At 49.9% G+C, this 60,948-nt stretch overlaps 1 protein-coding gene and 2 long non-coding RNA genes across 10 annotated transcripts; 2 read left to right on the top strand and 1 right to left on the bottom strand.

Annotated features, from left to right (window-relative positions):
- Positions 1–17,622: 17,622 nt before the first annotated feature.
- On the bottom strand, positions 17,623–19,435 carry LOC309863975. The gene is made up of 3 exons (XR_014311322.1): positions 19,391–19,435; positions 18,276–19,249; positions 17,623–17,714 (listed from the first exon to the last, which is right to left on the bottom strand). It is a non-coding gene; the product is annotated as an uncharacterized lncRNA (long non-coding RNA).
- Positions 19,436–19,582: 147 nt separating this feature from the next.
- Positions 19,583–56,015, top strand: SLC25A37 (solute carrier family 25 member 37; the record flags this gene model as incomplete). Of its 8 annotated transcripts, none has more annotated exons than XM_082729236.1 (4): positions 19,583–19,924; positions 50,652–51,353; positions 52,884–52,940; positions 54,796–56,015. In XM_082729236.1, 2 exons carry the CDS (start codon positions 52,898–52,900, stop codon positions 55,314–55,316), a joined length of 564 nt encoding a protein of 187 aa, XP_082585362.1. In that variant the 3' UTR covers positions 55,317–56,015. The 8 variants fall into 8 exon arrangements, with proteins under 8 accessions (XP_082585362.1, XP_082585360.1, XP_082585358.1 ...); XM_082729234.1 differs by having other exon boundaries at positions 19,588–19,924; positions 50,652–51,487; XM_082729232.1 differs by having other exon boundaries at positions 19,604–19,924; positions 50,652–51,493.
- On the top strand, positions 20,764–23,103 carry LOC309863976. The gene is made up of 2 exons (XR_014311323.1): positions 20,764–20,842; positions 20,972–23,103. It is a non-coding gene; the product is annotated as an uncharacterized lncRNA (long non-coding RNA).
- Positions 56,016–60,948: the final 4,933 nt, after the last annotated feature.

The following is a 60,948-nucleotide window of genomic DNA, read 5'->3' as shown; positions in this document are numbered from 1 at the left end:
AATTTTTAATATTTTAAAATTTCTTTTCAGTGTACCAGAATTCATTGTTTATGCACCACACCCAGTGCTCCATGCAATCCGTGCCCTCCAAAATACCCACCACCAGGCTGACCCAACCTCCCACCCCTCGCCCCTTCAAAACCCTCAGATTGTTTTTCAGAGTCCATAGTCTCTCATGGTTCACCTCCCCCTCTAACTTCCCTCAACTCCCTTCTCCTCTCCATCTCCCCATGTCCTCCATGTTATTTGTTATGCTCCACAAATAAGTGAAACCATATGATAAATGACTCTCTTTGCTTGACTTATTTCACTCAGCATAATCTCTTCCAGTCCTGTCCATGTTGCTACAAAAGTTGGGTATTCATCCTTTCTGATGGAGGCATAATTCTCCATAGTGTATATGGACCACATCTTCTTTATCCATTTGTCCACTGAAAGGCATCTTGGTTCTTTCCAAAGTTTGGCAACTGTGGCCATTGGTGCTATGAACATCGGGGTACAGATGGCCTAAATTAGATGTTTCTTGATGTCTTAAATATCAGGCCTTTCTGTAATCATCAAGCCAAAGGACAGAATGCCAGCATGATGTCAGCACTCATGTCCCCATGTGTCTTGGTACCAGAGAGGCTGTTGAAGAATGGGACATGAAAGTTTGCCTCTTTCCTCATCTCTGACCAGACAGGTGCTGCTGAGGTTTCTATCCGTGTCTCTCCTCTGACTTCTAGACTTTAAAAGCCTTTCTGGTTAACCTGTTCTCCACACCCCCCGGCTTATTGAGTTATAAGCTCTGTATATACTGCGTGATGACTTGGTATACATATATTATGAAATGTGTACCACAATAAGGTAACATTGATCACTTCATACAGTTACGAAAAGTTTTTGTTTTCCTTGCCATGAGAACTTTCAGGATTTACTCTACCAATATCTTTCAAACATACTCATACTCATGCAGTGGTGTTCCTGTGGTCATCACGTCATACATTCCATCCCGGGTATTTATTTTTCTTAGAACCCTAAGTCTATACTATCAGACTATCTTGCTTCAATCCCTCCTTCCCCCACCCCAGCCTCTGATAAACCACAAATCTGATCTCTTTTTCTATGAATTCTGCCATAAGTGAGATCACACAGAATTTGTCTTTCTCTGCCTGACTTACTTCATCACTTAGCTTAGTGGCCTCAACTTCAAGGTCCATTCTTTTTTTTTTTTTTCTTTAACTGAAATATTGCAATTTTCAACCAATTATCAGTCAGAGTTTAGGGACCTGGGCATTTTCTTCTCTCTTGCAGAAAACCACCTACCTCCAGTGTATTGTGCATAGATTTTCAAGTTTAGACCTCAGAAGGAACCCAAATGTTTTTTAGTGCCAAAACTGTGAGAAGCACCATCCCCTGGTCCCCACAGTCAATGTGTAATCACGCATTCTGTACTAAATAATAACTCTTACTAGACCTGGCTCCCCTTTAAACATGCCTTATTTCTCTTTCCTCTTTGCCATCAAACTCCTTGAAAAGCAGAGACTGGACCTGCCCCATCCACTGGTCTCACCAGTTGCACCAGCCTATCAGCATTTGAAAGGTGACTGGTCTGAACTGAGACGTGCTCTGAGTATAATATATGCACTGATTTCAATATGGAAAAGAATGTAAAATACCTCACCAAGAATTACTTTGGGCCAACTGAGAGGAATAAAACATATCACTAACATTAATTTCATCTGTTTCCTTTTATAGTCTTTTTAAAAAAAAATTATTTATTTAAGAGACAGAGAGCCAGCAACCACACACACAGGCGGAGGGGCAGAGAGAGAGACAGAATCCCAAGCAGACTCCAGGCTGAGTACAGAGCCTGATGTGGGCTCGATCCCATGACCCTGAGATCGTGACCTGAGCCGAAACCAAGAGTCAGAAGCTCTACCAGCTGAGCTGCCCTGGTGCTCTTTTTACATTCCTAATGTGGCTACCAGAAAATTTAAAATTACATACGCAGCATGCGTTGTATTTTTATTGGGCCGTGCTGGTCTAGACTCTGCTTTATAGCATTTAAAGACCGTGGCAAATATAAAGCACAATGCTCATAAAATTAAAATGGGCTTTGAGTCTATGCAAGAGCTTTTATTCACAAGTCATCATTTCCAGTCAGCTTTTAAGTAAGGGAACACAGAAGTTGTGACATGAGAAATGGTGAGGGAAATAACAAGGAAACTTGCTTATTGCCCAGGAATCTTGACCCTGAAACAGCAGTAATGGTCGAGCCAGTGCTGGGCCACGCGTTCTGTGTGTCATAGGACATCCTGGCCATGGCAGCCCCCTCAGAAGCTGTGTGAGGGTGGGCCTCCCAGTGGGCAGCTTAGTGCCCCCAGTGACTGACCAGAAACGCCCGTGTCAGGCATTTGATGCCAAGAGCAGACAAGGAAAGAGCAGGAGGCAGCACGGAGTTACTGGAGGAGGGCCACAGAGCTTGGGAAGACGTGAGCCCTCTTGCTGGCTTGGCGTGACCTTGTGTAAGTCACAGAACTCTCTCGGTGTCCTCCTGGACGCAGTGCAGTCAACACACAGAAGCAGAGCGCCCACTCGGAGAGTTCCCGCCCTTCTTCTCACACTTAGCACCCCGAGGCCTTGGGCAAGTTCCTGGACGTCTCCAGGCCTCAGTTGTCTCACCTGAGAAATGTGGGCTATGGTAGTCACGTCTTATGGGGTGGGCTGGGAGGGCCACACCGTCCAGCTCCCACCCAAACTCAAGAATGCCGTGGGATTGTCCCCAGTATGGAGCCATAGCTTGTTCACTGCCCATGGTAGAGGCTTATTGCCTCACTGTCTCCTTGTTTGTTGATTTATTTTCTGTTGTGGTGGTAAAATATATAGAACATAAACATTTCCATTAAGTATATTTTAAATGCAGTAAGCATATTCACACTCTTGTACAAACTTCCCACTGTCCATCTCCAGAATTTTTCATCATCCCAGATACTCTATACTCTTTCAACAATACCTCCCCATTCTGGTCCCCCCAGGCCCTGGTAATCCCTGTACTTTCTCTCTGTATGATTTTGATTACCTTAGGTATCTCAAATAAGTGGAATCCTACAGTATTTGACCTTTTGTGACTGGCTTATTTCACTCACCATGGCTTCTAGATCCATCCATGCTGTGGCCTGTATCAGAATGTCCTTCCTTTTTAAGGGTGATAATATTCCGCTGTATGTACACACCACACTTTGTTTATCCATTCATGTGTTGATGGGCCCTCAGGTTTCAGACATTATTATCAATTCCTCCACACAGTGATCAGGAACCTGCCTTTCTGTGACTCACACCCGCCTGCCCAGCTCTTCCCTTGGGGCCCACAGCCTCAGACTGGCTCCCTTCCCACAGGAATCCCTGGATTTGAAGAGCGGTCCTGAGCCCTCACTGCCAATTCCTCAAAGGCCAAGTAGTTTCTATTTCATAATTTGCCAATGCTTTGCCACTGTGGGGTAGGTTGTTAGACCCACTTCAATATTCTGATCTCCTTCTCAATAGGAATTATCCTAGAGGTGCCTGGATGGCTCAGTCTGTTAAGCGTTTATTTTCACCTCAGATCATGATCCCAGGGTCCTAGAATTGAGTCCCGCGTCGTGCTCCTTTCCCAGTCGGGAGCCTGCTTCTCCCTCTCCCTGCTCTGTCTGCTTGTCTCTCTCTCTGTCATTTAAATAAATAAATCTTAAAAAAAAAAAAAACCCACCAGGAGTTATCCTAAACTGAGTTGACCTGTACTCTCTTCCGGGACTACAGCTTCTCTTATCTCAACCCTTTACTAACACAGCCCTTTTGAGCAGCCATATTTCCTTGATTCATTTATTGAATGTGTTTTATTGGACACCTTGTAAAGGTGAGGCAACTCAGGGCAGTCATTTGGAGCTTGAGCTCCAGAGCCAGACTTTGTAGGTCAGATTCTGAGATCCATCCCTTACTAGATGCCACTGGGCATGTTTTTTAACTCTTCAGAGCCTGTTTCCTTATCTATAAAATAGGAGTAACGACAGAATACACCTCATTGGTTTGTTGTGTGGATGAATGAATTAGTGCATGTAAAATATTAGATATGTGCCCGGCACTCAATAAATGTGCTACTTCTCTGCTGGGGCACCGTGCCCAGTGCTGGGGGCACAGTAGTGGTCCAGGCAGACCAGCTCTGGGCATTTTGTGGTTTGTAGTCTAATGAAATGACCAGACAAGTAAACAATTATATGACAACTAGGATTTATTCATGGGCCAACATATAATTAAAAGATATGTTTTTTTTTTTTAAGTAGAAATAAACCCCAGTTGCCCCACAGTGTATTAAGTTTCTGATGAGAAAATTACAGGGTGATATGGGAGCCCAGAAGTGGGATACCTAACTCACCTCCATTCACACTCACTCATTTCTTTTTTCCTTCCTTCCTCCCTCCCTTCCTTTCTCTTTCTCCCTCCCTTCCTTCTTCCTTCCTCGTTTTTTCTTTCTTTTTTTCTTTCTGAGAGAAGGAGAGAGAGTGTGTGTGTGTGTGTGTGTGTGTGCGTGTGTGTGTGTGAGCTAGCCATAGGGAAGGGGCAGAGGGAGAGGGACAGAGAGAATCCCAAGCAGACTCTCCAATGAACACAGAGCCCCACATGGGACTTGATCCCATGACCCTGAGATCGTGACCCAAGCTGAAATCAAGAGTTGAATACCCAACCAACTGAGCCATCCAGGTACCCTGACTCTCATCATATTTCTTATAAGTAAATACTTCCTAGGTTCCTATCATCTGTAATGTATAGTTGTAGACTCTGAGAATTATCAGTGGAACAAAACAAAGACCTCTCTCTTGAGAAGCCTAGGTGGTATTGGAGGGAGACAGACAAAAGCATACTGAATAAAACTATAAATAGTAAAAGTCAGGTTATGCATTAATAGATGACAGATACAACTTTATCTTGTCTATTGGCACGTAGGGCTGGCATGATTCTTGATAGGCAGGGTGTTCTATGTCAATGAGGACTTTGGAATGACTCTAGGGTTTTTGGCCTGAGCAACTAGCTGTCAGGGTGTGGGATCAGGATGGATTCCCAGAGAAGAGGACATGTAAATGCCTCCTGCCAAGTGAGGAGATCCAGGAAAAATGCTGTAAAAGCTGGAGCTTATGCAAACCTTACAGGCAACTACTGTCGTGTGAAGACTCAGTAGTCCTCGAGCACTCTGGCCTTATAGCCAGGGTTCAAGTGTACAATTTTCTGTTTTTAGAGATTTTAAAAATAACCTTGACTTTCAGCATTCTGGGAAGCTACTCCTCCTGGTATTATGTCTTCCAAGAGGTTGATAAGTCCGTATTCCATGACTTTTCCTGGTAGTAGATTAAAAAAAAAAGTTGATTTGAACCTGGTCAAGGTCAGAGTCATGAGTCACACCTGCCTCTGTGCTGATACAGGTCCCATTAACCAGCCCTCGGGGGACAACGACAGATGGACCCAACCATACGATAATATTACACAGCCTGCCCCTCTCCATCTTATTCCCTAATAATAGCCCTCAGAATTGTATTACATAAGACATGTAAGTGGCTGGAAAGTTCTCCAGAGAAACACCAGTGGTCATTGTTTACTACAACTCGGCTGCCAGCTTCTGGGAATGGAGATGCACAGGGGCCGAGGGAGTATGAAGCAGTCACACAGACAACGAGGGGAGGGTTCCTACCTGCACAAATGTGTACAGTAAGGCATCCCTTACTTGCACCAAGCTGACCCGTTTCAAGAGATTGCTATGGCTCTGAAGTCACATTTGTGGGTGTGAAATCAATGGTGAGAATTTGAGTGGGTTCTGTTTATTAGAACACTGATATGAAGCCTATTAAATCGAGCAAGTTGTGTTCATACCCTGATTTTATACACTTACATTTATCAAAAACACTCTGATCAACAATTGATATACTTGCCTTTTTGGGGGGAGAAAGGAGAATACTTAAGAAACAGAATTAGGGGCACGTGGGTGGCTCAGTCATTAAGCATCTGCCTTCGGCTCAGGTCATGATCCCAGGGTCCTGGGCTGAGCCCTGCATCCGGTTCCCTGCTTGGCAGGAAGCCTCCTTCTCCCTCTCCCACCACCCTTGCCTGTGTTCCCTCTCTTGCTGTGTCTCTATCAAATAAATAAAATCTTAAAAAAAAAAAAACCCACAGAATTAACTGCTGCCTAAGAGAAAATCTTTGGTGAACATAAGCATGCTATGAAATATGTCCATGGTTAGTCAGAGATGACAAACTATTGTTAAACGTTGAAGGGAAATGGACATTTTTAAACACACACACATACACATTGCTTAATGTAACTTCTTTTTAAGTCCTATGCTGTCGGAATTCCAGCACCCATTTTACAACAGAGGATCCAGGCCCAGAGATGCTGAGTAAATTGTCCAAGGACATGCAGCTAGGTAATTAGGGGTAAGTGGAGCTTCAGACTACAAAGTCCACCTTTTCTACTAGGCTCTGCTTCCTCCTCAGTGGACTGAGCACGTGTTTATTGCTTTCTGTTATGAGCAGGAGGTTTGGAGCCTGCCGTGAGCCAGGTCTGGGGGATAGAAGGAAGTTTAGACCAGGAATTCTGCCTTCCAGGGGCGTGCAAGGGGGACCAAGGCAAGTACTGAAATGAGCCACATTACAAAGTAGTGAATGATGAATGTCATGTGGGTGATGTAGCAAACAAATCCTAGAAAAGTCCTGTGGAGAGGACTTTTGTGTGTGGGCTGTTGGGTCAGGGAAGGCTTCCTGGAGGAAGTGACATTGCATTTATTCATTCACATATAGTCATTCTGTATGTGACATAGAGTGTCATCCTATATGACATATAGTCATTCTATATATTTATTCATTCACTATAGTCATTCACATATAGTCAGCTGTATGTAGTGACAGCTGACTCTGTGTCAGTCATAGTTTCAGGCACTGGGGACACAGTCATGAAGAAGTGACACGCACTGTCTGTTTTCTTGAAGCTTCTGGTGTGTGTGTGTGTGTGTGTGTGTGTGTGTGCGCGCGCGCGCGCGAATGAGAGAGAGGGAGAGGAAGCAATATGGCGGAGGGAGAGAGAAAATAAATAAGATCATTTGAGAGAGCAACGAGTATTATACATTTTGGGGAGGGGACAGGGTGCCTGTCTGGCTCAGGCAGAACAGTGTGTGAATTTTGATCTCGGGGTCTTGAGTTCAAGCTCCATGTTGGATGGAGAGATAACTTAAAAAAATAAACTTTTAAAAAAAGTGACAGAGGACTCAGTTAGATGGTTTTTTTTTTTAAGATTTTTTTTATTTATTTATCAGAGAGAGAGGGAGAGCGAGCGAGCACAGGCAGACAGAATGGCAGGCAGAGGCTGAGGGAGAAGCAGGCTCCCTGCTGAGCAAGGAGCCCAATGTGGGACTCAATCCCAGGACGCTGGGATCATGACCTGAGCTGAAGGCAGCTGCTTAACCAACTGAGCCACCCAGGCGTCCCTCAGTTAGATGGTTTTATCTAAGGATGAGACATTAATACTGAAAGATGAGAGGCCGCCCATGGGAAGAGCTGGCAGGGGGAACAGCAAGTACAGAGCTTTGAGGACGGAGCCAGACAAGATACGTGGCTGGAACCTGGTGTGCCAGAGACTCAGAGTGGGGAAGGCTCCTGGAAAAGCAGCTTTGCAGGGTCTGGCTTCAGTCCTAGGACAGTGGGGAACTCCCAGGGGGCGGCATGCTCCCCAAGGAACGAAGAGCTTGCAAAAACAAAAAGAAGCACTGAGGCGTGTTGGAAACTCGAGGGTTCCATTGTCCATTGTTCCATTGTCCCAATGGAGGGACAAGAACAGTGGTCACCCTAGATTCAGTTCTAACGACAAGAACAGTGGTCACCCTAGATTCAGTTCTAAAGGGTTGTGGGAGGAGGAACCCTTCCCTGAATTTTCTATACCCCTGGTTCTCCATTTACCTCACACTTCTCTGCATGGAGGGCCAGAAAAAGGATTAGTAGGATATTTCCATTCTGGATCTATCATCTACAAGTTTTGTCGATGCAAAAAGAGAGGTTATATTTTTCCTCCAAAATATAGAAATATTTCCATATTTATTATTACGTATGGACTTAAACACGTGGAAGAGTGCAGAAGTCACAAGAGCCCGGCTCAGCGAATTTCCACAGAATGAACACACCTGTGTACTAGCCCCCAGTTAGAAAAACAGAACACAACGAGAATCATAGGGTAACACTGCCTTGATTTTTCTTCCTTTTTAAAAAAGGTTTTATTTGACGTGGAGAGAGACGGGGAGGAGGGAGAAAGCAAACACGAGCAGGGGGAGGGGCAGAGGGAAAGGGAGAAGGCTCCCCACTGAGCAGGGAGCCCAATGCGGGTCAATTCCAGGACCCTGGGATCACGACCTGAACAGAAAGCTAACGGACTGAGCCACCCAGACGCCCCACTGTGCAGATTGCTAACATTCACAATTGGCTTTGACTGCTTTGAGCTTTATCTAAAAAGATTTCTACTTTGTCTATATTTTGTGTCTGGCTTCTTTTGTTCAGTATTACCTGTCTAAGGTTCATCCATGTAGTCCCCTCGAGCTGGGCATCATCCATTGTTACCGCCACTCACAGTCCCTTGTGTGAACATACTACAGTTGACCTACCCATTCTGCTACTGATGGACATCTGGGTTTTTTCCATTTGGGGACTGTTGTGAATTGTGCTGCCATGCGCATTTTTGTAAATGTACAAAATATACCTGGTACCTGTAACCAAGTGTATGTTGGTATTTTGGGAACCAAGTATATGTTTTTGCTGGATGTATATTATGAGAAGAACTGCTGGGTCAAAAGTTATGCATATGTATGTTCAAGTTTAGTACATACTGTCAGACAGTTTTCCAGGCTGGTTGTATCAGTTTAGCTAGTTTTAAAAACCAGACTAAAAATGCTCCTTCCGATTATGTTGACCAAATACCTTGGCTTTTGATAACCTGTCCTGGTTAGGCAGGTTTCTGAGGGAAAAACTACCAAGACAAATTTTGTGCATTAATTACTACATTTGGGCTAACTTGAGAAGGATATTAGCAAGGGAGACGTCATTAACAAACAGAATTAAGGAATTTTTAAAAATAGATTTTATTTATTTGAGAGAGAGAGAGAGAGATAGAGAATGATCGAGAGAGCACAGGAGCAGAGGGAGAGGGAGAAACCAATTCCCCTGCTGAGCAGGGAGCCCGACGTGAGGCTCTATCCCAGGACCTGGGGGTCAGGACTTGAGCAAAGAACAGATGCTTCACTGACTCAGCTGCCCAAGCGCCCCTGGAATTATGGACTTCACAGTTTATGTGATGGAATTTTCCCATAGACTGGAGCTATATTTTAGGGAAAGGTGCCTTCCAGCCCATTCTAGGAAAACCAAGTTGGGAGCCTTGGATATTGGTGTTCACCTTCCAACATAGTACCTGAGGGGTTTGGACTGGCTGTTCTCTGAGGGCACTCTTCCCTTCTCTCCGTTTCTGAAGGAGAGTAGAGAGTTGGGTAATCCAGTGGTGATCCTTGGTTAATACTTCTCCTTGACTGGAGAGACAGGCAAGCGCTAACCCAACCCCTGCTTTGTTCACTAGTGACCAAGGCATCTTTGGGTGTCTTTCACCTGTTAATTCACAATTGCTCGGCAATCATTCCTCAACAGCAGCTGAAGCTGAGCCCGCACCAGAGACACATGTCCAGAGGTCTGGAGAGACAGGCCATGCATAACAGGATACTATGGACAGAGAAAACAAATATGAAACCCAAATGAAAAATCACAATGTTGGTGCCCCAATGTGCAAATGAGCTGCTCTGCTCAAGCACAATTCTTGGAAGCAGCAGGTATTTGTTTACTTAATCCTGGTCTGTCTCCAAAGAACATGCTTTCTTACTTTCTTTTTTTTTTTTTTTTAAGATTTTTAAAATTCATTTTTGAGAGAGGGAGAGAGAACAAGAGAGAAGAATGAGTAGGAGGGAGCAGCAGAGGGAGAGGGAGAAGCAGACTCCCTACTGAGCAGGGAGCCGGATGTGGGACTCGATCCCAGGACCCTGGGATCATGACCCGAGCTGAAGGCAGAAGCCTAACCGACTGAACCACCCAGGTGCCCCACAAAGCACATGCTTTCTATTTCTCCTATATTCCCTTAAGGAGCACTTCTTTTAGGCTCAGTAGTCTATCTGAGATGTTTGAAAATGCTCACTGTATCACTGAAGGATCACAATCCATCATTCATGAGGACCAGAGCCCAGTGTAAAGCCCCCCTGTGGAGGGGTGCCTGGGTGTTCAGTCCTTAAGCATTTGTCTTCAGCTCAGGTCATGATCCCAGGTTCCTGGGATCAAGACCCACATCGGGCTTCCTGCTCAGTGGAGTGCCTGTTTCTTCCTTTCCCTCTGCCTGCTGCTCTGCCTACTTGTGCTCTCTCTCTCTCTCTTTCAAATAAATAAATATATTTTTTAAAAAACCCAAAATCTCCCATGTGGAATTTGGCAAGTGTGGCCATGTGCTAATATGCTGTGTCAGGCAAACCTGGCCAGAATGGAGGATTGATGACTATTGATTTTTAGACATCAGCCATCTGAGATATGACTAATGGCAGTAATAAAGGAGTCTTATCAGCCTCCACGTTTATTTCAAAGGTGTGGAGTGAGAGAGTACTGAATGAAACACCTGGGGTTTGAACTCAGTTCTGCCATTAACCACTTTGTGTCCTTGGCAAGTTGCTTTAACTTTTGGATCTCTTTTGTGATATGCGAGATGAGACTTGCAGACTATATCACTTTCTAGGTCTCTTCAGTTCCTGGGCATAGCAACTCCAAGCTCCTAAGAAAAGTAGCAACTTAAGTTAGCATTTATGACATGTCCTTCAGAAGAAAAGAAAGTGCCCCTTTTTTCTCTTTTTGACAAACTATATTCAGAGCCTTGGGATCTAAAGAGTGACATGCTTTAATTTCCTGGAGATCATGAGTCTGCAGTGTTTTAATGTTGTGTGAGAATATGTGGATCTTTTGAAAGAAACTCTGACTCCTTTAACAAATATGGATTGCTTACTCAGCTTACGTCCTCATGGAACTTAGATTATAGTGGGAGAGCTAAGACATGGCTACTAGAACTGTAATGCAAAGTGAGAGGTAGCAAAAGCCATGGAGGAAGCATGAAAGTGTGACAGGGTTCAGCTCCCTTTTTCCGGGTCAGATAAGACTTCATGAAAGCAGAGTTATCTGAGCAAGAAATGAGTACCATTTCAGCAAGTGGAGAAATGGAGAGCCCTCTCTTACAAGAGGATATAAGGAAGGGACAGAGCTATAGGTCAATGAAGGTTTGGGCATGGAAAGCAAGAGCTGGCTATATGTAGGGTGACCATATGTCCGAATTTTCCTAGAACAGTCTCAGTTTATATTTTCTGTCCTGGTGTAATTTTTAACAGCACCTCCTTTTTACTCTCAAAAATCAACCCAATTTGGGGTCACCTGGATGGCTCAGTCTGTTAAGCGTCTGCCTTAGGCTCAGGTCATGATCCCAAGGTCCTGGGACTGAATCCCGCATGAGGCTTGCTGCTCAGCAAGGAGTTTGCTTCTCCTACTCCCCCTGCTTGGACTCTCTCTCTATATATAATATAAATAAATAAAATCTTTTTAAAAATTGTCCCAATTTGGATGAAAAACTATATAGTCACCATAGCTATAAGAGATGTTAAAAGGCCAAAACTCCACAGGGATAACAGGATCTTTGAGGGAGAAAAGGAGAGGAGTGTTACTAAACAACCAGGGGGTCAGTGAAGAAAGCAAGGAAGAAACCAGAAAATACCTTGAGATGAATGAAAATGGAAACACAACTTTCCAAAATCTTTGGGATGCAGCAAAACCAGTTCTAAGAGGGAAATTCATAGTTATACAGGCCTACCTCAGGAAAGAACAATTCCAAATAAAGAACCTAATTTTATACCTAAAGGATAGAAAAAGAAGAACAAACAGAACTCAAAATTAAAAGGAAGGAAATAACAAAGATCAGAGAGGAAATAAATGAAACATGGACTAAAAAAAACCAAAAAGAGGAATGAAATTAAAACCTGGTTCTTTGAAAAGATAAAAAGAAATTGATAAACGTTTAGCCAAACTCATCAAGAAACAGAGAGGGCTCAAAGAAATCCACAAAAATACAAAAAATAATAGCCTGCTATGAACCATGATATGCTGACTAACTAGAAAACCTTAAAAAAAATGGATAAATTCCTGGAAACATACAAATTTCTTATACTGCATCACAAAGAAATGGAAAATCTTTATAGACTGATTACAAGTAATAAAATTGAATCAGGAATTTTAAAACTCCACCAAAACAAAAATCCAAAACCAGATGGCTTCCTGGGTGAATTCTACAAAACATTTACAGAAGAGCTGGCACATATCCTTCTCAAATTATTCCAAGAAATTAAAGAGAAGGGAATGCTCCCAAACTCATTTTTCAAGGTAAGTATTACTCTGATACCAAAACCAAAGCTAACACACAAAGAAGAAAATTACAGGCCAATATTCTTGGTGAACACAGATGTAAAAATCCTCAAGAAAATATCAGCAAACTGAATTCAACAATACATCAAAAGAGCATAACCATGATCAAGTGGGATTTATTCCAGGGATGCAAGGATGGTTCAACATCCACAAATCTCTTAAGAGGATACACCACGTTTGCAAAACAAAGGATAAACATCATACGATCGTCTCAATAGATGCAGAAAAAACATTTGACAAAATTCACCAGAATTTTGGGTAGAGAAGGAATGTACCTCAGAAAAGTGGGTAGAGAAGGAATGTACCTCAACACAATAAAGGCCACTTATATGTGGAATATAAATAATATTTGCTTCTAACAAGCAAAATAGAAACAGAAACAGACACAGACTCAAAGATACAAGAAACAAACTGCTGGCTACCAGAGTGGGAAGGGGGTGGGGAGAAGGCAAAATTGGTGAAGGGGATTAGAGGTACAAACTTGCAGTTATAAAATAAGTAAGTTATGGGGGTATATGTACAGTGTTTGGAATATACTCAGTAATATTGTAATAACTTTATATGGTGATTGATGATAGCTAGACATTGTGGGGATTATTTCATAAAGTACAAAGTTATCAAATCACTACAACATACACATGAAACTAATAGGAAACTAATAGGATATTTAATAAACTATAAAATTATCAAATCACTATAACATACACCTGAAATTAGCTAATATGTTAATTTGACTTCAACTAAAATAAGGAGGAAAAAGAGAGGAGTCGGGAAAGACTCTAGGCTTGCCATTTGGTTGCCTGGCAAAATACAGGTAAAAATGGCATTAGAAGGAATTGCCATTGAGAAGGAAAGATTATGAATTCAGCTTTTTTTAACTGAAAAAAATTTTTTTTTAAATTTGAGAGTTAGGAGCGAGAACTGGGGAAGGAGCAGAGGGAGAGGGAGAAGCAGACTAACCGCTGAGCAGGGAGCCCGATGTGGGGCTCTATCCCAGGATTCGGGGACTATGACCTGAGCCGAAGACAGGTGCTTAAGTGACTGAGCCGCCCAGGTGCCCTATGAATTCAGTTTTTGATCAGAAAGATAGAGCTGGAGGGGGCCCTGCCCACCACCGATTCCAACCCCTCCTTTCACAGATAAAGGAAATGGCATCAAGGACATTATTCAGGACAGAAACCCAGGTCACCTGCCCCCCTCCCCTTGCACCTCTTGCCTCTCTACCTCCCTGTACTGAGTTGAATAGAGTCCCTCCTAAATTCATGTCTGCTGAAAACCTGAAAATGTGGCTTTATTTGGAAATAAGGTCTTTGCCAGATGTAATCAAGTTAAGATGATGGCATGCTGACGTGGTATGGGCCCCTAATCCAACATGACAGGTATCTTCATAAGAGGAGGAAAATCTGGGGTCGCCTGGGTGGTTCAGTTGCTTAGGTGACTGCCTTTGGCTCAGGTCATGATCCTGGAGTCCCAGGATCAAGTCTTGCATGAGGATCCCCACTCAGTATGGAGTCTGCTTCTCCCTCTTACCCCTCCCGCTCTCCTGCTCTCTCTCCCTCTCTCTCAAATAAATAAAATCTTAAAAAAAATAAAAAAGAAGAAAAGGAAAATCTAGACGGTAGACATGGAGACACACAGTGAGGAGGTGAGATGAAAGTGGATTGAGATGAGGCAGAGATTGGAGCGATACATCTACAAGCCAAAGACCATCAGGCATAACCCAGAGTGACCAGAAGCTAGGAAGAGATGAAGAGGGTCCTCCCTTAGTGGCCCTGGGGGGAGCCTGGCTTTGCTAACATCTTGATCTTGGACTTGTCACCTCCAGAACCACGAGGGAGCATCGTTCCGTTAATTTAGGCCAGCCTGTGTGTTGTATTCAGTTATGGCAGTCCTGGGACACGGATGTGTCTTCTGAGCTTTTGGTTCAGGTGGAGGGGTGAGATGGCACTGCCTGTGATGCACAGGGAAACGTGGGGCTCGAGTGCAGGAGAGAGGTTGGGAGTAAGACAGAGCCAGGACTGGTGATGGGAATGTGGGGACAGAAGAAAGGACCAAAGGGAGGGAAAGAAAGGAGCTCCAAGGACAGGGCTTGGAGAGACAAGGTAGAGGCAGAGGGCACAGCCGGAAGTGCAAGAAGAGACCGGAAGTGAGGGAGGAATTCCAGAGGTGGCGGCAGTCAAGAGGTCAGGACTGGACCATGCTGATTTCCCAGAGCACATTTAGAAAAGCACAGGGCTTAGAAACTGGTGTGCAGAAGCTTCAGGAGTGACTCTGCATTGTGAGTATGGAAAGATAAGGGGAGATACTCTTTCAAAAGACTTCAGGATGGAGGGAGAACCAGGGCAACACCTTAAGGTGTGGAGCAGGGAAGAGGGATTTTGGAGAATTGAGTATATTTGTGGGAAAAGGGGAGGAGAGGGAAGAACTATGGGTGTGAGCAGTTGGATGGGCCCAGGTCCGCCCATGCAAACACACAGACACAGCGCCTCTCACCCAGAATTTAGCCAATGCTTTGCCTCCACACCTTTTTGCGCCTTGGCATTCCTCTGCCACACCCTCGTCCAATTCTGGAGCCTTGAGCCATTCACTAGGGGATGGGCTCTTAAGTACAGTGGGCATGGCAGCAGTGCGGGGACAGTGTGGCCCCTGATGTGGGGAGAGGGCAGCTGACATCATTGTGTCTCATCAGTGAAAGTGCATGGGGCAGCTGCTAAGGTTGTTGGGACAGGCATCCATAGAACAGGAGTCAGGGGACTGTCCCCGAGCAGTGGGTCCCAGCCATGTCACATGGACGATTACCAGGGGACTCAAACAGTAGAGTCTGCAGAAGTGTGAACAAGGTCAGGCTCTCAGGAGACACAGTAGGTCGACACTCGACCCCCAGCCTGCTGATCAAACCCCCAGCTCTGACCCTTGCCCATCAGCATCCTTTGGAAAAGATGGTAAAGTGAATCAGCTCTGTGTTCCCTGGGCTTGATGGCTCTCACCCACGACTTCCTTATCTGACATGGGGCTCTGGAGTAAGACTAGCTTTTTGCCTCCATTTCTTCTTCTGCCTCTCTTGTGAAGAAACTCATTCCAAAGTATGAATCACAGAGCTTTTAGGAAACACCATGGTGTCCTTGGGAGAGTGAGATTCTGGGAATACACGGCCAGATATAGAAGTGGGAGGGATCCAGCATATCGAGAGGACCTTGCAGCCCTCCCAACAGATAAACCTCACTTAAAATTAATGGATATGTGGATGAGAGCACATTGAGAAAAACAAGGACAAAATGCACCCCTTCCCACTCCCCCCATCCCCCGCGGTAACCACACCACATCATATTTGATCTTGGAGACATCATACCAGCTGCCCTTGCTCCAAGGCACAGAGCCCCCTCTCCGGCAGACAAGGGTGTCCCTGGTGGGAGCCACAGCATTGGCTGAGATCTGGGCAAGGTGTTACTATGTCTGTGTGTTGAAGAGGTGGGCACGTGGGTGCCAGGGTTGGAGCAATGATTGTGGGGAAAAAAGTAAGATTTTGGAGAAAGTTTAGACCTTACCTCTGTACTGTTAACTCCTTCCCATTTTCTTTCCTTTCAGTACTCCCAAATCATATATGCTTCACCACGAGATTTTTATTTTTCTCATTTTTTGTGCTTCCTTCACCAACAAATGAGGAAGTATGCCAACCAATGGGCAGGAACCACATAGCAAGTAAATGGCGGAACCAGGGTTCAAACAGGTCCATAACTCCAAGTCAAGTGCTCTTCACCTTCTACCCTCTTCAGCTCCCCACTCCCCTTTCAAAATGAAGGCTGGCTCCCAGATGGGCTATGGCAGTATGATGACATCTTCAGAATGTCACATTCAGGAACTTTACATAGAGACCCCAGTGGAACCGAGCCAAGTCATCTTGAGTCTCCAGGTTCACTCTATAGGAAAGGATCACGGCTCTGCTCCTGAGCCCCTATGCCCTCTTTGTTGACAGTGTGGCTAAAGCACTGGTAGCTGGTAGCCTTGCACAGAAGTCTAGGACCAGGGCTAGTGGCTGTATTCTGATGTCCAGGAATGGTTCCTTCCGTATTATGCCCTCCTGCTACCATATACAGTATTGTTGGAGCTGAAACCTAGGCTGGGCCTTCAGGAAAAACTCTCAGATCCACATTCCCAAACTGGCATCCCAAGGGGTCCTCTGGCATGTCCTGGAAGGCGAGGAAGGCCATCTGCTGAAGCTACGGTACAGGGATCAGGAGGTTGCTACCGTTCCTGCTGCCATATTGCTTCTTGACATCCATGAATCTGGTGACCAGACACTGCAGGGCTGTTGCAAGAGGAAAGTCATTGCCCACTCTTATCCAAGTGTCTATGGCTTTGCTAGGCAGCAGAAAACATCAAAGCAGCAGGAAGGTGACCTCCTTCTCTTTTCTGCCTCCCAGATCTCTCCAGTTCGTCCAACTGGCACAATATAAGAATTCACATCTGGACTATGAGCTGTAAGGATCTGATTAATGAGGTTTACAAATTTCTGGCCACTGCAGTACAAGAAGGAGTTTTTTTTTTTTTTAAAGATTTTATTTATCTATTTGACAGAGAGAGATCACAAGTAGGCAGAGAGGCAGGCAGAGAGAGAGAGGAGGAAGCAGGCTCCCCGCTGAGCAGAGAGGCCGATGTGGGACTCGATCACAGGACCCTGAGATCATGACCTGAGCCGAAGGCAGCGGCTTAACCCACTGAGCCACCCAGGCGCCCCCAAGAAGGAGTTTAAGATAGATGCTCAGTGCCAACCCACCATATCTACCTTACAGGATGAGAAAAAAATATTGAATGCTTATAGTATTCCAAATATTTTCTAAATTATTCTGGCTTAATATTTACTTAGTGAAGTTTTTTTAAATTTTATTTATTTGACACAGAGAGAAAGAGAGAGAGAGGAGGAAGCAGGCTTCCCGCTGAGCAGAGAGCCCGATGCGGGGCTCGATTCCAGGACCCTGGGATCATGACCTGAGCTGAAGGCAGAGGCTTTAGCCCACTGATCCACCCAGGCGCCCCCTTAATGAAGTTCTTAAAATGTCTGATATCTCTTAAGTTTATGGGCCTGTTTACGTTTGCCAGGAGTCCCCTTAATCATCCAGAGGATGGCTTCTCTCCACCAATATCACCGCTGCAAAGTCCAGAAGGCTCCTCATCCATTAGAAGACTACATCCTAAAAAAGAATTAAGTTATAGAAATGACACATGTATTATTTAGTTCTGAAAAATATAGTAAAAATACCTTTAATCCTACATCACTATCACAATGACCACTTCCCTCTTCCTGTGTGTCTAATGTTTACATCTTTGTAAATGTCATAGAGTTTCATGTTGTTTCTTCACCCAACATTGTATCATCATCATTTTTCATCTTATTGCATAACACAACCACAATTTTTGATGACCCCAATGTACATGTCATCATTTATTCAGCCATCCCCTTCTAGTTGAACATTTCAGTTGTTTCCAATTATTTAGTACTATAAATAGTGCTTTGAAGAGGGACTTAGGCATATTTACACTTTCGTGGCACATTTCCAGAAGTGGGACAACTGTTTTAAGAATATATACTGGTTAAAAGGTATCCATTTGCAAGTGGGTATCAGTGGCTTTTAATGAATGTTTCTTAAAAATCACCTATGGTAAAAGCGGGGAAAATTTTCTCTGCCAACCACTAAACAAAGAGCTTGCTTCTACCTGTAACAACCTCAGTACTTCCTCTGGGAGCTACTTACTATTGGCCGCTACCCAAAATGGGAAATTGGTGCCTTTGGCCTTGAAGGACAATGCTCACATCACTGTATCTGGAATCCCTGGAAGGTGCCTGGGTTGCTGTGACCTGAAGCTTGGGAGCAGGGTGAGGGTAGAGTGGGTGCAGCATCTTGGGGATCTCCCCCACCCTTTCCTATCTCAAGGCCCAGCTCTCCTGACCAGAAGGCTTCTCTGGATAAGGTGTCTGGTATCTGAGAAGTGCCAAGTCTTAAGCCCCAGAACATTTAGACGTGCAGGTGCCCTACTTTCCCAGAGAAGACTTCCATAGACAGGTCCCCTGCTTTCTGATTTCTCCTCCATCCCCGAAATACAGCAAGACAATACTGTTTAGGTTGAAATAAAGCAACCTGTGTTACACTTTAAGAGGTCAGCTCAAGATGAGTTTAAGAACCCGGAGACCAGAGTCTTAGAAGGCAGGTAGATGTAATGCTCTAAGATTTTACTGGGAGCCACTTAGCACCTGAGTGAGAGACCGGCCTCTAAAGACCTCCCAGGCTTATTAGTCCTGAGAAAAATGTGCTGAAGGTGCTGAAAAGCTCCATTCTGATGACTAGTCATGTCTTGCTCAGTCCAGGACGGGGTGGCTTTAAGCTTCTTTGTGAGAATAAGAAGAGGAACGCATTTAGCTCTGTGTTTCCAGCGAGGGAAAAAAATTTCAGCTAAACGATGTACTTCCCAGCAAAGCAGCCTAGCACAGGACCTTGACTCTGTCTCCTCCACGGCATATGCCCTTGTGCTGCACAAAAGGAGGTATGAGCCACTGATAGCATGCAGTGAGTCTCCAATTCTCGAACTCCACTCCGCCCGCACGTGTGCCCTCACCCCCTACCTGACTATCATAACTGCTCCATAAATGGCATTCGCAGTAACTGTCCACTCTCCAGGCCTTAGGAATGCCAACGCTTGCTGAGCAACACTGTTTGCAAAACCCCGGGCTCTGGAAAAAGATTATGCGTGGTTCCTGATCTCCCTCCACCCCCGGGAATGGGCATGTCCCCGCCGGGGAACTGGACAACCCTCTCCAGTTACTACCAGACCCCCTCCTCCGCCCAGCCAGCCTCAAGTGCCGCAGCAGCACCCTGGAGGTTGTACAACTTCCCGGGACACCCCAACGTCTCCTCTCGCCCCCGTCCGGTTGCTTGGAAATTTGCACTGGACAGTGACGTCACACAGGAAGGCGGGTCCCCAGTGTCCCGCACACCAATGGTGGGGCCGCGGCCGGCCTCTTCTTTTCCAGCGATTGGTGTGTCGGGCCTCTTCGCTCCACCCCAGCCCGCCATGGCGTCAGGCGCCGCAAAACCGGGGAGGTGGTTCCCACTTTAAGAAGTGAAGTTTTTCGCCCCCTCCCCCTCCCTGCCCACCTCCTGCAGCCTCCCGCGCCCCGCGGAGCTGGCGGATGGAGCTGCGCTGCGGCGGCGTAGGGAGCCAGACTGTGGGGCGCAGGATGGATGGGGACAGCCGAGATGGCGGCGGCGGCGGCGGCTGCAAGGACGCCGGGTCGGAGGACTATGAGAACCTGCCGACCAGCGCCTCCTTATCCACCCACATGACAGCCGGAGCGATGGCCGGGATCCTGGAGCACTCGGTCATGTACCCGGTAGACTCGGTGAAGGTGAGGCGCGAAGAGACTTGCGGGACGGAGCGAGCGGACCGGGGAGCGCGCGCGCGCGTGCGTTTGCATCCCGCGCAAGAGCAGCCTGGAGGAGCGCCCCAAAGCGCCTCTCCTCCCGGCTGCGGCGGGCGTGGGGCGCGGCACCCCAGCTCCTGCCGCGAGCGCGTCGCGCCGCTCCTTCCGCCGCGCGCCTGGGCCCCGGGGGCGCCCCTAAGCCCACGAGGGTGCTTGGGCCGGTGCTGCGCACCGCCGCTCCCACCGCCTTCCCGACCCGGGCTGCTGGCGGCGCTGCGGCGGGGGAGAAGAATTGGCGAGCGCCCCTGGTCTCGGTGGTGGCGGCGGGGTGCCCGAGAGGCGATCGGTGCAGCTCCGCACAGTCTTACCACGCCTGCCCACGAGATCCGAGGACTTCGGGCTTCCAGCTCTTCGCGGCTCCCGCTGGCGCGCCCGGTGTCCGAGCCGCGGCGAGAGGCGTCCTCCGGTGTATGAGGGGTGGCCACGGCTGCCCCCACGTGCGCACTTTCCGAGGGAGCGTGCCGCCGGGAAGTGCTAACTGCGCTAGCTGGCGCGGAGAAACGTGGCCCCGGCTCGGCCGCGCGCCCTCCGGCCGGGGTGTGTGTGGCTTCTGCTTCCCGGGTCTCTGGGCAGGCGGAGGAGTGGCAGGGGTTCCGCTGGTTCTTGGCAGCTCTCTTGGGAATACCGGTTCAGCGACGCCCGACGTGATCCCCTTTTCTCAGGATTTCTGCACCGCTTCCCCCAGAAGTTCGGGCAGCAGCCTAGATAGAGGCAGGGAGCCCTGCAGTGACATTTGCCTTCTCTTTTTGTTGCAGGGAGGAGGGCAGGCGAGAAGAGCGTGGGCTATCCAACTCTTACTGTGGGTTGTGTAATAGGCACTCGGTTTGCCTGTCACCTCCCCAGGTAGTTTTACGAGCATTTGTGCAAGGAGGCAGCGTTAGCCGGGCGGATTTTCCCTGTTAGACTGAGAGCTGCCTTCTGTCCGACTGTTCAGGAAGGTAATGCTGGCACTGACATTTTGCCCTTCTGTAGGCATAACTCATCGAATTCGTCCAGCAAACCCAGGGATTAACAGATGAAGAAACGGAGGCAAAGGGCTATGAACTGATTCCCCTGCCCAGGCTCGTACTCCACCTGTCTCCTCTGACTCCAGCCTCAGAGTGCTTTCTGAGACTTGGGGACGGCTCTGGGTGGCAGTTATTTTGAAAGGCAGGGCCCACAGAGCTCCCCCACTGGCAGCTGTCTTGTTGATGCTCGCCCCACACGTGAGATGTGAAGACCAGAATGTCAAAGTCAGGGTTTTCTCTGCCCTGGGCAGCTCTCTGGGAGCTGGCAGTCAGTGGACAGACACGAATCCAGTGAGAGAAAGCATGGGCATTTGCAGTAAGGTGAGGCCCAAGCCTTTGATGATGCTACCCTGCCTGAGGCATTAGCTCTTCGGACCCTCCAGCATCCCCAGGGAGGATTAAGGGAAGGAATGGTCTTTGCTGCTAGGGTTATGGAGGGCATGGGAGAGAGTTTTGCCTGGTAGGTTTTCACAGCTTCTCCAGGAAAGACCCTGAACAGATATCTGGAGGCATTTGTATAGGAAAGAATCCATCACATGTAATAAAATTTCCCATATTCGAAGCTGTTGTGTCCAATGCCCTGGACAGACTATGAGGAGAGTTAGGGGCAGGAACGTGTTATTCGAGCAGGCACCCGGCTCACAGGGTGGCAGAGATGAACATTCCATTGGGGAACGATGCCACATGTGAGGTTTTGCTGAGCATGGCTTGGAGCACCACTATTGGTTATCTTTAGGATTAGATGTAATTAGTCATGCCTTTTCAACTCCCTGTGTCAGCCTAAGAGGTATTTGTCTCATATGTTTAAATTGTGTGTTTAGTTTCTTTTCTGCCCCGTAGACATCGCATGTTTTAATCCAGATGTCACTGTGTACTTAGCACATAGCAGTGAAGTAATCACCTGTGGATAGGAAACAGGGCCGTCCCAGACGAGTCACCCATCTTATAGGGCTTGACTATAAAATGAAGGCCCTGTTTAGGTAATTAGTAAGGGCTTCTGTTTCTAAGCATGCAGGTTTGGTTTTTAAAGCACCTCATTTCTCACTACAGTTTCTCGGGAGAGGGTAGCAAGGATTCTTATTTTCATGTATCAGCTGAGACAAAAGGCACAGAGAGAGGGTTAAGTGGTGTGAGCCCCGTTGCATGATCCCAGGGAGGCTGCGGCCAAGTGCCAAGGTCTACCAAGATCGGCATGGCTGTCTGTGCCCAGCATGACAAAACAGGGACACAACCATGCATCACTTGGGGAAACCTCGACTGTATTTTTCTTAAATATTTTGGGTGATGGAGACCATGAGTAATGGGAGTCAGGAGCCTGGATTGGGTTTCCAGCCCTGCCTGTCACTTGCTTCATGCCTTAGCCACTGTTCTGCGCCTTAGTTTTGTGGCTCTAAAATGGGGCCTGCGGGCAAGTTCAGTATTTCTCCCCATTCTTAACCTGTCCCCTTTTCTACATACACAGAACACCTACTGTCCTCTTTTATGATACTTGAAATTCCAAAGAATTATTACAGTCGAAGCCATGGCAGTGGGAATTGTGTGTTGGAAAAAAAATTCATCTCTGATTTTATAAGGTACACATTTTAAACTTTGAGTACGTGAGGTTAAGTGAGAGTAACAGGTGGACCCGCTTTTCCCAGTTTTTCTGTCCTAGGTGGTGGGGACCATGGAACTCAGTGCTGGTCACTTTGACCACAGAGCCAGATGAGCTGCTTCCTTTTGTGGTCATAGGGGCAGAAAGCCAACCTTATCAGTGCTTAAAATTATTATGTTAAATATGCTTTCCCATGAAGTCCTATCCTAACCAACATCCCACAATGTCACTTTAATTACCTGTGTTTTTTCAGACTGTGGGTTGTGACCCATTAATGGCATCAACATTTTAAGAAAGATTAGTTTCTCTAGGGGCGCCTGGGTGGCTCAGTGGGTTAAGCATCTGCCTTCCGCTCCTGTCAGGGTCCTGGGATGGAGCCCCGCTTTGGGCTCTCTGCCGGGGAATCTGCTTCTCCCTCTCCCACTCCCCCTGCTTGTGTTCGCTCTCTCGCTCTCGCTTTCTCTCTCTGTGTGAAATAAATAAATAAAATCTTAAAAAAAAAAGATTAGTTTCTCTAATGGTGAAAGTACAAAATACAAGTGAGTGTGGTGTGGCCTGCAGTAAGACGTGTTGCTTGGTGAAATTGTTTGGGTTGTGTGTGTGTGTGTGTGAGTGTGTGCGCGCGCGTCCCCTGAATGACTATGTACAACCCCATTCTGATAGGCAGTTATGGCCAAAAAAGTATGAGGAGCACTGAACCTGATGATGGGTCACGTCTCTGAAGCTACAGCAGTCTGTGATTATTAAAGGGTTATTTGGAAGACCTTTGGCAACATTTCTGCTCCTTCCTGTGCCTCCTTCTCACACTTAGTCCCCGGGGGTGGAGTGTGAGTACTTATTGAGTCCCTAAAGGGCCAGGTCACCCGGATCTCCTGTCAGTTCCCAGTAACTGTAGGGTCTGCCTGGAACCAAGGACTGGAGCATGGGGACTCCGCAGCTCTTTAGCCAACCGGTAGTGATTACTTCCTTCCCAACTGGGGCTTTGCAGTGGGTTTTCCGTGATTCTGTAGCCAGTGCCCCAGAGTGTGCAAGTGGCATGGTCCCTGGGGCCAGCACGTGGGGTGGCTGTAGGAAGCCCGGGTCGGGAGAGTGCTCAAGACCATGGGGAGAATGCCAGGTGGGTGGAGGAGGAAATTCCAACCAGATTAGGCACACCACTCTAGACCATGCTGAATCCCACGGTGGTGAAAGCAGGGGGCAAAAGGAAACAGGAAAGATTTGAAGCGAGGGAACTTCCCCTGACCCTCTCTCGGCCCTTCCCTTGGCTTCTCAAGGAAGCGCTGTCTGTAACTGTGCATGGAGAAGCCCCCCTTCCCCGGGCCAGGCACGCAGTCCGCGGGGAGGAGCGGGCAGCCAGGGGGTGAGGCTCAGCCTTCTCTCCAGGAGCTGGTGGGTGCTGAGCCAGTTGGAAACGTCGGTTGGCCTCCGGGGATTCTGCAGTTGGCCTTGCTGAGCTCTGAGCCACAGCGAGCCAGGCAGGTGCCAGGACAGCTCAGCATTCCTCCACTTCTGAGTTTGCTCCTCCGGGTCCCAGCGGTGCAGGCTGGCTGGTAGGAAGGGTGCTCAGCCGGAAGGGGAAGGCCGCAGCCGGAGCCCCCTCCGGATCCCACTGCAGTGTTTTCAAAGCCAAGTACAGTTCAGTAGATGCCGCTCGGCTTCAAAAGGGCGTGAAATCCCAAATTGCTCGAGTTCTTGCAAGAAAATTATAGTGATTTCTCTGTCTCTCTCCTCCTGTCTTGTCTTCTTCAGGTTCCTCCCCTCCCTTTTTTTCTGTCCTTAAGTGGGTGATGCTTTTTTAAAAGGTGCATTTGGAAGGGGTGTTCTTGAACTTGTGTCCTTTTCTTTGCCTCCTGAGGACGCCCATAGCCGGGATCTGCACCTTGCAGGCCTGCTGCTGGAGGAGGGGGCGGACCTTACCCAGCCCCCTCTGCCTGGAAGTGGGGGAGGGGCCGGCTGGGTCAGGGCTTGAGGGGTTCCCCTAGGAGTTTAGTGGACAAGGAAGACACCTTCACCTCTTCAGTAGGGAGAGGCAGTTTTGCCCGCATGGGGGATGTGTGCCTGGCCCATGGGAGAGGGCATTGCTCGTGGAGTGTGTGTGTCCCTTATCCCTTCCTGGTTTTCTTTTGGCCATGTCTTAGCTACCTTTGGCCATCTCATTCGTGAGAGCTTTCATCCCATCTGCTCTTGGGCCCAGTGATCGACTGCGGTCCACTTTCCCTTTTTGATGGACGTCGGTTCTTGACCCCCTTTCAACTTCAGGAGGGCTGCCTTTCCCCAGCCCACTGGATGAACTAGCTTCTGTGTTGAAAGTAGCCTCTCTCAAGCCCCAGAACATTCTGGCTGTCTTCATATTTCTCCTAGGACCCAACATTTTCTTCTCAGAGAATTTTCCTTTCGTTTTCTAATCCTTGGTGAGCCCTCTGGCCTCCTCAGTGCCGGCTGCAGATGCATCTGTACGGGCTGGCTGTTTGCACGAGCTCTTCAGCAGGCATCGCGAGCCCCGAGCCTGCCCTTCCCCTCCCCGCCTCCACCTAGAATGTTCTGGCTGACATTTTCCATAGAGGGGACATATCTAATCACTTTGTCTTTAACTCTAAACTTCCCCTCAAGCTCTTTCTGAGCCACATGTCTCACCCTCCGAGAACTATCTTGGGGAGATTCAGATCCCTAGTCATTGATGTACTGGTTGGGGCAGAGCCGGCTTAGCTTTTCTGAGTCGTAATTGCTTTGTCCGTAAAACGCAGATCATAATTTTCTTGCTGGTTTCTCTCTCCCGACTGAGCTTTCCACTGCTTTCTTCCTTGATTTTTCATCACACCCGACGGAAGTTGCTTGGAACATGCTCGCTTATATCTGCACCGAATGTTCCTTCTGTCTCCCTGTCCTGATAGGGAGACACCTCTTCCCCTGAGGTCACTCCTTCCCGGAAGCCTCTCAAGTGTTAAGATTCCCGCCAGCTCAAGCCCAGGCACCTCTGGGGCTCCTGGCCTCTCACTGTGACCCACCAGCCTGTTAGTCTCGCTCTTCCTTTGAGGCTCCTGTCCTTCCTCTTTTTTCTCTCTCTCTCTCTCACCTGCTCACCTTGGGGCAGGAGAAGGAGTGGTGAGGGGCACCAGTGTGTGGAGGGCGTCCAGGCTCTGCTTAGCGTGACCCTGGATCTTTTCTCCCTGTGCCCTGTCTCCTGTCGGTGGAAAGGGGAGAGTGGTGGTGAGGGTGAAGTCCTTCAAGCAGTGGATGCCGGAGCCTGCCGTGCCCAGAGTGCTCTCTGGGGCTCAGTGCTCATCTTCATCTCTGTCATGGTCCACAACATAGTTGTGCCTCTCTTTCCCCAATCTCTCTGGACGTTAGCGTCATGCTTGCAAAGACTGTTTCCACCCCGAAGGAATCCCGCTATCACTCTTGAGAACATCCCCTCCTGGTCGCCAGCCAACTAACATCCAAACCCCTGTGTTCTTTATGCCCCTCAGATTGATGGCCTGTAACTCCACGGGGCCTCGTCCTAACCTGGCACTTTTCCACCTCTGAGATCCCGAATTTAGCTGTGTTAGCCTGGCCCCACAGGGCTGGGCCTCCGCCTGGCCCTGTTTTCCTCCTCCAGCCTAGAGCCTGTGGCCGGCCACTGCAGCCACTCCCAGGACCTCCCTTTCCCTGCCTCACTGGTCTGCCCAAACCCCAGTCCTGGATGACCCATTGCCCCATCGGGCGGTCGAGCCCTTCTGGAAAAAAAATTTCACATTTGCCTCCACTGGTGCCCTGTGTGCACGTGCATCTGGGGCCCTCAGCCTGCCCTTTTGTGTGTTCTGGTCAGCCTGTTCCCAACTTTCTCAGCAGCTCCTCACACTCCCATCCCTCTGCTTTCTCAGCCCCTTGTGTGGCCTCTTGCTCCGTAGCTCACAGTGAAGATCACCTTCCTCTCACTGCCCTTCCAACCAGCCTGCTGTTCCCTGCCTTCCTCCTGTCGTAAGGTACAAGGGTCTTGCCTCTGTCAGACGGGAATCATCAGGCCTGGGAAAGGCAGTGCGTGGGAACCGCTTGCATACACCTGCGTTTCAGCCTTGCCTCTACCCTGGGCCACGGGAGTGACCTCTGCCACCTCAGTGTCCTTGTCTGCAGAGTGGGGATGTTCATACCGAGCCCTCCCTTATAGGGCTGTTGGAAGAATTGAACAAGGCATCTCTCGGAAAGCTGTTGCTGTAGCGTCTGCTGCCCGTGTGCTATAAATGCTCATGGTGGCAGTTATTTTGGTCGTCTTTCTCATGAGCAACTCGGTTTCAGTATCTTTAGCCTTCCCCCGACCTGTGATTCCTTCTTACAAGCATTTATAAAGTCCAGACTCGTCCCACCTTCAATAACAAATACAGGACATCTCACCTTGACCCCATGTGCCCCCAGGGGTTCTTCTCTTCAAAATAACCAGGGTTAGGAAAGGATCCTGGACACTTGGTCTCTGCTTCCTCACCTCCTCCTCCCCTCCTTCCCCCCACCCCTCACTGGCCAGGCCTTTGGCTTTGTGGCCACCGCTCTGCTGGAAACCTCACAGAGGCTGCTAGTGATCTCCTGGCTAATAAAATCAGTCATCATTTTCCTGGCCTCTCCGATGAAGGGGCAGCTGCCTGGTCTTCCTTAGAGGTCAGCCCCCCACCCTCTCTGCTCCCCGCAGTTTTCTGTCTGCATCCTGCTCGCTCACAGTTGGAAGACTGGTGTCTCTGGTCCAGCCTTTCTGGAAGCTGGGTATCTGTGGCCTCCCAGACATGTCTTAGACGTGGCTGCCTCAGTGTCCAGGATGTGCCATGTAGACATCCCTGCCTCCCCTCCAGCCTGGACTCCCTCCCTCAGAAACTTTGTCTTCTTAAATAGGGAAGAGTCGCAATGCCTACCCTGCCCTCCTTTCAGGTCTTGTCACTACATCTAGAAAGAAAATGCAGCCGGGTTTGCAATGAACTCTGAACAGTGAATACAGTCTAAGAAGTATAAAACAGCTCTCTGCAGGTGCCAGGCCATGGTTTTATCAAACTGGGAACTTGCTAAAAGGTAGGGTTAGCTGATTGGAATGGAAAGCCCAGCCTGTTCTGCACGTGCGACAGAACCCGTGCCAGGAGCTGAGGACCAGCCCCATCTTCTGCATCTCGTATCAGATGGTCCCTCTCTCTGCTTCATAGGCCCCTAGCTGCCCCCGTTGCCTGCAGAACAAAGCCTGAACCTTGAGCAGTGTGCAGACGCCTAGATCTTCTCCCCTCTGACTTGTCTGTCAGAGCAAGACAGATAAAGGTATTCTGTGAATAGCGGTTGAATGAATGTAGGCACAGTTGTTGTTTTAAAGAGGTGTGGGAGGAAGAGAGGGCACCTGCGTGGCTCATTGGGTTGGGCATCTGACTCTTGACTTCGGCTTGGGAGGTGACCTCAGGGTTGTGGGATCAAGCCACCTATCAGGCTCCGTGCTCAGCAGGGAGTCTGCTTGAGTTTCTCTCCCCCTGCCCCCCCATGCCCCCTTAATGCATTCTTGCTTTCTAAAATACATAAATCTCTAAAACAAAAGAAGAGATGTGGTGGGGAAAAGTTCTTTAAAACATGCTCAGCCCCTTTGTTTGTCCTTTGTTTTGCAGTAGAATTTGCAAGCCACCGTTCTATCCCGATGAGGCTATTAATTCTTCTGGCCACCCACTTCATTCCACACTTCCTGAGCGCCTTCCCTGCTCGTCTCTGTGCTATAGACACCAGACAGCAAAAATAAGTGCTGGCCCCTGGCCTCAGAGCATTGCTCGCTATAATTAGATCCTGAGCTAAAGTGGCAGGACAGGCTCCCTTTGAGGGGAAGAAGAGCCCAACTTGGTGTTTGCTTTCAAAGGGGCAAAAGGTCTGGGGTGTGCAGGCTCTGCCATCTTGCAGGTCCCGAGGCTGCCCAGGGAACATCATTCCGGACTTCTTTGCCGTGTAATCTTGAGTTGGCTCCTTGCCCTGGAGAAAACAGTGGCCCTTAGTTGTCCTATGTGCACCCCCGCCCCCCGCAATCCTCTCCCTCACCCCTGAGATGGTTAGTCATTCTGGAAGCTGAACTTGGCTCCCAAAAGGTGCCTTTGAAAACATTCTCCACCCTACCAGTAACCCCAGACAGTTGGGAAGGGCTGTTGTCTGGTCACTAAGAGGTGTTACGGTTTCACATTCACATTCACGCTTTCTCTCTGAAGAGAAAACAAAACGTGTTGAAATGGAAATCCCAGCAGCAGCTTGGCTGAAGCAAGAGTTGCGTAACAGCTTTAAGAAATGTCTGGCCATTGTTGGGTCAAGTGGGGGGCTGCAGCTTCGTGTCACCGAGGGGACTTCCTCTGGGGCCTCTGGATCCATCAGACGTGTCCAGCAAGAGACCCAGAAAGCAGCGGCACGCCGAGGTCTGATTGGCAAATGCCCTTGCCGTGGTTGCTCATTGGGGTGACAGCTTTGGTTCCCTGGCATGGCGGTAAAGGCCCCATCTGAGATCCTTCCTTGGGCAGGGGCTGGAGAGAGCCGTATGTGCTGGTGGAAGCTGTATGTGGAAGACCCTAGAAGGCCCCAGTAGGCTCTGAGATGTTAATTTCGGGGCCTGCCATGGACCAGCTTTGAAACCTTGACCATGGTACTTCTCTAGGCTAGGCTGGTGTCTCCTGGTCTCACAGGCTAATCCTAGTTTCCTAGACTAACATCATCTGCTTCCCCACTTGATGGGGCCTTTGAGAAGCTCAGGCAGGATCACGTTTGTGGGCGGCTTTTGTAAACCTGGACATGCCCAGATAATCCTAGATATTATCGGAGGTAACATGCTTCATGATGAAGAGGAGAGTGGTTCAGGTTCACAGAGCAGGCTCTGGGGCCAGACTGCCTTGGGACGGTGCCTATAGAAGCTACTGACCTTTCCGTGCCCCATTTTCCTCATCCGTAAGAGGGGGTAATCACACTGCCCACCTCAGAGTGTTGCCATGAGAATTCATTGTGATATACTGCCAAGTGTTAAGAATAGCATCAGGTACTGGTAAGCTTTCAGTTAATTTTAGTACCTGTGTCGTTTCTAAAGGTGTTATTGCTTGAACGCCTATTGATACTTGTATGTTGCTTTTGCACTTGTATGTTGCACTGCTTTTGTATTGTTCTCACCTGCATTCTGTCAGTGGATTCTCTTAGCGCTCCTGTGAAGGTGGGAAAAGACATGTGCTGTTTCTCATTTTGAGAAAACCAAACTTCAGAAAAATAAGACGCTCTGGAAGTCGGGCATTTTCTACTACTCAAGAGTGGAGGCGGGACAAAGAGGAAGGGAAGAGGCAAGAGAAAGCTAAGGAGGTACCGGGGAGTAGAATCACACGTTAATGGCAGCAGGGGCCCCTGAGCTGGGTTCTGAGACAAGCTGACACGGCCCCAGCTGCATTCTTGGGAGGGAGGAACTGGAGTGAAGGGGAGCACCAGCAGTGACTCAAAAGTCCAGCATGGAACGCAGGGCTCTAACGTATAAGGAGTTCTTCGGTCAGATACTCCAGCACAGAGGGCAAGGGGATGATGACATATGGTTATGGCTGTAGGTAATCTCTGGCTCTGTCTGACTTCTCTCTCTGGATCGACTTGCAGCCTCTGTGGCCCCCTTCTCATGTCAGTAGGGAGTTGAAACGTGGAGCTCAGTATTTTGATTTGACTTTCGACTGGCCTGAGAATCCTTTTCTGAAACCCAGGATCAGGACCGCCTGTTTTTGGGAAGAGCACTACGGTCATCATTCCTTGGTCGGCTAGGGTAGCGGTTTCCTTCCTTTCCACAGGGAAGAGGAGCAATGACCGTCGTGCCTCCCTTTCCCATCTGCTCACTGCCTCTAGGAAGAAAATAGAGACGGGCTTGCAGCAAACAAACCTTTCTACTGTTGAAAAAGTCTAAAGCTCTCCACAGGTGCCAGGTCACGGTATTTATTATCCAGTGGGGATCCTGTTAAAGGGGTAAGGTTAGCTCATTGGAATGGAAAATCCAGGCTCTGTTTCCAGCCACTGTTGGATTCGCAGCGTGGCCTCGGGCGCTTCACCTCTCTCCTTACACAGTGTCTCCCATCTGTTGAGTAAGGACCGGGGTGGCCCCCCCTGCTCCCGCCACCTTCACTGGGTTGTCCTCAGGGCATGCTCTGAAACACATTTAAAATTGATCACGGAGGGCTGATGTTGAGAGGAGCTGCGTGTGGCCACCGAGATGAAGGCTCGTGAATGACGGGCTGTGTGCAGGGAGGGCAGTGGGGTGCCCGGGGCAGTGAGGGGTGCCCGGGGCAGTGAGGGGTGCCCGGGGCAGTGAGGGGTGCTCGGGGCAGTGAGGGTCCCGTTCTTCTCTGCGGGTCAGCTTTTTATAGCCTCACTTTTACTTTTTAAGTGAGCCTGCCCCTCAAATGCCAGGCAGCTGGGGCTGGGATTTTCCCACCGTGGTCCCTCCTGTGTCTGTTTTCCCTGTTTTCTCAATGAGCTGTCCCAGAGAAGTAAGAGGGGAAAGAGGTAGGACACAGACGCCTTTGTTTTGAGGTCCTCTGGTCCTTGTTTCCGCATGCTCCCCTCTTGGAGGGTTTTGCTGGCTGGTGCCTGGCTTGCCCTCGGCCTGGCAGTAGGTGCGGAAGGTGGTGGGTGGACACCGGCAGCCCGCAGGAAGCTTGCCAGCCGGGCCTGCTCCGGACAGGAACACGCCGGGCACTGCCTCTGACTCGTAGTGCCCCCCTCTCCCCTGGAAGACGGGCTGTCCCAAGGATGTCCCAGGACTGTCACGAGCCTGGATTAAAGGAGCAGGGGGGTTAGCTGATGAGCCACTCAGAGAAGTCACACCGGAGCCCGGAAGCCTTTCCAAAGGAGAGATGTTGGTGTGTGTGTATACATGTGTGTGAGGCTGGAAGGGGCGGGCCCAGGGCATGTCAGTCTCTTTCCTTAGTCACTGTCTCCATGGCTTATTTGCTAAACGTGGGCTTGTGTTAGCCTGATTCATAGAACTTTGGAAGAGTTGAAAGGCCTTTGCAACAATGCAACTTCATCTGCTGGATTTCACTGAATGACTAAATTAATGTGAGGAGTGAGGACGTATGGAGAGTAAGGATGCGGGGCCGGGAGGAGCTGGAAGGCTCGACACCTGGGAGGTCTCTCCTGACAGAAGTCCCCGTCCGGCGGGGAGGACAGATAGATTGACGACTCCTTCCTGTAGTGCATGTTGAGACTGTCCTCAGGGAACCTGCACCTCATCCAGGGGGTCAGGAAAAGGCACCTCCAGGAATTAGCTCAGTCTCTATATGTAGAACAAAGGGGATACAGATGTTAGAACAAAGCCATGCCATTCTCTCTGTCTGCTAGGCTGTCCCGTCCTCTTCTCCAAGGTGCCTGGCCATAAGCAGGACACCTACATCCCTCTGACACTGGTTTTGGGGTTCTGCTCTGAGCCTTCTGATTGCAGAATCCGCAGAGACCATTTTCATAGTTTGAGGTCACCACATCGGGTCTTCCACGTGGGACCTGCCCCCTGTTCTGAAATTTTCTGCCCCCGCCCCGCCCTTTTCTGAAATTTCTTCTTTTTCTCCCTCATGTTCTGGGATTTTAATTCCCTGTCCAGCTACCAAATGACAGCCTGTGGCTTTCCCTCCGAGTGGGACTTTTTACCGCAGTGCCAAAGACCAGAGGAAGGCGGGAACAAGGAGGGAGGGATGAAGGCTGTCATCTCAAAGGCATTTCTGCTCCTAATTGGCTCATAATTAATGGGTGGCATTAGTGGCAAATGCAGCTGCAGCAGCGGCCAGAGAAGTGGCTAAAAATTAAATACCGTCATGTGACTTACAGAGGTTTAGGGTTTGTTTGCCTGAGTGACCTTTACTAGCACAGGTCACCATTTGTAGGGTTACGAGGAGAGACCTGACAGACAGTGTAGGTGACCAGTGTGCTTTCCAGAGGGTGGAGACCTATCTAGAGTCCATAGCGCCTGTACTTCTTCCTGACACACAGATGCAAATGTCATTCCTTTTCGCTTTTTAAAGGCCACTGTGGAGGTACATGTTTCCCCATCCCCTCCTCCGTTTTAGCCTATCTGGCTCTGGTGGAGCCTTCTAGAAAATGTGGAAAGCACAGTTTCCCGGGCTTGTCCCCTCCGCCTGTGGCAGTTTTGATAAAGAGCCTGAAACCGGGCTCTTGAGGAATGTTCCCCCTGGTGTCTGTGTTCGTCCAGGGTTTAGACAGAAGTTCCTGGAACTCACCGCTTTTGGAAGCCAAGTCCTGTTTCTCCAAAAGGCCAGTCTGGTGACACGGGCAAGAATCGACTGACCCCAAGGCCAGCCCTCTCTTTCTGTGTCTGCGGATTCCCCTGGCACAGGAGGTCTTTGTTACCAAGTCTGTTTGCTGAGTGTTTTGAAGGAGGGCATGTGTGGGCCTTTTCAGTGTTGTTAGACAATGCTGAGCTGTTACCCAGAAGAAACGGTCCTGGGAGAAGCCAAGATTTGATCTGGTTGAAGTTCTATCACAGAAAGTGCCCAGATAAGAAGTGGCCAGCGAAATGGTTAAAATCCTATTGTAGTATGTGAGACTTGAGAGCTCGCTTTTAATGTGATTGTGTTTCAGTGTTTTTTACCCCCTTGAATCTCAGCTTCTCAGATAATAAACTGAATTAATGTACATGTATTACACAGTCCAGGAAGGATGGCGTCCAGTGAACTTTCTTCACAAATTACTGCGTATTTATAGTTGCACCTAGAGCTTTAAGAACGTCCGCTTCAGAAGTGACTTTTCCTCATAAAAGCAAGGTATTAGCAATAAGGAATATATTGACAAGTTGGTAGGAGGCCCAGCACCTTCTGTACTTCCAAAAGAATCTTTCGAGTGTTGGAAGGAAGCAGAGAAGTGCTGGTGCTGTTATCTGTCCTCTTGGGCGTGCACGTAGGGACAGTTTCAGGTGGAAGTGAGTTCCCGTTCTCCCTGGACTCAGCCCTGTTCCTCCACAGGCTTCTGAGGCCGGCGGCTGGTGCTCTGCCTGACCTTGGCTAAGGAGTCTCATTTTGAACTTCCCCCGAGTGTCTCTTTCAAGGGTCGTTTGTATTTTCTGATAATACAGGCATAAGAAAGTTTCTGAAATTCTCTTTCAGACCCTAAGAACCGAAAGTCACTGCAAAGCTGGACTTTTACCAGAAACTGCTTTAAATTGGAAACAGATTTCTGATTCCTGAGCAGTCAGTTTAAGGGACAGGGAGAACCTTCGTCAACCCAGAACTTGAGCATGGCGGTCAGGGAACAAACTAAAGAAAAGCAAGGCGAAAGCAGATCCTTTCTGAACATCTGCGCACGTAACGTTCGCATTTGCCTTTTACTTTATTTTATTTTATTGTTTTTTAGCAGTTGCCCTCGAGAGTGAATTGTAATTAGCTTTAGACGACCAGAGGCCCACCAACCGAGTGACTCTGAGAGAAGCACTTCACTTGTGCAAGTCTCAGTTTCTTCATCTGTAAAATGGCAAGAGTGAATCCAAACTAAATGATCTCTTTGCAAGTTTCCAGTTTTTAAATTTCCACCCTTTATTTCCATGGGGCATTATAACTTTGGGACATCTTCTTCTGACTTTGAATATATAGACTTAGAGGCACTTGTGTTTGGAGTGGGACACTGGAAGACCCCGGTCCTGGAATTTGTACCAGCGGGATAAGGAGCAGGGAGAGGAGTGGCTGCCCAAGTACCATTTGGGATCCCTGCATCCCAGAGGGCCTGCTAGTCCTAACTAGGCTACTGGAGATTAGAGTCTGTTTATTTCCTTCCAACCTCCAACTACAGTGCTTTAAGACGGCAGACCATTCATTCAGGCAATTCCAGAAATGCTGAATGGCCACAGCCCCACCCTGGAATCAAGGGGAGCTGTGTAGCAGATACTTCTGGAAGGCCCTGTTTATAACTCTGACTCCTTCCTACCGGGGACCTTTTACAAGTTCACTACCAGGAAGCTGAGTCATGGAGGGGTCAGCTGGCACGGCCAAGGTCAGGCAGCATTGCCAGCAGCACAGATGGGTTAGCCCAGAGGACCCGAGGGTTTTGGGGGGGCGTTGCTGGGAATGTCAGGGTGGGTGGAGCTCCTCCCTTGAGAGGCTTTCGGGGGTGTCCCCTCACAGTAACGGGAGCACCAGCTCTCCTCATGGCTTGCATTCCTGTCTAGATTTTACAGTGAGAAATGTGTCTTCTCCTGTGTGCTTTACCTCCTTCCTCCTCCTCTGTTCCCATGTCCAAGGCCGGAGGTCAGAACCGCACAGACTGAAGGGTGAACCAATCCTTGCTCCTGCCGTGGACTTCAGGGCTCACCGTGGGCTCAGCTCCCAGTGATACCCTTCTTGGGATGGCTGGCTCCTTCCCACCTGCCGCACTACCTATGCCCCAGGAAGCCCCTGCATCCTGAGGTCCACTTGCCTGACTCCCCAGGCTTCAGAGTCCCTTTCGGGACGCCCCCCCAACCCCCCATGGAAGTGAGGCTTCCTGCCTTGGCTCTCCTTGCACCATCCCCTTCCGCTTTGCTTCAGGGCGCTTAGACTCTGTCGTTTTATTACTTGTATGGTTTTTGGTTTACTCTTGCTGTCCTTACTAAGACGATGGATCCCCTTGAAGGCGAGGACTCGGCCACAGCACCCTCGTGGGCACACTGATGATGTTTGTGCAGTGGGGAGAAAAACCCCGTTGTCTGACCATGCGGGTCTCCTGCGCTCACTTCTGGAATCCCTTCAAATCCTTTAAAGCTCTTGTTTCCACCACAAGGGTTTTTAGTCAGCATCAAAGCTCACCCATGATTGTAGGCCCCCGCCATACCCTTGGGCATCCAGTAAAACTTCAACATGACTCCCCCAAAAGCTTATGAGACAATTTATACATGCAGACGTTTGCACGTGTAAGTAGATTCCAGAGCCTGAGAGGGGGATCTCTGGGACGTTTCCTTTGGTCTCACCCCCACACCCCCACCAGAGAGACCCTGAGAACATCAGGCATGCTGTTCCTGGTATTTCTGGTTTCTTTCTGTTAATGGCTGGTGTGCAAGGTGTGTGAAGAAAGCAGGGGAACGTCCCTTCCAGTTGTGACCTGCCTCCAGCGGCACATAAATCAGCCAGCGTTATGGAGATAATGGGATCTCAGCATTTTTGGGGAAATCTGGCTTCAGTAACACCTGGGAAATTTACCCCACACCCCTCCTCAGACCTCTAGCATGCACTGAGCCCCGGAGCCCAGCTCTGATTGGGGCTTCCATCCCTGGCTCCTCTGCTGTGTAGGAGGCCCCAGAAAAGTGCTGGGGGACACAGCTAGTGGGTAGCTTTTGGGGGAAGCAGGCAGCAAGGAGACAGCTGTTCGGCAAGGGGCCGTGCATGCGGGGTTTTAAGGACCTCCTTTGTGTATGCCTGTGGGTGGAATTTTGTGCACCTCCAAGACCTTGACTGCCGGTTATCTCGTCCGCCTTATAAAGCACGATGCTGGGGCACTGAGATCACCAATGCATGAGGCCATCTCCTCCTTCGTGTCCTCAGACTTTATTGGAAGACAGGCATGCAGACGCATCATCTGCTAATAATTACAAGTAGAGAAAGGAGCAAGAGCAGGCTGGCAACAGGGCTGCTCTGAAAAGCCTTTTCTTCCTGTGGATAATGGGCTCACGGTGGGGCGTGCAGTTAGACCGCCTGGCCTCTGAGAAGGGTGTGGAAGCCGCTGCTGCGGAGGCTGACAGGACCACACTTGACTCTAGAAGCGTTCGCAGGGCTTCAGAGGTGCCCGGCTCGCTGGGCCTGTCTGGGATGGATTCCAGCAGGGCCGTCCCTCACGGCGCTCCCTGGCACTGATGGCCGGTTACCCATGTCGTCACCCAGTCTGTCACATGCAAACACTCGGCTGGCTTTTGACAGCTCCCTCCGTGCCTGAGCAGCTGGGGTACTGATCCCTGGGATGATGTCTTTTTGGGGTGGCCCAGGCCAGCGAGCCCTGGACAGGGAAGCACGGCCTCATCGAGGCTGGTGGGACAGCCTCCGGGAAAGGGCGGAAATTCAAACAGCATCTTCGCCATTTCTGCCTCCTGGGGAACATTTGCCTGCTGTCCGAGGACTCCTGGGCTGACCTTCCGGGGCTTCCTTCCAAGAGTGGCCCTGGAGCCAGGAATACTGCTGTATCTAGGGGATCCTGCTGTGTTCGAGACCCCTGGTAACCTTCACCAAAAACAAACAAATAAAAAAACTGCTCTCTCTGCTGTTGGAGGAAGTCTAGGGAATTACCTGATTGTAACAAGATTTCAGATGAAAAGCCTGTGGAACGAGCTACGGATTAAATTTAGGATTTTAAAAGTGTGTGGGAAAATACACAGAAAATTTACCATCATGACTATTTTGTTTTTCTTTCTTCTCATTTTCCTTAAGTTTTTAAATTTTAATTCCAGGGTAGTTAACATATAGTGTGTGTTCGTTTCAGGTGAACAGGACCATGTTAACACTTTTAAAAAGATGTTATTTATTTTGAGAGAGGGGGGAAGAAAGAGAGAGGGAGAACACGAGGAGGAGTGAGAGAGAGAAACAGGCTCCCCGCTGAGCAGGGAGCCCCGGACCCTGGGATCATGACCTGAGCCTAACGGAGCTGCTTAACTGAGCCACCCAGGAGCCTCCCTCCCCCATCTTAACATGTTAGAGTGGGCAGTTCAGTAGTGCTGAGTACATTCACGTTGTGAAGCCACCCTCCAGAACTTCTTTGTCTTCTCAGAGTGAAACTGTCCCCATTAAACAACCACCCTCCCTTCCCCCACCTCCTGCAACCCCAGGGCTACCCCCATTCTGCTTTCAGCCCCTGAATTTGGCTATTCTAGGTGCCTCATGGCACACACATTTGTTTTTCAAAGGATTTTTTGCCGGTTTCACAGGTCTAGACTGTATGAGGCCAAAAAGGACTTCCTTAGTGACATAGTATTATATTAACTCCATTGATCCACTGGACAGATATTTGAAGTTGTAATAGATTGTGAACAAAACAATAGAAATCTTTTCTGGTATTTACCTCCCGGTGGAAAGCCATGTTGGTGCCTAGCTAGGCCGGCTGGCTTCGAGGTCCTCAGGGATTTGAAGGCAGAGCTGGCTTGGAGTCTGGGTCTTCTTACTCTTGGAACAGGCCTCTGTCTGTTCGGTCATACTCAGGTTTAAGTGCATATTTTGGGGGGATTACCGCTGTTTGGGGAAGTGAGACATGCTTGGTGGAAACATCCTGCAGCACTGTGTGGATTGATCCCCCAGAATCCGAGAGACCTGCGAGCCTGCCCACGCCCACGCCCGCGGTGAAAGCCCAGGTGCTGCAGGGTGACCGTGGAACACAGGAGAGGGGGCAGAACCCATAGAGGACTCCCCGTGCCCAGTGCTATAGCTCCTCTTTGGCCCCATCTGGCTATTTCTCTACAGTTCAGAGAGGAACCAGTTCTTGAGCACGGGGAGGGCCCTCTCCATGGTGGTGACCTCGAGGGAATGGGCTGCAGTCAGCAGTGTGAGGGAACCTTGGGACTTTAGCACTGGTGAAAGGTTTCCAGAACCGCCCTTGCCGCCGAGCAGCCAGGCCTGGCGAGCCAGCTTCCTGAGTGAGGCACTGTCATCTTGGACCCTCTGCGCCTGTGTAAACTGACACTGGTGATTTTCCCTCCACCTTTCAGCCTACCCAAGTTCCCTTTGTTACATAATCAGGATTAATGTAAGCAGCCAGGTCCATTCGTTTAGAAATTGAGAGCCAGGATCGGGGAATGCGGGAGTGGGGCCGGTGAGAGGGACAGAGGCCCTTGTGGGTGCTCTGGTTAAGTCCCCTGGCTTTTCGGGGCCTTAGTTTCTCTTCTTTGAGGAAACAGCAGAACTACAAGCTGCTCAGCCTGAGGGTGACTCAGGTAGTCTGGTCTCAGTGTGTGGTAATGGTTGGGGGCGGGGTGTTGCTCCCCACTGGGGCTGATCTCCTCCAGAGGGAATGAGTTTTATGAAGGGATTAGAGTAAAAGTTACATCTTCCTAGGAATTTGCAGTTTATCCAAAAAACAAACAAACAAACTCCCCCCCCATGCCAGACCCCAGGCAAAGGGCTTGTCATTCATTATTTCCTTTAATCCTCACAGAGCGGGGAGGAGGTAGGTGCTGTTATGATCCCCCATTCACAGATAAAAGAACAGGCTCAGAGAGATTGAATAACCTGCCAAAGGTGCAGAGGTCTGAGGCGGAAGCAGGGAGTGGTGCTGTTTCAATTTGGGCAGGGCCCTCCGGCCAGCAGTGCTGGCCCTTGTATCTGGAATCCAGTGGAAACAAGGAGGCCACCTCGCTTTTCCAGCCTCTTTCTGACCAGAGGGGGTGGGGGCTGGGTTTCATGCCTCTCCCTACCTTGTGAGGTTACAGGAATTGGGCCCCATGGCTGGCCACTTCCTTCTGGGATCTGGGGGTCTATTGCGTGTGTGGTTTACGGCCTATCCTACTCTGTAGTCTGGTGTTCAGCTCAGACACGCAGTGAGATCCTTTGTGCTGAACAGCCAGTCATCAGCAAGCAGGAGGGAAAGCCCCACACCTTCCGGCAAGATGAAGCTAGTTTTTTGCTGGTGGTTCTTACTAAGATTTCACAGCCATTTTATTAACATCGGCGGTGGTTTAGGGAACATGCTGGAGCCTTTACGAAAATAATGACACAGACAATAAGCATGTGTTGAGCACCTCGAGTACTGTGCCAGGTGACCCTGTGCTGAAAAGGTTCCTTGTGTCTTCGTGGCAAGGACACACGTGAGGGAGGGGTTTTCGCAGATGAGGGAACCACCATTCAGAGAAGTTGAGTAACTTCCCTCAAGCGCATACAGCTGCAAAGTAGAACAGGCCTTCAGCTGCGAGGTGGTTGAGGACAGGGGTCCTGATCACAGAGTCAGGCCTAGAGCCGAAGCCCAACATGTAATTTTCCGTTGAACATACATGCTTCAAACCCCGGGGACCTTCTGAGCTTCAGGCAGGTGGTGATTGAACAAGGTGTGTCTTGAGATTCCACAGCTGGGATTTTCAACAAAAGGCTGAAGGATGGACAGCAGGGCAGGGTCTGGGAGCTGGAGTGCTGACCAGTGCTGGCACCGTGGTGACCAGCCCTGGGAGCTTGGGCAGGTCACATACTAGTTCCTCATTAGAGAAGACAAAGTGGAGCTTTAGAGAAGACAAAGTTAGGGGGGCTCCATGGGTGGCAGAACTCAGAAGTCAAACAAGCCCATCGGGAGCCCCACCGTGCCGAGCCGTCATGGCAGAGCCACCAGGGCTGAAGGCGGGGACAGGGCCCAGAATGGTCGTATGGAGACTCGGTGCTCGGACTCTGTTCTGTACTCAGGTAGTCTTGGTGCCTTCGGAGTGGCGTCATGTGCTTTTAGGGTATTTCCGTGTGGATTCTTGCATTAAATGTGTTCTTTGATGTGGCGTGCCGATAGCTCAGCCAGTTTACCGACGTGCAGGGAGAAGAAAGCACTTCGGAGAGCAAGTATCTCTTCACTTCTGCCCCTGACATCTTGTCCTTACTCGTAGGTGGGGCATCTTATAAGCCAATGACATAGACAAGGCTACTGAGTCAGGGGAGGCCCTGGGCAGGCCAGGATCTCGAAGTGAATTAAATTCTTGCCCAAAAGCTGCCTGAACTTTGGAATATTCAGTCTTTGCCTTTGAATAGGGTAGAAGTGCCAGGCTTTCATCCATCAGCATGCCCCTCCTGCCCATGACCTGAGTGAGCAAATGGCTCGAGCTCCTTTGGAGGGGAGAGAATGGGTTCTTACTGAACGAGGCACGGTTACCCAGTTGCGCTTGGGGCCCATTGGCCAGGCTAATGGCCACCAGTGCGAAACAGTGAAGCTCTGTGACCTCCATGGGACAGGGCTCATGACTCTCTGCAAGTACCCAGCTTGCGGCCCGATGTTGGTAGGACTCTCAGGAGCTTTGTGGTCTCAACCAGTGGCGATTTTGGTGACTTGAACGTAGTCGGGGCTACTCCCTCTTTAAAAAGGTCGGGCACACACAGGGTAATCGCTTAGCTTGGTAGGAGAAGCAGAGGACCTCAGAGACAGGAAGGAAGTTGGAGATCACTTGTGATCCCTAACTGTCCACCCCCTGGTGAGAGTTTGGGGGGGCTTCCTCGTTCAGAGCATGGCTCTGGAGCCAGTCTGCCTGGCTTCCATTCTGCGTGTACTCTGTGCTCTGGGGAGCTAGTTCCTTAGCCGTTCTGTGCCTCAGTTTCCCTGTTTGTAAGACGGGGATCATTGTTTTCCCATATATATTTATAATTATTATTTATTTATAATTTTGTTGCCCAATTATAATTATTATTATAATTATTTTGTGAAAGCGGCCCTGGGGGCTCAGACAAACAAGCTGACTAGTGCTTTAGGGCACACAGTCCTTAATACTAGAAAGCAGGACCCTTGCTAGAGCCAGGCAAGGTGAGTAGGAGTGACTGGTGGTTCAGGCTTCTCCTCCAGCCCAGTGTTTTCTTCCACTCTGCCAGCTCCTGGTGGGGTCACCAATCCCACCCGTGCATTCCGAGTCCTGTTACCTGGCATCTTGGGAATTTTCCCACCTGTAGAGCAGCAATAATTTAATCCTTTGGGCCGACCACAAGCTGGATGTTCTAAGTATGTCTTGGGTACATTGGGTCTGAGCCAGCCACGGATTCTTTCATCCCTACCTCCGTTGGCTGGAGAATCTTCCAGAGAAGGGGAGGAGTGACCAGGCTTAGCTCCTAGGATAAAGGAAAGTGGGAATGTGCTTTGAGCCATAGCAGGGCGGTGAGCTGCTACCCGTGGGTATGGGTTGGTGGCACAGTGGCCTTGGTTGTGGCCACGGCTTTGGAGAGAGCAGAATGTGGCCAGCCTGTAACCAGACCCGGCAGGGAGGACTTCTGTGGCCTGGCCCTGATCCCTTCTCCAAGACGCTGGAGGTCCGCTCTGTGTTGCTTACATGTGGCTTCATAGCTCCCGTCACGGGCAGTACGTAACCATGGAAGACACTGGACTGTAAAGGAAATTCCAAATGCCTGAACGAGCTGGTCAGGGCCTCCCATCGTCCAGCCCCAACTTGCTTTTCTCTCAGCAAACATTGATTGATTATCTAATGCTCAGGCACTCTCCTGAGCCCAGGACTCCCTCTCCATCGCAGTTACCTCCGCATTTCCCCTGGAGCATACCCTTCAGCCATAGCTTCCTCTGGTTCCCAGACCCACCTGCACTTTCACATTCCCCCTGGGCAGAATCATTCACTTCCTCTCCCTGCCCTGTTGGGCTTTTTTTTTTTTCCAATCAAGGTAAACCATTGCACAGAGTCAAGAAATCACCTCAGGTGAAGGGATCGTAAAGAGAGCTCCATTTCTTAGCAATTGCAGTACTGTTCCCTTTTCGACCTGGGGCCTGACTCCCCACGCTGTGACCTATTCCCAGGACAAGTCTGGGGCCATGGCTTCTTCCCTGGGAGGCTGAGACACTTGGTTTTGGCTGTCTTGGTGGGATTTGTATTTTCTACTGAATACTTGGGCATTTTATCCTTAGAAACAGCAGTGCCCTGAAGGACATCCCTAATGGGCCCTGGAGGTTTTGGGACACCGTTTGGAGAGTAAGAGTGAGAGATGGTGCGGAAGCTTCGCAGGCCCGGCCCCATACTTTAGAGTGTTGGAGCGTGGCTGGTCTGTTCACATGAAAATCAGGCTGCCTGTGGGACGTGAATGGAAAGAGAGTGGCCTTGCTGGTTTGCTCTCGTGTGTGTGAGCGCACTGCCTCCCACCCTCCCCTGAGCACCCGGGTGACCGTGGACGGAGGGAAGTCCAGTCCTTCTGATAGGTGAGGCAGGGAAATGGGCACAGACATGATTTAGCCGGAGGCGTGTTCCCACCAACTCTCATCTCTCTGTTTTGCTTTGGCGCAGCTCCTCTCACTGATGGTACAGTGAACCGGCCCTCCTGCCCTGCACTGAAACAGTGGTTCTCACGAGGGCCTTTCAGAATGTGTGTGCCAGGAACTCTCCACTCACTACTCCGCCACATGCTTCATTTCCCTACCTCGTGCCGTCCTTGATTGGGGGGGTGCGGGGAGGCCAGGACTTCTTTTAAGGAGTCCTTTTTCTCTTGCTGGTTCTTAAACTTTAAGAGGATCAAGTTTTCCTTTTGATTAAAAAAGAAAGATAAAGACATAAAGCTAGGTCTATACTTTTGCCAACTTGGGAGATTTAAGAAAACGGGATCGGGAATTTTGAACTTGGGAATAAACTTCGATGTGCCTCTGCTTGCCGTTAACAGTGTGGTTCTCCTTAAAGCATTTCCTGCAGTGCTCTGTTCCTGGTTAATATTGCCGGGGGGAGGGGGGCGGGGGGGGTGCTGCCGGGCTGTATCCTCATGATTTTGGTGATTTCAGCAAATGTTTTCAGCGGCCAGGGGTGACCGTCCATCTTCCCTATCATACATAGTAAGGACAAGGTTGCAGGCTGGGACGCACATTCTGAGTTGGAGTGCTGGCAGTCCTCGATTCAGGAGAGTTGAACGTGGTTCTCCTTGATGCGGTTTGGGTTTCTTCTCTGCTGTGCTGTGTGCCTCCTAAGGATTGTGGAAGGCGAGGATAGTACTTTCTAAACCCCTCGTGAGGTCTGCAGCTTCATTCCTGAAGACAGTTCTTTCCTCACAAAGCCCTGTGCCAAAATGCTTCTCTTCCCCGGCTGCCTACAGGGGTCTGTGCGCCCGTGTCTCTGCCAGCAAGCCCTGCGTGGGAACAGGCTCCTTGGCCTGACGCTGTCTGTGCTGCGTGGTGGCAGGTGAGAGCTGGAGTGTCACCAGCAGACCCCAGCACTGGGGACACAGAGGGCCGTGGATGGGCTGTGAATGTAAGCAGAAGAGCTTCGGGCCATGGGGCTGAAGGGTGAGGCTGTGTGCCGGTGGGTGGCTGGCCATGGCCTTAGAAAATAGGGAGGGGGCTGGGGTTGGGACCTGCAGTCTGGTTTAGGCTGTGGTTCCATTTACTGACCGTCAGCGTCTCTATTCCAGTTGGCAGATGGAATAGAATTAAACGTACGGATTTGATTGCTAATTCTGCAGCGGACGCTGGGCAGCAGACACCGATAGGATACAGTATTTTCCCAGCACTCTGCGGGTGCCTGAACTGAATTTCCTTGCTCTGGGAGAGACTTCTGGGTAGCCTTTTGGGGTCCGCTCAGTGGGTGGGCATTGTGCCCACCTGTTGTGCTGGGATGTTTGTCCACACCATGACCCGGGAGCCCTGCACACACTCATTGTTGCCCTGCCCCGTATTGCACCTTCCTCAAAGGCGAGCTTGGCAAAATGCTTTCGAGTGGACGAATCGGTACATTTCACTTTATCTTCTCCTGTCTGTAAAGTGCATGTATTTTTGACACGGGAAGAATTTGGTTTTTTCTTTACTTGTTTATTTTTAAAGTAAGATCGGTGCCCAACGTGGGGCTTGAACTCACGACCCTGAGATCAGGAGTCACATACTCTGCCAGCGGAGCCAGCCACTTGTTCTTTGGTTATGAGAAATACTGAGAAAGGAGGATGGGGGATCCGGGTCGGGTGGGAGGCCAGCGGCCCCGTGATGCTGCAGGTCCTCAGGCTGGGCAGGACATGCAGGGAGGTCAGAGGTCTCCCCGCCAGGCTCCGCTGGCTCCCTTTGCTTTTCTTGCGGGGCACCCCAGTTTTCTGTCTGAAAAGAGAGGCGCCAGCTCCGAGCTCCGTGTGCCCTCCGCGCAGGGCCCCTGCCGCTCCTGTCATTCGATCCTGCAAGCTCACCGGAGGCAGTGCAGGCATTTTCCACTCTCGGGCCACCCTCCTCCCCTCGAGAGGGGAACCACACAACGAGGTGGGCTCATCCGGATTTGTCTTCTTAGGGGCACGTTTGCACCAAGGGGCTTACCCCTCACTCCCTTCCAGCCTTGCTGAGAGCTTAGGGAGCCTGTTTAGTGCAAATAAAGCGTTTGTATCACGGGCCTGGAGCCCTCCTGTAGAACTGCCCTTCTGGAGCTGGAGGAGATTTGCTCAGTCACACAGTGAGTGGCAGAACCAGGCCCGAGACCCAGGTCTCTCAATTTCCGCTCCAGAGTGCTTGGGTAACCGCCCAGAGGCTCATGCTGGTCCTTGGCCTTGCTGCTTCTCGGACTTGTCTTCCAGGCTCCTCTTGCCTGCTGCTCCGGGCCTGGGCTGCCCCGGGTTGGGGGGCCGGGGTCCTCCTGACGCCCGGAGCGGCTCTCTGGGCTTCCTGCTTTCTCAAAGTGTGTCCTGCGAGGTGGATCCGTGAGACCGGGTTTCTGTTGCCCCAAACAAACAGGTAACAAGTGCCTTGTTAACCAGAATTCTCGCCTGCTCTTCTGAAGGACTTCCCAGAGCCTTTAATATGCTAATGGACATTCCAGATTTCCAAGAGTGGAGCATTAAAAGGCGAAGAATGGGAATTTATTATAAAGAAAAGGTGGGCAGGCCTTTTCTAGGCCTGAGCAGGAACTGAAACCCAGGACAGGAAAGGTGGTTTGTGAAATTCTTCATCTCTGTCTTTTTGGTTTGTTTTGGTTGTGCTTTTTAATCTCTGCCCTTTCTCTATGTCTTTTTCCTTCTGTCTACCCTCACACCAGCGCTTTTTTCAAAAAAAACATCGTGGTAAAAATATACGAACGTCGAACTCGACATCCTAACCGTGTTTAGGCTCTGTGGTCCCAAGCACATGTATAGCACTGTTCATCTTGCAAAAGCGAAACTCCCCGTGCAGGGAGAGCAACCCCATTCCCCTCCCCCAGCCCCTGGCAACCACCATTCTGCTTTCTGTTTCTATGGGTTTTTGGGTGACTCCAGTACCTCATGTTACGCGGAATCAAACTGTGTGTGTGTGTGTGTGTGAGAGAGAGAGAGAGAGAGAGAGAGAATGAGAGCGAGCCCAGCTTATTTCACTCTGCGTCATGGCCTCCAGGTTCCCCCGAGCTGTAGCCTGTGCCAGAGTGTCATTCCTTTCTCAGGCCAAAGAATATTCCATAGTCTCTATGGATCCCTTTTTGTTTATTCATTCATCCAGCCAGGGACAGGCCCCTTGGGTGGTTTCCACTCAACCCCAGCTTCTTCTCTGGTCCACAGGTCACTAAGAAATGCCTGGCCCTGAGTTGCACCTTTTACAAGTAGAGTCACTGAAAAAGAAAAAAGAGGTTAAACTGGAGGGGGGGGTGTCTCTCCGCTGTGGCCACTGTGTGACCCCCTCATCTTCTCTCAACCTGTCCCACGACCATGCTCACAGATTGGCCTCTCCTCTCTTCCCTCCGAGCTCCTTTGAAGCACATGGACAGTCTGTCCTTCTCCCCTATCTCCCACGTTCCTTGTTACTTACTTCTTCAGTGACTCTCCCTTCTGCATCCTGGTGCCCGATCGAGGGTGGGAGCTCCCTGTGGGCAGGTTGGGAAATGAAGATCTTACCAGAGAGGATCTGGCCCCGAACTTGGCCACGGTGGGCCCAAAGGGGCCTTGACTGAGTCCTCCTCTGTGCTCAGGGGCCGCTGGCCTATGTCCCAAGCCTGTGTCATTAAATGTAGCCTCCCTTGAGTAGACCCCGGGACAGAGAGATACCCAGTTGTCCTTTTCTTGGCCACAGGGGGTGGCGCATTTTTTTTTAAAGATTTTATTTATTTATTAGAGAGACAGAGATCACAATTAGGCAGAGAGGCAGGCAGAGAGAGAGGAAGGGAAACAGGCTCCCCACTGAGCAGAGAGCCCAGTGCGGGGCTCGATCCCAGGACCCTGAGATCATGACCTGAGCCGAAGGCAGAGGCTTAACCCACTGAGCCACCCAGGTGCTCCGGGGTGGCGCATTTTTGTTCAGTAAAATTTACTCCAGCTGTCTCACCCCTAATTTAAAAAGAAAGCGGTGAGGGGCTCCTGGGTGGCTCAGTCGTTAAGATCATGATCTTAGGGTCCTGGGATAGAGCCCCACATTGGTCTCCCTGATCCTTGGGAGGCATGCTTACCCCTCTCCCACTCCCTCTGCTTGTGTTCCCTCTGTCACTGTGTCTCTCCCTGTCAAATAAATTTTAAAAACTTCAAAAATAAAAAAAATTTAAAAATAAAAAGAAAGAGGTGAGAATCAATCCCAGCTTTCCCTTGTAAGTCTGAGGGCTGGCCAGTGTGAACAGCTTTGTCAAGGAAAGGGTGGGTAGGTAGGCCATCATTGCCTCCCAGTTCGAGTCAGGCCTTTCTCACGGTGACCTCAATCCCCAATGCTGCCAGCTCTCTGGGAGCTTGCTGGGGTAATTATTCCACAACCCAACATTGAGGAACCCACTCTAGGTCCTAGCGCTGGAATTCAGACCAACAGGGTCAGAACGGCCTGCTCTGAAGCTTCCTGCCTCTGCCCCCTTCTGTATTCACTGCCTCCCCAACCACCCACTGTCACTTAACCCAGGTGCCCCCCCCCCACTCCTGCCAAGTGTGGATGCAGAATGTTATTTGAAAGTGCTAGGGCAGGGCGCCTCAGTGGGTTAAAGCCTCTGCTTTCGGCTCAGGTCAGGATCCCAGGGTCCTGGGATCGAGCCCCACATCGGGCTCTCTGCTCAGCGGGGAGCCTGCTTCCTCCTCTCTCTCTGCCTGCCTCTCTGCTTACTTGTGATTTCTGTCAAATAAAATCTTAAAAAAAGAAAAGAAAAGAAAAGAAAGTGCTAGGGCTAGAGGGCCCCCTGTTTTTAGGGGTTCTCCAAAGGGAGTGATGATCAGAATCATCTGGGGAATTAAAAAAAAAAATTTAGAATCAACATGTGTTGGAGTGGTGCCCGGAGGGACATGTTTAAGCATTTCCCTGTGATTCTGGTAATCAGCCACTGTTCCAGCCCTTTCCTTCGTTTTCCTAGTGAGGACACTGAGGACCAGAGAGATGAGATACCATGGCCAAGGCCACTGGCCCTGTAGGTGCCGGGGTCAGGTCAGAAACCAGCGTCTCCGCTCCTCATTCCGCGTCCCAAGTGTCTTCTCACACTGCTTGTAAGGGGCTCCTTTGTTTCCCCCCGGGACCCAAGGGAGGCCTTCGCCACAGGCCGGTCTTGCTGCCAGAGGCCAGAAACTAGGGCCGTGGGGGTGGAGAAGGCAGCCAGCTAGCTTCTGTGTCCATCCCGGGGGGCCTGTCCCCTGGGCACAGGACTGGCAGAAGCCAACCCCAGGGACAGGCTGCCTCAGCCCTGTGTGTAGCTCAGCGGATCACTGCTGGGCTTGAGCAATGCAGCAAGATGGGGACTTTTTTTTAATCAATAGGGAATGGGTGGTGGGAGGAACGGGTAAGTCCAGGAAAGCTACTCCTATTTTAGGGAGGAGTGAAATAAGAGCTCTAGTACCCCCTCACCCCTGTTGGTACCCTAAGTCGCACACATTTGTTTGTCCATCCATTCGTTGGACAGACATTTATTGACCCCCTGGTGTGAGTTAGATGGTGTAATAAGCGTGGTAGATACATTATAAATAAGACAGTCCCTGCCCCCCCCCAGACCCCCAAGATGCTTAGACCTCTGCAGGGCTAGATAACTAGAACCACATCCTTTATTGTCATTAACATGTAACGTGTGACGATGGTCACAGAGATTTAATTATCTCAACCATTCTGTCACAGGAGACGATGAAGTGGGGAGGGGGGGGTCACTGTCTAGCCCAGGGGCACAATGGAAGTGATGGGATCTGGATTCCATCCCTGGTCCCTCTGCCCCCTCCTGCCTGGTGCTCCTGCTTTTCGTCAGGGGCAATTAAGGGGAAAAGCCCTGTGAGGCTGGGGGGTAGGGGGACTATGGAGCTTTCTTTGCTGTAAAATGTGAGCGGATTTCAAGTGTCTTTGAGGATTTAGTGCCCTGGGTAGTCTCAGCCGTCCTGAGGCTGTGCTTGTGGACACTTTGTGCTCCCGTTCTTGGTTCGCCCCTGCCAGGAGCACCCACAGAGCAAAGTCAGGCCCCTCTAGGTTGACAGATTCCCACCTTCTCCTTCCCTTGCTCTGGTTTGCTTATAATGTGTCCCCCATTATGAAACCATCTCAAATACTTTTGGAATCATGTTAGAGTAGAAAACAGTTCAACAGAAAGTTACAGGGATACACTGACCCCATCCATTCCCACGCTGCACTCCCCACAAGTGGGCCCAGGTATGAGGCAGCTGCCAAGGGCTGGGCAGGGGGCATTTTCACCAGAAAACAAGGGGTAAAGTGCTGAGTTGTTTTGTTGTGGTTTTTTTTTTTTTTTTTTTTTTTTTTGAGAGAGAGAGAGAGAGAGGGGCGGGGGGAGGGGCAGAGGGAGAGGGAGCAGCGGGCCCCACTCCAAGCACAGGACCCATGTGGGGCTCTATCTTAGGACCCTGAGCCGAAACCAAGAGTCAGACACTTAACCATCTGAGCCACCCAGGCGCCGCAAGTGATGAGTTCTTTAATGAAGCTAAATTTAATTTAAAGAACAGTTTTTATGCCCTTTCTTGGCAAAATGACAAGTTGCCAATGATGTGCCCATTTTCTCTGTGGTTTTTACTAGCCGGTGACTTCTGAAAATGACCATTAATTTTAAAAATTTATTTTTTAGAACTCAAGTATAGTTAACATGGAGTGTTCTATTTGTTTGGAGAGTACAATATAGTGATTCAGCACTTCCATACATCACCCAGTGCCCATCACAATAAGTGGGCTCTTAATCCCTGTCACCGAGTTCCCCCATCCCCCACCCCCTCCCCTCTGGCAAACACCAGTTCGCTCTCTGTAGTTAAGAGGCTGTCCTTTTGTTTGTCTCTTTTTTCCTTTGTTTTTTTTTTTTTTCTTTGTTTCTGAAATTCCACATATGAGTGTTAATTTAGATCATTGGTTTTCACGCTGTTCCTGTGTTCCTGTTCCACGGAGCCCCAGAGTTGCTGGGTTGCTGGGGGGACAGGAAGTGAAGAGAGCCCAACCCCGCCCCCTTCTCAATTAGAGAAATTCATCTTCCATTTTACATATTAGCTTTGAGTATGATTCTGTTTTGGTGGTAAAAGGATATCCCTGCTCACGGTCGGAGACCCTCTCCTCTAGACTGTGTGTTGAGGGGAGTGGAGGTAGGCATGATGTTGCAGGATTGGGCTTGGGTGGGTCTTTCATGGGGTAGATATTATCTCCTGGACCAATCAGGGTTCTCCAGCGACACCAAACCAGGAGACAGAGAGAGACAGAAAGAGTTAATCTGTTTCACTCAGTCTAATTTAATGATTTAAGTGTTAATCTCCTCTATGAAAATACCTCCATAGCAACATTTAGACTAGTGCTTGGCTGTAGTTGGAGCCATTGTGGGGACCATGGTCTTGCTACGTTGACACACAGATTAACTGTATACCCACTTAAGAGCCTCGGTCATCGGATAGGGCAACAGAGATGGGGAAAGCCGGGCTTCTGCCTCAAGGAGACAAGGGTGCACACAGGAGATTAAGAACAGGACTATTTATTTGTAAGTGCTAATTTCTAAAGACAAAATATAAAATGCATTTAGAGGAGCTGTGGGCTGAGGTCTGGAGGACCCCTGGGAGATTCCTGGTGGCGGCTGAACAGGCATGGAGGTCTTCGATGAGTGAGGACATAGACTTTAGGACCAGAGGGGCAACCACAGGATAAGAACACTCCCCATTGACTGGGCCTCTGAGTTCATGAAGGGTTTCACATACCGAGTTTCATGCGACGTTTGTGACCATCCTGTTTTTTTTAATGGGGGGAGGGTGGTGGTCCCATGGTCCAGAGAGGTTAAGGGATTCCTCAGGGGTCACACAGCTTGACGGTGATAGGGTCCATCTTCCTGTTTCATATCCTGCCCCCAACCTTCTTCCCTCCTGCCGGCCATAGGCCATAATGGAATCCTTGCGAACAAAGGTGCTTACTTGGTAGGGGGTGGGGGAAGGGCGGTGGGCGGCAGGGAGAGTACTCCAGGAAGGAGAGAATCAGTGTTTTCCTCACCGAGAAATCCCGTGAAAATGAAAATAGACAGTTGGCTCTCACTGTCTCCCTGGGTTGTGTGTGTGTGTTTATCCTCTTTACCATCCTTGTTAACTTTCACCTTTTTTATTTCCTTGCCTTCCCCCAGACACGAATGCAGAGTTTGAATCCAGATCCCAAAGCGCAGTACACGAGTGTCTACGGAGCCCTCAAGAAAATCATTCGGACTGAAGGCTTCTGGAGGCCCCTGCGAGGCCTCAACGTGATGATGCTGGGCGCAGGGCCGGCCCACGCCTTGTATTTTGCCTGCTATGAAAACATGAAAAGGACTTTAAATGCCGTTTTCCACCACCAAGGAAACAGCCACCTAGCCAACGGTATTTTGAAAGCGTTTGTCTGGAGTTAGAGAGCTCTCTCCTTCAACAGACCCTTCCCCAGGGTTCTCCTCCCTGTGACCCAGCAGCCTGACGCCTCATCTCCGCTGCGCTTGCTTACGAATAAAGAACTCTCGAGTCGTGTGTGCACACACACCCAAACACACGCGCACACACACGTGCACACACACATGCGCTTTTTCTCTTCCCCTCCTTCGCTTTCTAAAGCCTGGGGGAAGTCGGTGACAGAGGTGTTTCAGTTTACATTGTTGCGTGGGTTTTTTCATTTTTTTTTTTTTAAGACATTGAAAAGCAATTAATAATCAGATCTAGGAAAAAAAACAAAACCCTGAATAGAAACAAAACTTTACAATGCTGGATTCAAAAAAAAAATTATCTGGACAGCTTCTCTGAGACTATTTAAAAACTGGTTCAACAGGTCTCTGCAACGTCAAGATCTAACTAAGCTTTAAAAGGTCAAGAAGTTTTATGGCTGACAAAGGATTTGCTGCAGCACAGGCCATCTTTCCCACCTTAAGCCTCTGGGAAAATGGGGATTTCACCCCCATTCTCTTCTGTTGGTCTCGATTGCATCTGTCTGCGAGCAAGGGCTGGAGTAGTTTTCCTTTGTTGTTTTGAGGGGAAGTGGCGGGGAGGTGGCTTGGGTTGGGTGGCGGGCAGGCGGGCGGGCGGGCGGTGGGCAGGTGAACGGCTCCTACGTCTGGCTCAGCGGGCTCAGCGGTGGCTCTTTCTTTGCCTTCTCCTGTGGGTTTTGCTTTTGATGGTTTTTGTGTCACATGGAATAAGGTGTCCTTACTTTAACAAAACTCATTTTTCAACACCGAAGACATAGAGTGACCGGCGGCAGCTTCCCCCCCACCCCCACCCCTTTCTTTTGTGCTACTAAGAGAGAACCCAAAAGCATTCCTTCCATCAGCAAACCTTGGCTGGTTTGCAGACATTTCTTCCGCTTAAAAAAAAAAAAAATGGGCCCCTGGTTGCATTTTTCAAGACAGTCCCTAAGGATCACACTCTGATGCTGTACCCCGAGTCCATGGCCTTGGGGTTTGCCTCTTGCTGAAACTGCCGTGTGTAATGGTTTAGTCCCTTGGTCACTGACGCCCTTGGAGGCGGTTGGATGGAACACAGTTCTGCCCAGTGCTGTTCCTACTTCGCTTATGCTCTGGTTGCATTTTGTTTGACCTTTCTGGTGGTAATCGTGATTGTGTGCAGAAGGGGAGGGAGGGGGCTTTATCCGCATTTCTGAAGCATTATCCTGGGTTGCTCATTCCTCCCAGCTTCTGGTGCTAATCTTACTTGCTGGGCAGTGTCACCTGCCCAGGGAGGGAAACCAAACCCTAAAACAAAATTCCAGGTCTGAATTAGCCTTTAGAAGTTCCTGGTTCTTGAGGCCAGGCCAGATGAGAGCCTCAGGATGGGGTCTGCCATCTCTGAGACAGGTCATTGATTTGCAAACCAACCCTGGAAATCTGCCCTATGCAGAGCTTCCTGACGTCTGCTTCTCCTGCCTGTGTTCTTGAAAATGCCTGGATTTCATTAAGGATATTTCTTTTTAAATTTCTTTTCTTTTTCTCCCCTTAGCTATATATATAATATCCTCCCCTTTGTTTGCCCCAGCTCCAGAGCAGAGTAAGTTGGTTTGTAGACAAAGGTAAAGGACAGGAGAGAATGGAAATCTGGACAGTTTTCCACTGGGAAAAGCCACGAAGTGTAGTCTCTGGGTATCCTCGGCCATCGGCAGGTCTAACCTTTCCCAGCATTGACTTCACATCCGCAGGATGAAAATGTGGCCAGTGGTGCCGTTTTCCCCCCAACAACTCAATCATCACCTTCCGTTTTGAAGAGTCCATGCTCACCTGGGAGCAGCTGGGCATAGATTTGGCTTCTCAGAAATCTCTGTGCAGGGCTCTGTCTGATTTTAAGTTCCAGGAACTTCCTCAGAACACCCGGTCGCAGAGGGTAATTTTCTGGAGTTTGTTTTGCAGGGATAGCTGGAAGTATGGCCACTCTGCTCCACGATGCGGTAATGAATCCAGCAGAAGGTAATGCTTCATGGTCCCCAGGAAATGGCAGGAGGGGATGGGCGAAGGGGCAGGAAAAATGGTGGTGGGGGGAGGCAGAAGGTCGGGGAAGGGGACTTCCGGCCCCCGGTCAGAATAAGCAGAATTCTTTACCATGTTAGCGAAGGCCTCGAAAAGGGGCTGAGCATTGGAGCTTATGGTGCTCCTGTTCTCTTGGACAGAGAGTGGGGCTGTGATCTCTGGGCCAGCAGCAGCGTCAGCGTCTCCTGGGACCATGTTAGGAATGCTAATTCAAGTCCCACCCCAGACCTGCTAAATTGGAGTCTCTGGGGGTAGAGACAGGGAGTCTGTCTTAACGAGCTCCCTTAGCTAGTCCTTGGCACTCCTGTAAAACCTGTGTGTGCGTGTACGTGTGTGTACAGGCACGTACACACACACACACACACATATGCACAGGCCCTTGTCATCTTTTATCAATCCTAGACAAATTTAGGGGGAAGCTATCAAAAGCCATTCACTAGGGCTTGGGTTCAATTGGCTTTTTTAAAAATCTGAAATTAGCATGGACCATCTTGAACATCCGCAGATACAGAGAGAGGAGGGTTAGGAATGCCTCACTCTACTCGTGCTTTAAACTTGGGCCATCTTGGCTTAGCTAGCTCCTCCCACATTATCTTTTTTAATTATTATTTGGAATTTGGGAAGCACTGGAAAACAGTTGTCAGCCATGCAGATGTGAGTCCTTAACCAACCCAGGTCTGCAAAGCAAGGAGCTCGGGACCCGGCCTGGTCCCGGGTGTCCGCCCAGCTGGGTTATTCTCGGTGTGACATGTAGGACCCTCTCAACATTTCTCCCCATCTGAAAAATGGTCCCTTGCCAGAAGGGAAAATCGGAGGTAAAATGTCAGCATTTCAAGTCTGGGGTTACAAGTTTGTCTGGTTTTGTCTTTTGCTGCGAACATTTCTTACTTGTGCTCAGCTGCCTCCCATTCCCTAGCAGGCAGGGGATCTGCTCTGACCTGCAGGGGTCTGATGGGCCAGACTGGGAGAGGTGGGCTTTGTGTTTGTGTGGAAGGCAGTGCATTCAGGAACCTGGTTGGTGACCAGTTAATTACCCCATGTCAAGCCGGCAAGAGTTTTGCTCTTTTTCAGAGAGAAACAAGTGAAGTTCAGCTCCCTCTCTTCTCTTTGACATATTGATTTAAAGACTTCATTTCTCTAAAGGCAAGCACACTGCATGTGTTCACTTGGCAGTGCGTGGGGGCTTCGAGGACTCAAGCCTGAGGCCCTCCCATTGCCTCATAGCCTTTGAACCCGCAGTTCTGCTTTTTAAGCCAGGGTCTTCATTGGAGTTTGTCCCTGAATTTAGGCTCACATAATTCCCGTATATCTTCTAAGAGTGCTGTGACATACAGAAGCTAACAGCCCTGTGTACCATCCCCATACAGGGAACAAAATGCGGGACCCACGCGCAGCTGGGAGAGCAAAGAGACCAGGGGAGGGGAGGGAGGGGCGGGAGGGCGGGATTGAGTTTGGCCGCAGGTGTGATGCTGAAAGCCTCCCAGATCTGGGGGATCAGATCCTCGAATCTAGTCTGCCTGGTTTGGGGATTCCCCACCACCACCTTATGTGGGCTGCAGGCAGGAGAAGCCGAGCACAGATCCTGGGGTCACCTCTGTAAACGGGAGAGCTTGAAGCGGGCTCAGGTTCCTCGGGCTGGGGCCACGCGCCTGCTTGTTCTCTGGGACCTGTGTTGCTAGTATGTCTAAATTTGCTTGTTTCTCTTTATGGCTTGGCCTCCCTGTTTTACTCCGACCCCGGGGTGGCGCCAAACCCAACCTACTACCCACCTGCCTGCCGGCGGCCCTGACCGCAGTGGTGAAGCAGCGCCTACAGATGTACGACTCGCCGCACCGGTCCGCCCTCCGCTGCGTCTGGACAGTTTGGAGGACCGAGGGCTTGGGGGCCTTCTACCGGAGCTACACCACGCAGCTGACCATGAACATTCCTTTCCAGTCCATCCACTTTATCACCTACGAGTTCCTGCAGGAGCAGGTCAACCCCCACCGGGGCTACAACCCACAGTCCCACATCATCTCGGGCGGGCTGGCCGGGGCCCTGGCCGCCGCCGCCACCACGCCCCTGGACGTCTGTAAGACCCTCCTCAACACTCAGGAGAACATGGCTCTCAACCTGGCCAACATCAGCGGCCGGCTGTCGGGCATGGCCAATGCCTTCAGGATGGTGTACCAGCTCAATGGCCTCCCTGGCTACTTCAAAGGCATGCAGGCCCGCATCATCTACCAGATGCCCTCCACTGCCATTTCCTGGTCCGTCTACGAGTTCTTCAAGTACTTTCTCACCAAGCACAAGCTGGAGAGTCGAACTCCATACTAAAGGAACAGGCGTGGGCAGTGATTCCAGAATCTTTTATTTGTCAAAGGCTTTGCCTGCCTGCTTCCATTCCCTTGTCCTCACACCAAGGTCATTTTGGGTGTTGGCAGGGTGGGCCCTCTGCTCCCTGACGCCTGAGAGAGCAGGGGGAGTGAGGGGGAGGCGATGGGACAGCCGCTTACCAGAAGGCCGTCCGCAGAGGTGGTAGGTGGGGAAAGACTTCGGATGGGGAACAAGGGGTGGCTTTTGCTCTCCCTCCCCTGACAGGAATGTAGCTTTTCCACCTCCCTGTAGCCGTTGCCTGCCCTAAGATCGCAGCTCACACGGGAGGGGAGAAAAATATGCAGCGACTGAAAACATTAAAGAAAAAAAGAGAATTCTGTATATAAAAGTTCTAGTACACAAACAGTACAAACTAGATGGATAATGTTTATCCTTTATTTTTCTATGTAGAAGTTTTTGGGGTGTGTGTGTGTGTGTGTGTGTGCGCACGCGCGTGTGCACGCGCGTGCATATAAATAAGTGGTACAGCTGGGAATATCAAGCTGTTTTAAAAAAAAAAAAAAAAGAGGGCTGATTTCTTCTGTTGGGTTAAGTGAAAAGGCACCAAAGTGATAAATTGCTGAATGTGGCCTAAAATTGTGTGGAGCCCCCAGATGGAAGTTTCACTTGAATGTAAAATAATAAAGTTTATATTTTGAATTTCTCTTTTCGTGGGCGGTGGGGAGGTATGTTGCAAACAAAATCAAAATAATGATATATTACTCTCAGCTACTTTTTTTTCTCCTTTTATTCAATTAATCACCTGCATGTGCCTTTTCCTCCTGTCTTTCCTGAAAATTCCAGGGCCAAAAATCCGGCCCTAGGGCATTTTCTCTTGCCGTAGGCACAGATGCTGTCCCACCTAATGGTGGCAGGATCGGTCACATTGGAGGACAGTGGCCCCCAGCAGGACTGGGAGGACTAGCCTCACTCCTGCTGACACTTCCGCGCTGTGAGTGGTGTGATGTCTGCCTCCCTGGGCCAGCACTTAGCTCTTGAAATGCCAAGGTTTTATGACTTGTTGGGCAGGCAGTTGGGATAAGGCCTCCCTAGGACTTATTTCTGCTTCGACCTTTAACTCTGGCACCCCAGCTGTTTTGTGTGTGTGTGTGTGTGTGTACTAAATCTGTTTCCCTGTGCGGTTTCAGGGATTTTTTTAAAAACAGCAAGTATGCCTCTGACATGTGTCCATCCCTCTGCCCACCATTAGTTTACAGGGCACGAAGCCTCTCACCTCGCAGGGACAGAGGCCAGGCCCTCTGACCAAGCCCAGCTGCTGAAGTGAGACCCAGACCCACGTGTCCGAGTCAGGGCGCCTCTCCAGAGCTATCTTCAGCCTCACTTGTCTGCATCAGCTGAGAACTTGAGGCCTAACTGCCTTGTTTTCTGAAAAGGTGCATCTGAGCCAGACGATCACTAAGAAAAGCTTGTTTTCCCTGGCCATGTCCTTTGATTGACCGCCAGGCATCTCCAAGGGAAGCCTAAATGGCTTCACGGTTTCCTTCTGGAGCTCTTTAAAAAGGAGCAGGAAGAACATGTATATTCAATCTCATGGGCCTGGCCTTGACCTTTAGCTTTTGCCCTTTGCCCCTGACCTGCCCCATGGTCAATGTAGCGCCCCTGACTGAGGCTCAGACCCACGGTCCTTTGGAGGAGCCAAGAACTCCAGGTGGCAGTGAGACAGTTTTCATCTTGAGACCCTGCATGCTGCCTTCAGGAGTCATTTTGAGGTCAGAGACAGAAGGATGCCCAATCAAGCAGCTCCCACGTGTGCTCCACAAGCAGGACCTTGCTCCTGGGCTGGGAGGCCTGCGCTGCTGGTTTCCTTTGGAGTTAACTACTCCCTGCCCGCTGCCAGTTGGAAACCAGGTGCAGCAAGCTTCTGTCCCACGTGGGGGTGCAAAATGCCGGTGGAAACCGTGGTGGTCTGGGAAGTCTTTACATCCCCTACTCAAATATTCTGTCCATTACTGTTAGATTCTGCAAAAGGAAGAAAACTAGAGAGAATTCTGGAATAGTTACCCAGCCATCCTTTCTCGTCCTCTTAAAATGTGCCACTCTGAGGCGCCTGTGTGGCTCAGTGGGTTAAAGCCTCTGCTTTCAGCTCAGGTCATGATCCCAGGGTCCTGGGATCGAGCCCCGCATTGGGCTCTCTGCTCAGTGGGGAGCCTGCTTCCTCCACTCACTCTCTGCCTACTTGTGATCTCTGTCTGTCAAATGAATAAATAAAATCTTAAAAAAAAAAAGTGCCACTCTGCTGCTACAAAGTATTCTTTCTTACAGGATTTTGTTTTCGATGGTATTCAGAAAACAAACTTAACTTCTCTGGGAAAACTCTGGGTAAGGGATGCAAGAAGGAGAGGCAGGAAGGCGGTGTAAGACTCTGTGGACTGAGCTGGAAGGTCTGCCCTTGGCTTTCCTCACTGTGTGGATAGGATTGGTTGGGAAATGGGGTGACACCCCCTGTCCTGCCTTCCCCACTGGACCTTTATGAGGCTGGATGAGCTGTGTATCCAACAGGGGTTTGGAAGTGGTGAAGCACTAAACTAATGTAAGTGGTCTCAATGTTTTGAGAATTGATTTTCCCCCTTGATCTGTGCTGCTCTGTGCAGGCTATAGTCCATTTGTCAATGGGGACTTTGACATTGAGAAGTAACTGAATAAGCAAACGTTCTTACCACCCCCAGTGATGACCAGCTTGACATAATCATGGCACGTGCTTGGTCTTCTGTATATTTGGGGTGACCTCTGCAGTCAGGCATGCCTCTCGAGTGTAGAGCGTGTGTACACAGGCAGGAACTCTTATGCCCAGACCAAGATGGGAGATGGAGTCCCTTGTAGGTCAGAGTTTCATTTTAGCATAAAAAATGGATTTTTCTCAGATGTGATACAGCTTCAATCCACAACTCCTTTTTTCTTAACTTTGGGTTGAATCTAGCTATTGACTGGCCTACGGTCCTTCCGTGTTTGTGTTCTATTTCTGGTTTTTTTTTTTTTAATTTTTTTATGATGTCTAATTCCAAGCGCCGTCCTCCAAAGTCCCCCTAAAGCAGCATCTCTAACACATTGTTACACCCATAAGGTCTTATTTAACTTTATATTTAAAGATGATTTTGTCTGTTAAATGCAAATGTGCCGCTGCTTCCTGCCTGTAAGACGCGCAGTGTCTTTCAGGGTGAGCGTGTGTTTCCTAGGTGCCTGGAGCAAATCACATGGTAGCTGCCTCCAGTTGTTGCCGGCTCTTTGGAACAGGAACAACTGTGTGTTTATGTGCGGGGTATTTCAGATATGCTGCTCTAGTCATGACACTGGAGCTAGAGAAAATAAAGCCTTGATCTTTGAAGCGTTGTGGGCTCTGTGGCGGGAATATTGAAAAAAGGAGAAGAGTGGATGGAGAGAAGGAGCCTGATTTGGGGGTGCTGGTGCCTCATCCAGCCTTGTTCATGAAGAACCAGGTCCAGGGCTGTGGTAGAAAGTGCCAGGTCAGCTCTCTTAGAGATGGGAGCAGATCATCATGTCGGGCAACCAGGACGGTCACGTTATCATGCCCCAGGTGAGGGCCGAGGGCCACCTCTAGCTTTGCTCTCCAGAGAAGGAAGGTGGCAGTTTCTCCTCTTAGTGTAAGAGTGTGAGCGTGACAGGCTGCGAGTGTATGGTGTGAGCAGCCCTGGTACCTGGCACATGCCTGTTACACACACACACACACACACATATCCTCTATGCAGAGGTTCAATCAGGGTCCTTCATGGAAGGCCCAAGAGTGACCAGAATCCTCACACAGTTCCCAGATAACTAAGCCTTTTCTGGAGGTAGGAGAGGGGTGGAGGGAAGAAGGTCTCAGACCCCTTTGAAAAACCAGGGACAAGTCTTGACGCTTCACACAGCTTGGAGGTCGTTGAACCTGCTGGCAGCATCGCCACAGAAAGCTTCAGCGAGGGTGGAGAGTCAGACTTAAGACCCGGTCTGAGAACTAGCCACCAGCAAGGGTGCGGGAAGTGGGTAGAGGGGTGAGAGAACACGGAAGACTTGAGGTAAACTCACAGCTACGTCATTTTACCAAAGGCCAACCCCGTGCTTTGCAAAGCTGACCTGTGGCTTGTGGCTGCTCCCACTGCTCTGGGAGCGGGGGGTGGCAGGTACGGGAGGGCCTGACTGCAGTGCCTATATAACCATTTGGCAGACGTTCGTCATTTCCCTGCCCCTCAGGCTGGAGGGCATCCCATAAGCAGAGCACTGTGCCTGGTGTGGGGGTTGGGGAGGGGAAAGAGAGCCAGGTATAAGCTGCGGTTCCTGCCCTGTCTGGCCTTAACCCACTAGGGGAATACAAGAGAGGACTAGGAGGGGTGGCTGGGTGGCTCAGTCGTTAAGCGACTGCCTTTGGCTCAGGTCATGTTCCTTGGGGTCTTGGGATCGAGTCCCACACAGCAGGGAGCCTGCTTCTCCCTCTCCCACTCCTTCTGCTTGTGTTCTCTCTCTCAGTGGGTCTCTCTCTGTCAAATAAATCTTAAAAAAAAGGGGGGGGACATGGAAGTAAAACGGTGACTGTTATAATGCCATCAGACCAAACTCTGTGACCATGACTGACGTGGCCCCCTTATTCCCATCTCCGCCCCCAGCCGCAGTGCACTGGAGCCGGCCTGCGCCCCGCTCCCTGAAGCAGACTGGGTGCATTTCTTCCCGGCTCTGTGTTTGGGACTGTCCCATGACTAGCTAGAAATCAATGGTCGGAATCTTCACAGCACAGAAACAGACAAGGGCTGCAAGCCAGGGCTCTGACTTAGCAGCTTTTCAGTCCACCCCTGTGGACACACAGCCCTGTGGTTGGTACGCAGCAGGTGTTTGGAACACGTGCGCTGAGAGAAGGGCTTGAAAGAAGCTTCAACCTGTGCCTCTTCAAGTGAGTGCTGGCCCTCCCAGTTCCTCCTGGGGCAGGGGCCATCGTCATCACTGACGACCCTCTCCGGCATACCACGCTCCTGAGATGCCAGCCCTAGGAGAGCTACGAAGGGCAGGGGCTCCCTTTCCTGTGGGGCCCAGCTCTTCTTTTAGTCTGAATTCCCCAAGACTCCAATCCTCCCCGCAAGGGTGGCCTTAAGGAACAAACATCTCAGAGAAGAATGTAACAAGCCCAGAGCTGTGCAAGAGGAAACCCCACCACGGGGAGGGACTGCAACTGGGCTAGTACAGCTCATGGGGGAATAAAAGCATTGTCTTTGGTCTAAGGCAGAACACAGGGGTGCGCCTAGGAGTAAGGAGTGCAACCAGAGAGAAGAGCTCGGTTTGCAGCCTTCTGAGCATTGTAGGAGGTGCCCTAGTGGTAAGCAGCAAATCAGAGTTTGATTGCCACCAGGAGGCGTGTGACCTTTACTTTAGTCATAGGTAGTAGAGAGCCATCAAGGGTCTTGGAGCAGAGGACACTGGGAGCTCGGCTTTAGGAAGCGTCATCTGGCCAGAGTGGACCAGATGGAGTGGAGAAGGAATACCAAGGAGTCAGGAGATGGTTGCTTTGGTGTCCCGGTGAAACTGCCCAGAAGTGGGATAATGAGGGGGCTGGAAGGGTGACAGAACAGAAGGCGTGCAGCAGATGAAAGTG

Source organism: Mustela nivalis (assembly GCF_964662115.1).
Source record: "Mustela nivalis genome assembly, chromosome: 4".
In the NCBI taxonomy this organism is placed as follows: domain Eukaryota; kingdom Metazoa; phylum Chordata; class Mammalia; order Carnivora; family Mustelidae; genus Mustela; species Mustela nivalis.
The sequence above is the reverse complement of the archived record's forward strand: the minus strand, read 5'-3'. Positions and strand labels throughout refer to the sequence as shown.